General features: G+C 42.8%; 1 protein-coding gene across 2 annotated transcripts; it reads right to left on the minus strand.

Annotated features, from left to right (window-relative positions):
- Positions 1–21,731: 21,731 nt before the first annotated feature.
- On the minus strand, positions 21,732–60,395 carry LOC148542231 (troponin C, slow skeletal and cardiac muscles-like). 2 transcript variants are annotated; one of them, XM_088470941.1, is made up of 6 exons: positions 60,282–60,386; positions 35,891–35,921; positions 34,042–34,188; positions 31,916–32,030; positions 31,091–31,227; positions 21,732–21,904 (listed from the first exon to the last, which is right to left on the minus strand). In XM_088470941.1, exons 1-6 carry the CDS (start codon positions 60,303–60,305, stop codon positions 21,873–21,875), a joined length of 486 nt encoding a protein of 161 aa, XP_088327067.1. In that variant the 5' UTR covers positions 60,306–60,386; the 3' UTR covers positions 21,732–21,872. The 2 variants fall into 2 exon arrangements, with proteins under 2 accessions (XP_088327067.1, XP_088327072.1); XM_088470946.1 differs by lacking the exon at positions 31,091–31,227 and having other exon boundaries at positions 60,282–60,395.
- Between the last annotated feature and the right edge of the window lie 2,075 nt (positions 60,396–62,470).

Raw genomic sequence — 62,470 nt, forward strand, 5'->3', positions numbered from 1 at the left:
TCTCCTACTTTTACCCTCTCCCCCACCCTCATCCTTCCCTCCCACTTTTACCCTCTGTCCCACTTTTACCCTCTCCCCCACCCTCATCCTTCCCTCCCACTTTTACCCTCTGTCCCACTTTTACCCTGCTCTCCGACTTTTACCCTCTCTCCCACCCTCCTCCTGCTCTCCCACTTTTACCCTCTCTCCCACCCTCCTTCTTCTCTCCCACTTTTATCCTACTCTCCCACTTTTACACTGCCTCCCACTTTTACCCTGCTCTCCCACTTTTACCCTGCTCTCCCATCCTCAACATGCTCTCCCACTTTTACCCTGCTCTCCCATCCTCACCCTGCTCTCCCACCCAAACCCTGCTCTCCCACTTTTTCCCTCTCTCCCACTTTATACCCTCTCTCCCACTATTTACCCTGCTCTCCCACTTTTACCCTGCTCTCCCACCCTCCCACTGATTTCCCACTTTTATCCTCTCTCCCACCCTCCCCCTGCTCTCCCACTTTTACCCTCTCTCCCACCCACCCCTTGCTCTCCCACTTTTACCCTCTCTCCCACCATTCTTCTGCTCTCCCACTTTTATCCTGCTCTCCCAGTTTTACACTGCTCTCTCACCCTCCTTCTGCTCTCCCACTTTTATCCTGCTCTCCCACTTTTACACTGCTCTCCCACCCTCACTCTGCTCTCCCACTTTTACCCTCTCTCCCACCCTCACTCTCCTCTGCCACCTTCACCCTGCACTCCCACCCTCACTCACCCTGCTCTCCCACCCTCATCCTACTCTCCCACATTTACCGTGCTTTCCCACTTTTAGCCTCTTTCCCACCCACCCCTTGCTCTCCCACTATTACCCTCTCTCCCACCCTCCTTCTGCTCTCCCACTTTTATCCTGCTCTCCCACTTTTACCCTGTCTCCCACTTTTACACTGCTCTCCTACCCTCATCCTGCTTTCCCACTTTTATCCTGCTCTCCCACCCTCGCCCTGCTCTCCCACCCTCACCGTGCTCTCCCACACTCCACCTGCTCTCCCACTTTCGCTCTCCCACCCTCACCCTGCTCTCCCACTTTTACCCTGCTCTCCCACACTCATCCTGCTCTCCCACTTTTAACCTGCTCTCCCAACCAAACCCTGCTCTCCCACTTTTACCCTATTTCCCACCCATCCCTTGCTCTCCCACTTTTACCCTCTCTCCCACCCTCCCCTTGCTCTCCCACTTTTACCCTGCCTCCATCTTTTACCCTGCTCTCCCACCCTCATCCTTCCCTCCCACTTTTACCCTCTGTCCCACTTTTACCCTCTCTCCCACCCTCCTCCTGCTCTCCCACTGTTACCCTCTCTCCCACCCTCCTTCTGCTCTCCACTTTTATCCTGCTCTCCCACTTTTAGCCTGCCTCCCACTTTTACCCTGCTCTCCCATCCTCAACCTGCTCTCCCACTTTTACCCTGCTCTCCCATCCTCACCCTGCTCTCCCACCCTCACCCTGCTCTCCCACTTTTTCCCTCTCTCCCACTTTTTACCCTGTTCATCCACTTTTTACCCTGCTCTCCCACTTTTACTCTGCTCTCCCACCCTCCCCCTGCTCTCCCACTTTTACCCTCTCTCCCACCCTCCCCTTGCTCTCCCACTTTTACCCTCTCTCCCACCCACCTTCTGCTCTCCCACTTTTATCCTGCTCTCCCACTTTTACCCTCTCTCCCACCCTCCTTCTGCTCTCCCACTTTTATCCTGCTCTCCCACTTTTACCCTCTCTCCCACCCTCCTTCTGCTCTCCCACTTTTATCCTGCTCTCCCACTTTTACACTGCTCTCCCACCCTCACCCTGCTCTCCCACTTTTACCCTCTCTCCCACCCTCACTCTGCTCTCCCACTTTTACCCTGCTCTCCCACACTCATCCTGCTCTCCCACTATTACCCTGCTCTCCCACCCTCACCCTGCTCTCCCACCCTCTACCTGCTCTCCCACTTTTACCCTCTCTCCCACCCTCACCTTGCTCTCCCACTTTTACCCTGCTCTCCCACACTCATCCTGCTCTCCCACTTTTACCCTGCTCTCCCACCTCACCCTGCTCTCCCACTTTTACCGTCTCTCCCACCCTCCTTCTGCTCTCCCACTTTTACCCTGCCTCCCACTTTTACCCTGCTCTCCCACCCTCAACCTTCCCTCCAACTTTTACCCTCTGTCCCACTTTTACCCTGCTCTCCCACTTTTACCCTCTCTCCCATCCTCCCCCTGCTTTACCACTTTTACCCTCTCTCCCACCCTCCTTCTGCTTTTCCACTTTTACTCTGCATCCCACTTTTACCCTACTCTCCCACTTTTACCCTGCTCTCCCATCCTCACCCTGCTCTCCCACCCTCACCCTGCTCTCCCACCCTCACTCTGCTCTCCCAATTTTTCCCTCTCTCCCACCCTCCCCCTTCTCTCCCACTTTTTACCCTTCTCTCCCACTTTTTACCCAGTTCTGTCACTTTTATCCTGCTCTCCCACCCTCATCCTCCTCTCCCACTTTTACCCTCTCTCCCACACTCCCCCTGCTCTCCCACTTTTACCCTCTCTTCTACCCTCCTTCTGCTCTCCCACTTTTACCCTGCTCTCCCACCCTCACCTTGCTCTCCCACTTTTTCACTATCTCCCCAGGGATAAATGCAGGATTCTTATGGGGGGGGGTTTTCCAAAAAAATAATATATATATATATATATATAATGTATGTATGTGTGTATACACATACATATATACATACACACGCATATAGGTATTCACTCATATATACATACACACACATAAATATGTCACACATACCTTACACGCACACACATATACACACATATATCACATATATATTACAAACAAACTTACCTTGCAACAGATCAGATCGGTACAGGAATGAGCAGGCTGGCACCATTTATTTAGGCCCCTCCCCACACGGCAAAATCCGGCGATTCGCATGTCAAACTACCCCCCCATCCCAAGGGGGGGCCCTGCCTATTTTGACAGTCCCGGGCCCCACAATCTCTGATGGCAGCCCTGTTCAAGAGTGATAGCTTCAGCTCCTAATAGGAAACAAACAACATTGTTTATACTTCAGTGCTGATGTAACAGTGTCTAAATACTCTATATAAATGGATAGTTATGTCCTTTTCAGGGTTAAAACCATTTTAGCAAACAGTGGGGTCCTTTTACGGATCAATAGAATGGTGTTATAGGTGAAGACAATGAAAAAATAGAGGTTGCAGATGTACTTCAAGGTCTATTCTTTAACTCAGGCTATACCAGGTATCCCAGCTAGTATATCCAAGATTTATTAATTTACAAAATATTACATTAAAACTTAAACTTACAATATTTTTTTTTTGTTCTCTTTTATTTCTTGTATACGTTTATTAGGTATGCCTGTAACTCTGGTCAGCAGATATCGTATCTGCCTATCTCTGCAGTTATCTGTCCATTGCACCAACAGGCCCATATGTGATCCAACTGCTTGACAAGAACAGTCTGATCTGTCAGCCACATTTGTTACCAAACTGGAAATGGATCCTGCCACTCACTGCTTAAGCTACATAACAGTATAGAACTGTATGTGGCCAGCTTACAGTAATTAAAGATTTTGATAAGAAACATACTTTGGATAATTGCTACATTAGCTGTTTATTTTTAAGCATGTATCACAGACTGTCCATGGTTAATGGTACAGCTTGTGTGAATTAGATTAGCAAAATAGTTCAAGTACCAAGCACTGGAATTTTAACACCACTATTAAAGGAATGACACTGTAAGTATGCAGAGATATATACGCTTATGCCACACATGCTAAATGCTTATCTAATTGATTATTGAGCTCCTACATATGTAGACATGATATTATTTCAAAACAAAAGAACTAAACTACTGTACATTGTTCTTTTATATTTTTTTCAGCTTAAAAAATAATATAATATATATAAATGTATTAAAAAGTAGCCTTAAATGTAATGAAACCACAAAATATTATTTATAGCAGGTCACGGATAAACAATTCTCACTCTGCAATTAATGTATGTAGTAATATTTACAATAACAAACTTTTTGTTACATAGTCATTCAATACAAATTACAATTTATTTAAATGTACAGTAGGGTTTCATTTAATTTATTAGGTACCGCAAGGTGTTGCTGCACTGTTCTTTGATTAGATGAAAATATAAATTAACAGCGTAAGTACATCACACAACAGACACATAACCATGGACGTATCTCTAATGTGTGCAACATACATTATACTAACCTCCTGCTGCAGAAATCTCTGGGATCGTGGTGGGGGTGCTTACAGAGACTTCACACAGGCCCCCTCCTCTCTTAATCCACCCCTACACATAACCTTCACATAAGAACATATTATGAATACAAGACATTACAATAAGACCATGGCCATTTTCAAGTGTCCATGTGAATGAAAACAATGTATCTACAGTATATGTTCAGATTTTATTTTTTGTTATACCTCTTTTCATCTGCCGAGGCCTTACAGAAGAGAGTAAGTGAAATTTTAAGGTAGTAATTACACACTTGTACACAACTTGAAAAGTAGTGGCAGCCACAGATACACCTGATTCTAAGCATACGTATGAGTTAGGGGTGCTCTACACCAGAAGAAAAGGTCTATGTTGATGGAAATGTTGATTATCGGCATGGACCTTTGCATTCAAGCCCCTTAAAAAAAACAAAAAAAAAACAGAAGTATTCCCAGTTACAGTGCTCATGGCCTAGGCTGGAAGCAGCTTTTTAATGGATGTCCCATGCTGTTCATCCCCCTACAGTTACTACTACCACCTTGGGCCATCACAGCTGAAGCTGTTAGCACTACAGTATTTCCATTGGGCGGGGAACACTGTTTTATTTGAATTCATTTTTCTTATTATTATTACTAAAATGTTATTCAACACAATGTTAGCATTATGACAAATGATTGCCTCATCCAGTATACCACTGCATGTAGTTGTGTGCTTTAAACATATTTTCATGCAGATATAAGACATCTTCATCTCAGAATAAACACGTAAATGCAGGGATGAGGGATGTTATGACACATATTTTATGTCTCTGCGCTTGCTGTTAATATAGCCTAATTAAGCTGCAAAATATATGAGCATAATTTCATTTACATATTGTGTATTATTTAAAAAGTGCCATTTGGTTTTGTAACTTGGAACTGCTTAAACAGCATAATGTAGTATTGCAAAATGTATGCTTGTTTGCCTTATTGGTAACACATTTCATTGAGGTGATATATTTGGACTTGGATTATCTACAGTAGCAAAGTGAATAACCATAACATATACATGACATATTACTATAACATGTCATGTAGTATAGTAATGAGGACATGTTACAAAGTTATTAAGAACTTTAACAAGTGGTGGTGATAGAGATGGATGTACAGTAGTTCTTTTTAAATAAGCTCAGCATTCTATCTTATGTAAGCTATGAGGTGTATATGTAGGGCCTAAGTTGAGTCCAATAGGTCATTCTGACCTTGTCTGGTCATCAAACACAGGTAAACTGATCTGTGGACTGACAGCAGAGACACGTAAATGCTGCATCTGAAATATGCAACTCCAAATGGGTTATTGCGAGCGCAGTGCAGAGCGTTAAAGATATTGGGTGTATTTATGAGCATACTTGTACACCAAGTTCAAAACTGTCTAAAAAAACCCATTGAGTGAGTAAACTTTGAAGCCAGGAAGCCCAAGCATAAAAATAAAACCCAACTATCTAATCTGTATCCCTGTCTAGAGAGTAATCTGAGATATATCCACTGCACAGGTGTATGGATAGAATAGCATGGGCCTGGCACTCAAAATCCAAACATCATATGGGTGCCCTCCGCGTGGGTATAAAAAAATACAGTCACAAAAGAGCAGCGGCACTCAACAAAAAAAGCACAATTAAAGCAGGGTTAAATAAACCTCTATTTTCACTTTGTTTCAATCACAAAGATTTTCATCAGGTACTTCCCGATGAAAATCTTCGTGATTGAAACGTTGAAGTGAAAATAGAGGTTTATTTAACCCTGCTTTAATTGTGCTTTTTTGTCGAATGCCGCTGCTCTTTTGTGACATATATATATAGTCTTCGAATTTCCAAACCCTTCCAAGGAAATTCTTCACTGTTCTTGTCAATACATTATTCTTGTTGAATTGATCCTATGGGAGAGGGTGCAACCAGAGACAGTTATGGGTATGAATCTAGTCAATGGGAATAGAGAACAGGAAAAAGAAGTCTCTTATTAGTGCACTCAGTTATAGAGCAAATATAATCTAAAACTGAAGTTTTAATAAATTACTGTGTAAAAATCTATTTTTTTGTATCTAATACAATGCACATGAGAAGCAAATGAAATAGAAATAGAAGTAAAGTGTACAAAAAAATAAAGATGTGTTTTAAAAACTTTGTTAGCTGGTGTATCTTTGTTTATAATCGTAAATACTTTTATGCCACATATGCTTTATTAGTGATGTTTCCTCACTTTGTTCCAAGAAGATATATCAAACACAGAGGGGAAGAGGTACTCTGATAAGTCACATAAATTCAGTTCCTTTTATATAATGTGCTTACCTCAAAATATTAGCATACTTGAAGCACACCCCTAGAAAGACTAGACCCAATGCCTACAGTATATAATATTATCAAGTCTGTCATAATAATGGTCTCAGGGATTTTTCTAGTTAGCCACATCAATTCCGTAAGAATACAAACATTCCATATGATGTTGCAGCATTGAATCCTTTTCTGTGGTTACTTTCTTGCAACTATTATTTTAAGCACAGTATTTGTATTGGAATTATGACAGCAAGTAAAATCAAAATCATATACTAAATTTCTTCCTGTCTATAATCTATGACACCCCGTGTGGATATGGATTCTGATGGTATTCTGTGCATTATTGGATAGTTTACAAAGATCCTTATTCACAAATTTCAGTTGTTATATATAAATTTGCCATGTATAGCAACCTTCTCACAAGTGATCATCATGCTATATAATGTTCACTTATGTATACAAATTTGCTATATATCTAAAGCAATCGTCTCATGAGTGATCAATATGCTGTCAAGTGTTCTCTCATATACTGTATCTCATTGAGCCGCTGCTAAAATTCTCTGGTAATGATCACGCTCTATTATAGAAATTCCAGTCTGTTATAGAAATACCAGTCTATTATAGAATACCAGAAATACCATGTTTAGCCGCTTTGCCTTATTTCATATAATACTGGCAGTTATAAAATGTTTACATGTATTGGTATTATTCGACTAGATCAGTGTCTCCCTTGGCGTATCATTCACAATATACATGGATAGAGGAGCAATCATCGCAGCGCTCCGTCATAGAAATGCCGGGTAATATATTTAGTTCTTTTTTATGAAAGATGTTTTGAGTAGATCAATGTTATATAAGGCAAGTCATCACAGGGTACATAAATAGCAATGTGGAAATACTTATGATAACTTCTTATTAATACATATTTTATACCAGCCTAGCTGCCGACATGCGTTTCGCTATCTACTTTCTCACAGGCCAGTAATTTATTAAAAATTAAGTTTTAGATTATATTTGCTCTATTACCTGAGTGCACCAATAAGAGATTTCCCTGTTTAGAGATAAAGAGACCTTTAATTACTGTTGTGATACTAGACAGAGGACAGTGCAGAGAACAAAGCATGAGAGGGATTATTCCCTAGGTGTGCAGTGTTATTTCAACTGCAACATCTAAGGGACACTGTTGTATTTTATTGCAGTTACCATGTATGTGCTGGAGGTGTTTAATAAAATAGAGGACTCTGTTGAGAGATGGTGTAGTACTTATTCTTTTCTTTATATATGCTTTCTTCTACCCACTGTTTTATGTTTTTCTAGTCTTATTTTAGTCTTGATGTTGAGCAACGTCAGAAAGCAACTGAAATTGGTAGAATTCATGCTTTTGAACTATTGTCATGTATTGTTATTGTTATGTAAAAAGAGGATAATCAGTGGAGGGGTTTCCTAGGGTTTTCACCTCAAGAACTCTTTCAGGATGACTTCCTCATGACGTAGGTCTGGTAATGTGTCCTTACAAGCAACCGAGAAGTTCCTCCTAGAAATAATGGAAAATTGAGTACATTTACCTCCATCCCTCTCTGTTCACAGCCCTGCACCTTAACCTATCACGAGCCAGCCCTTCTCAGGGTAGAGTGGAAGATCATCCCTGGCACTCTTGGCTTCAGATCCTGACTAGAAAACTAGGTGATACTGAAACCTTACACTGAAATAGGAAGGAAATGCACAACACAGATCACAGTCACTGCTTTTATCCTTGTTGACTTGAGCGATGTCTGTTGCAGTGCCTTGCAAGAAAATAGAGGACACTCCTCCCGCACTACTGTCTATATCTGACTGGCCCTAATGGAGTGCTTACCCAACTAATATCTACAACTACAACACAGCACCTAACTCAACCAAGCCTAGTGTAACAACAGAATAAAGCTAACCCCACTTAACATAAACAAACAGATATTGCCACAAGTAAATCACAGTGATGCAGTAGAACACAGTCCTTCATTATAATTAACAGCACACAATGATACAATAATGATAGTTAGGATCGCTGTTAGGACTCACTTGGTCATGAGTCATCTTGTATTACCATTACAAGTGTGTATTTCAAAGAAGCAATGCAGAAATGGAATTAAACAATAGCCAATTTATTATACACTTGTGGGTAGGACAGAGACCAGAGTTTACACAAGATAGTGATAACACAAAACAGCTCAATATAAGAAGTCCAGGAAAAACACAAGGCAGCAGGTGGGGGTTAATAGCTGAGCAGGATAACTTGTAATGCAGGATAACAGGTTAGCAGACTTCATGCAATATATTATAACAGGATAGCTTGCAATGTAATATACATGCTAGCAGACCTGACATGAAATGCAATAAACCGTGGCAACAAGGCAAAGTCCCCTAACATGACAAGCACTAGAAGTGCTAATGAGAACAGCCACAGATACTCACTGGAGGAGCGTGGATTGCATGGGTGCAGACTGGCCTGTGAAGCAGTGTGAAGCTGTAATGGACTGCAGACTGAACAGCCTGCGAGCTAAACTGGTAACCAGGAACAGAGTAGATTCAGGTAATTTGAATTGATGATCTGGTGCTGAGTGCTCAGAGAAGCTGGTTAATAAGCAGGAAAAACAGGTGAAGCTCCTCCAGCTGCAGAGAGACAAACCATGGAGTGATAGGAGCACCAGCAGAAGGGAATCACCACTGGTGAGAAACTGTACTGCAGGAATCAACACTGGGAGAGCACCACCACTGGAGGAAGAGAGGTACTGCCTTGGACTGTAACAACCACTAGCATGGTATGCTCCAAGGGGAATACCCTTCCTATCTAAGCCTGCCGCCTCTAGTTCCAAAGTGATAAAGTACAGGGCATGTGGGGTCTAGTCAGCCCTCCACACATGAGAGAAATGGTACTGTCACGGCCAGGGTTTCTCGGCCTGGTAGTCACCGGGTATTACCTGTGAATTTGCACATAACGCCTCCTACCATTCTTCCATGAATCAAACACCATTCCAAGTGGTTTATGGCCTTCATCCTTGGGTCCCTGAATTTCAAAGCCTGCCCGTCTTTGATGTTCCAGCTGTAGAAGACACTGTACGGAAATTTGCATCAATCTGGTCTCAAGTTCGTACTGACCTGGAGAAGGCGTCCTCCCGTTACAAATTTCAAGCTGATAAGAAGCGTAGGAATGTACCACGTATGCAAGTTGGAGACCAGGTCTGGTTGTCCACCCAGAACCTACAACTTAGAGTACCATCTATGAAATTCGCTCCACCCTTCATCGGGCCCTTCTCCATCATAGAAGTCATTAACCCCGTGGCATATCGCCTTCAGCTACCCCCTTATCCGAAAATCCCCAATTCCTTTCATGTCTCCCTTTTGAAACCCCTGGTGTTAAACAAATTCCACAGAGTCCTGCCTGCTTCTCCCCGTGTCCAGACTGAAAGGGGCGTGGAGTTTAAGGTCTCCCAGGTCCTGGATTTCCGTCTCCTCAGAGGACATTTGCAGTACCTACTGGACTGGAGGGGCTACGGCCCAGAGGAACATTGTTGGACCGATGCCCGAGATGTCCATGCTCCTGCACTCATCAAGAGGTTCCATGCTGCCCATCCGGAGAAGCCTGGTGAGTGTCCTGAGGCCACCCATAAGTGGGGAGTACTGTCACGGGCAGGGTTTCTAGGCATGGTAGTCACTGGGTATTACCTGTGAGGTCGTTGTGGCGGGGGGTCTCTGGCAGCAGGGCTGGTGTTTGGTGAGGGGCATTGGCTGCGCATGGTTCTGTGCGGGCACATTGTCACTAGGCCTGGTGAGGTCAGCGGCGGTGTTTCCGTTCCATTGGCATGGCCTTCTGTGTTTCCGTTCCGTTGGCCTGCGGCCATGTGATTCCAGCTGTCCAATCCTGGTAGGTCATGTGCTCATTCCAGCCAGTCACATCGTGGCACTGAGTATTTAGGAAGGTCCAGAGCCTTCCTTCCTTTGCCAGTGCAATGTGTTTCTCAGCTGCGACTGAGAGAGAGTACGTGCCTTACCTGCCTGCTTGTAAATGCTCATAGCCTGAACCTTGCCTGCTCCAACCTGCTGGACTTACCTTGCACCCTCCATATACCTTCTCACCTGCCTGAGTACCTGAACCTGCTGTTTCCCTGCACCTTGCCTCATTTCACTCCCAGTTGGAGTTCACTACCTCTGCCTGCATCAGTTACAGCTCACCATACCTGCATTCAGTTACAGCTCATCATACCTGCATTCTGTTTCAGCTCACCATACTTGTATACTGGACTGTTCCTGCCTTTCACTATCTGGACATTTTCCCATTACCTCCACTACAGTTATCAAGTGGACTTTAGTGCTATACCTGGACTTTTTTCATTTGCCATTTCCATGTCCTCTAAGTCACTTATTAAAAACTCCACTTTTTCATAACTCTGCTTCTGTGTCTGCTCCTATCACCACCCCGGGTCCACAACAAATTCAGAACCTCACAGGTACATGATTAAAGGGGAGAGCCCTACATTTTAATAGGAATGCAGGAGCTGGGTAGCCCTTTTACATTCTGTAATCCCAGAAATGTGAGATGACATACCAACCTGGGCCTAGTGCCCAACCTATTGGGGCCTTATCTTAAAACACAGCCTAATACCCTAACTATTGGGGACATAAGAGTGCCTGAGCCAGTGAAGCATTATGATGGCATGGGCTTAAGGCCTTGACTAATTTGTGAGATGGGCCTAATTACAGTACTTCATCTACAGGTGTAGTGCCCATCCTACATACAGCATGGGCCTACAGCCCAACTAATAAGGACACAAGCCTAAATCCCAACAATGTGTTATGGGTCTAAAGTTTTAAAATGCGGCACGGGTCTAATGTCCAAAAATGCCCCACAGACCTAATGCCCAAAACCTACCAGAATAATTGAGAGAAGCTGCAGTGGAGAGCTTGATATTGCTCTTTCACGTTCAACCACTGCTAGCCTCTCTGGCCCTTAGCTTCTTCGCCGCCTCCCATTGTCTGCCGCTGTCAGAGTCTTCTTCCATTGCACTTGGCAGCTTCTCGTGCCACTGAACCTCTTCTCCATTCCTGCTGCTCTTGATTCATCAATCTTTGCTGCCAGACAGACAAGCTCTGTAGCATTGTGTCGGGTGCCAAATTCAAATTGCAGCGGCCCCATTGAATGAGTCTGAAGTTTTGCAGATTTAGGCTTGTACGCGGCAGCACCGTACTGATACTGTATGGCAATTCTGGGGAGGGAAAGGGTGTACCCCACTGGACCACCCAGCGATCGGGACAAGTGAGTAACGCCCATCTCCACCACCAGGCACTTACTCACAGTAACACAAACTGTATAAGTATGATTCTGGTAGTTCAGGCACAAAGATTGAGATTGTATCCTATAGCTATATTCAAGCAATTTACATATAAATATTAGGCAAAATGAGTAAGGCTTAAAATTGATTTCAGTATAATTGTTGCCTAGGAGCAAACATTATATCACTACTTAGAAAGAAAGAGGACAAAAAGGCATAGACATTATTGTTATCACATGTATTTTCCATTTTGCTAGTAAGAATGGAGATTAATTACTAGAAACATAACATAAAAAACATTGGCAGATATCAGAAAGCTGTTTTTTGAGGTTTTTTTTTTTTTCCCAAAAAAGAGCAACATTTAATAGAAAATGTGTTTTTTGTATAACCTGCCATGCAGGCAGCATTTTAAAAGCATGTGAAAATAATGATGGATGATGTAGGATGATGGTGTTTACAATTTGATGTCAAATTTGGTGCAGTAGTTGCAGTAATTTTACTGCAGTGGTGCAGTAGTAGTTATCAGGCTGGCCATTAGCAAAACATTTAAGATAAATAACTATAAACTTATCAAAGATTCTTTATATGGCTATTATATTAGGTCAACAGATAACATGTCGACTTTCATCAGGTCGACATAGTCTAAATGTCGGCATGCAGCATGTTAACATGCTCAGCATGTCGGCAGCAACCATGTTGGCATTCATTGTGTCTATGTGGATAAAATGTCTACATAATGTTGACCTAATGGCCCTGGAGGCCAAGCGGTCACTTACCTAGTCCCGATGAATTCAGCAGCTCCAGGGCAGCTTCCAGTTCCTGGCAGTCATGTGACTGTCACTTCTGTCGCAGTAGTTTAGGTGAATATTTTAACCCTATCCTTTACCTAATCTCTGCCCCTAACCCTCCTCGTACTGCATAATCCTAAGCATTTCCCCATAATCATAAAAGCATATCCAAACTGCACTTGTGAACTAGCCTTATGTTTATGCTTTCATCCCATTTAATGCATAAAGGGAGTAAGATTATACATATGTTTTCTGATGGAAAATGGTAAATGAATATTTGCAAACCTGAAATGTGTTTGGGTACTGATTGCAACAGTCCTATTAAACAGTTCCTATTTACTTACTTACTTACACTCACTAACATTTTGCTTATCCATCTTTTTTAATCTCTTGCATAAATATTCTAATTTTCTACTGTAATCATGTTTAATTTAATATTGTATTTATTGTCTTTTGTTTATTAATTTAATAGTTTTTTTGATTTCCAGCTTTGTTTTCTATTATTTACAGCTACCATTGTTTACACAAAATTATTAACAATCTTTAAGTTACATGTTAATTTATTCTGTCACATTACACATACAGGTATTATTTTTTATTTTTCATTCATACTCTTATCCGTAATCTTATATTTAATTGGTCTGTATGTTTGTTTGTTTCTCTGTCTATCCGGTTATGAATTCGGACACCCCTGCACCGATTGGGATGAAACCAACACGAGGTGTTGGACCTCCCGTTGGTGTATGCTAGGCCGAACTTTGACCCGGGGATGCTGGCCAGAACTTTGACCCGGGGAGCCTCTTCTGGGCCTTCCACTGGATGGACTTTGATGAAAACTTCATAAAGGAATGGCAATTGGTCTGGGATGCCTAATGGAGTGGTGGGGTCCCAGTTGGACCTCACGGTGCAGTGAACCGGGCAAAACTTTGTCCCAGGGAGCCTGTTCTGGGTCTTCCACTGGATGGATTTAGACGACATCACATAATTTGGACAAAAACTTCACAGAGTGGTAACATTGGATCCCAGAAGACATACTAGGGGGTTGAGGTTCCGGTCAGACCTCCTGTTGGTGTAAGCTGGGCAGAAATTAGAACCGGGGAGCCTCTTCTGGGCCTTCCACTGGATGGACTTTGATGAAAACTTCATAAAGGAATGGCAATTGGTCTGGGATACCTAATGGAGTGGTTGGGGTCCCAGTTGGACCTCACGGTGCAGTGATCCTGGCAGAACTTTGTCCCAGAGAGCCTGTTCTGGGCCTTCCACTGGATGGATTTAGACGACATCACATAATTTGGACAAAACCTTCACAGAGTGGTAACATTGGATCCCAGAAGACATACTAGGGGGTTGAGGTTCCGGTCAGACCTCCTCTTGGTGTAAGCTGGGCAGAAATTTGACCCAGTGAGCCTGTTCTTGGCCTTCCACTGGATGGATGTGGTTGAAAACATCACAGAGGGGAGGCAATTGGTCTGGGATGCCTAATGGAGTGGTTAGGGTCCTGGTCGGACCTCATGGCAGAGTCTTCTGGGCAGAACTTTGACCTGACCCAAGGAGCCTGTTCTTGGCCTTCCTCTGGATGGATTTGGACAACATCACATAATAAAACTTAATAACTTGAAGATTTAAACTCGGGCAATGCCGGGTACTTCAGCTAGTGATTTATAATGGGTTGGTATAGGATGCCGGCGCTCGGTATACCAGCGGTCAGAGTCCCTATGCCGGCATCCCAACAGGGTTAGGATACAGACACACATCGGTAAGTATCCTAACCCTACCCCTACCCTAACCCTCCCTCCCCGCAGCCTAAGCCTTACTTCCTCCCCTAGTACCTAACCCTAACCCTCCCCGACTAGTGCCTAACTCTAACCCTCTCCCTAGTGCCTAACCCCTAGATAGATAACCCCAAACCCTAACCCTCCCTCTAAGCCCACTACTTACCATCGGGATGCCGGCAGTCGGTATGCAGGTACCGGGATTTTGACTGGTGTTGGGATTCCGGCACCAGCATTGTGAGTGCCTGCATCCAAACTTTTGGGATTTCAGGTAAACCCCTTTTATAACTTCTCCACCACTTTCTACATTACTCTTTTGGTTATGCAACTAGCAGTATTTCATTCATCTATGTCATGTAGGTAGTAGTCATGTTGTCAATAATCTCAATGTGTTCAGTCAAACGGTTGACACCATAATGTGGAATGTCATAATGTTGTCAGCAGAAAAATGTCAACACACTTAAAATTACAACATTTGAAATGTCAACACAGTAAAAATGTCGACAATATAGATTTTAGGATTGGAGTTACGGCCAGTGTTGGGTTTAGGTTTAGGGTTAGACTTAAAATTGGGTGTTGACATTATGGGGCTAATGCAGAGGTGGATGCAGTTTAGATTGAGATGCAAATGTCTGATGTTTAGTGGTCTGTGCTTGCATCGGAGAGGTAATGTCATGTGCGGCAATAATGGTGCGGCGCTGTTCACAGTGTGGTGTTAGCCGCAGCTTTATTAATAAGCTGCAAGCTTTTGTGGGTGGAGACAGGGATCAGCTTTGAAAGTGGAGATGTGTCAGCGGGCATTTTGGGGGCAAGTCAAAGCCAGATACTGCGTCTTCTGATGCAGATTCACTGGCCGAGGCAGCTTACAGTAGTTGTAATGGACATTTCCTAGCAACCTTAAGGAACTTTTGTTGCAATGTTAATCTGAAGCTGCATCTTCAGACACAAGTAACGGATCTGGGAATCCTGCCGTGGGTGTCTTTTTACAAAAGACAGCTCCTGCGGCATTAGCATATCTTTTCAGATCTGCTGCGACCGAAGACACAGCAGCGATCCCTCTTACGTCCACCTCTGAATCAGGCCCTACAAGTCGACATTGTGGTTATTGACATTCTGAACATGTTGAAATTTTTTCTCTAAATAATGACTGTAGACGTTACGATTGTCGACAAACATACCAAACATATTGCATTTTATCTATAAATTTTTATACTTCTCATATACATTTCATTATTGATATCTTATGGCAATGTTGCTTCTTTTATTCTAGTACTTTACCTCCTTCATAATAAGAGAAACCTTATTATGTTTCTCTATATTCAGCTCCCATTCTCATATATTGTTAGTACACCAACCAAACTCCAATTTATCACACATCTTTCTACATTCATTTATTCAAAAGATGGAGATCATCGTTTTGCATTGTTTGGGAGATAATGTTAAAATTATACCTAAGAAACCAGACCAACTTCACAGATCCTCTTCATCAATAGAAGGAAAAAAAAACAGGTTAATCCATTATCACTCAGTTTAATACTACATCGCTACGCATTTGGATATTTGCTTTAGGATTTCCAATGTCTAATGAATATTTAAAATACATTCATACATTTTTTTCAAGACTTGAACAGGTCCAATCAAACTTGAAAGAAAGACACAACTAAATGTTTTTTTTGTTTTTATACCATCCCTAATAACAGTGACCAGCATATTTTACAGAATCTTATAGCTTGTATGTTATACAAATTCTTCTATCTTTAAAAATATGACATGATTTCCATCAGCTCATGTTGTGGTCAGCTTAGGAAGAGAAGAACTTAGGACCTCATTCAGAGTCGGTCGAAGCGGCCGCACGGTCGTACGCGAAAAGGGGCCGTATATGCAAATTATTCCCTCGCAAGTTGCGTCCCTAAGTTCGGATCGGTAGCTGGCCGACCAAGGGGAGGAAGCGGTCGGAAGACAAAAAAATACGCCCCCTTCTCGTACACATTGCACGTGATCTCCGGGCATATAAGGATTAATCGAGACCATCGGCAACCATCGAAACTGGTCGTAGAGCTTAAGGTTGACCATACCCTCTCTTAAGCTCTACGATCATGTCAGTGTAAAAACCTCCTATATCACATGTGCCATGACGCTACTTTGTTAATTATGCACTCCCATAAACCGTATGCACTCCCACAAAACGCCGTTCGCATAATTAGGCACGCCTGCGTTCGGATCTCCACTCCCCCGTTTTCAAGCACCTTCCCCTGTTACCACCCACAAACGCCTCATTCTGTCACTCAAACTACCGACCTGGCTGTGTTCAAGGAGAGAGAAATTTGTGATTGTAGCGGCTAGTTTGCGCACGCGCATTGCGAACTTTATGCATGCACAGTATAGCGAACATCGGTGGCGTACGACCGTGCGGCCGCTTCGACCGACTCTGAATGAGGTCCTTAGTGCCCATAGTTGTGCCACGTTTAAAGAGACATAGAGTAGTCCCATCAAACATGAAATAATTGTGAATGAGAAGAGAATAAGTTAAGGAAGATAAGAACATCTTTGTGTTGAAGGGTGGAAAGTCACTGTAATTCAGTTAATAATGTGAGAGTGCCTGCAAACCCTGTTCATGTATTGTGGATGAATATAGTTCACTTACATCCATGGTGACTCAGATGCAATGTAATTTCCATTCAATCTGTTTTGTGACTCACAAAAGGTGAATTCCTAATGTATTATAGTATGGCTGATAAGAGCAGTTGCAGAAATATGATGAGATATTTTGAAAAGCTTTTCTCCAGTCCACAATAGGCCTACGTGGGGTAGTTAAAGATCTTTGTTGAACTTGGGTATAAAAAGAAATACAGGAGTGATTTGAATTATTTATAAAAATATTTCAAGCCAGTGTGTTATGTTTCCATCAGATCTAGCATTAAACAATATACAAATGTTTATAAGTGTTCTGATCTGATAATAGTATAAAGATTACTGCATGGTTAGTATCTGAAACAAATACCCCTATTCATCTTCCCTTATTTGCATTCATTAATATATTATTTTGATCTGCTTAATGACTGTTTTCACTGGACAAATTATCTCTATTTTTGTAAGCCATATATGAAATTATTTTTTAAACACATTTTGGAAATTGTCAAGACGACTACTTATGGAGTGAACCTGGTACAATCCAGACCTGAAATTTTAATTTGTAGTAATATTCCTGTTAGCAAATTCATGTGCATTATGTATAGCCTTTGCACTTTCTAACATCAGGTACTCCCACTCCTAACATCAGGTACTCCTACTCCTAACATCAGGTACTCCTACTTCTAACATCAGGTACTCCTACCCCTAACATCAGGTACTGCTACTCCTAACATCAGGTACTCCTACTTTTAACATCAGGTACTCTTACTCCAAACATCAGGTACTCCTAACTTCAGGTACTCCTACTTCTAACATCAGGTACTCCTACTCCTAACATCAGGTACTCCTACTTCTAACATCAGGTACTCCTAACATCAGGTACTCCTACTTCTAACATCAGGTACTCCTAACATCAGGTACTCCTAATTCTAACATCAGGTACTCCTAACATCAGGTACTCCTACTTCTAACATCAGGTACTCCTAAAATGGTTGTCAAATTCTCAAGGGAATACTAATTGTCTGAGTGCTTTGAAAGACCTAACACCCTAATTTCAGTGCTCTCACTAGAGAAACATGAGCCAAAATGTTTATTACTTCAACTTCAGAGTAAGAATGCATACAAATGTAATTATATCTAATAAATAAAAGTACAGATGTGGCCTCACTTACTAAGCATCTGTATGCCATATGGTACTAGATACCTGGCAGAATGATCCTGGAGAGTTAGTGTATCATGTTTTTTGCATCTTAGTTGCATACAGAGGCAGCAAAACGCTGCTCACAATGTACATGAGATGATAGGCTGTGACTTTAACTGCACATTAATTGGTTTTACACATATACAAAGTTGCAGATGAAGCACAATAAAATTTGGCATGAGAAAAAGCAGCTGACAATCACATCGGAGCCCTTTGTACATACATTCAGACTAAGTTGCGCACAGACATACAAATGTGGCACACCAGACTGATCAGTGAATGCTAGCAATGTAGTTTTGTCACTTTTATTTGTTTTAATTATGCAAATAAGATGTACATTTCGAGTAAAAAAGATGCTCAGTAGAGTTGTAAAGGATCTGACACTCTAAGAGGGGATATTTGGTAAGAATGAGGCAAAAGTAAGAAAGGACACATCTTGTAAATAGGAATTGCATACCATATAAAAAGCTAATTTTTCAAATCAAAGATATGTGTGTATGCAACATGGTCTTAGGCTGTGTACACACAATATCGGCACGATATGTCATTTACAGACAAATTGGAACAACATATCATGTGGAATGCACAGTGTGTATGTCCGATTGCGTGCTCCAGTGGGTCATATACAACATTTTCTGGTTGGCCATGCTGCACAGTTAATCAGAGGATATTGTGTATGACACCATGCATCTGGACGTGGCAACTGAACGATATACAGTATAGTGCGGTTGACGCTATATTGTTCAGTGTGTACAGCTGATTGAAATGTCGTTTCATTGGTTATATGGATGGCTATACATAAATCTGCCATATGAGCCGCCTTAGCAGGCAAATCATTGGTTCAGCCTGTAGCCAGACATTATTGTGAGAAAGGCCACAGTCTGGCAATATTCCTATACAAAACCATCGACCACATTCCTCTTTCTAAACGTGAAGGTGAAAGATCAGGCTAGCTATTGCTCTCAGAAGCCAAATTGGTCTTCAAATTGAACACTATTGCCCCCTACGGTCTTAATGATAAAATAGTGACTTTTTGTATCTTTTGAACATCTAGGCTATTTTATTTGGTTGCTGTCATACTCTATTGGGATTTTACCATTTGCTGACCATTTAGGCTATTACATGGCACTGCTTTATACCCCAGTTCCAACATCTATATATCTTATATATAAAATTCATTGGTCTGTTTATTTCTTTGTTTGTATGTTTGTTTGCCTGTATGTTATGCATTCGGACACCACTGCACTGATTGGGATGAAACCAATGCGAGGTGTTCCAGTTGGATCCATACCAGGTTTTAGGGGGGTTAAGGACTCAGTCAGATCTCCCGTTGGTGTACGCTAGGCAGAACTGTGACCCGGGCAGCCTGTTCTGGGCCTTCCACTTGATGGATTTGGACAACAACTTCACAGAGTGGTTACATTGGATCTCAGAAGACATACTAGGGGGGTTGAGGTCCCGGTTAGACCTCCGAATGTTGTACACTGGGCAGAACTTTAACCTGGTGAACCTGTTCTGAGCCTTCCACTGGATGGATTTGGATGAAAAGTTCACAGCGGGTGGCCATTAGTCTGGGATGCCTAATAGAGTGGTTGGGGTCCTGGCTTGACCTCACGGTGGAGTGCGCCTGGCAGATCTTTGACCCAGGAAGCTCTCTTCCCTTGAGAGCTGTGGATGTTATTCGCCAACAAACAAAAAAACAAACAAACTTCATCTTTTAGATCTATATAGATACACCACAGGGAACATCTCATGTCTGTCTGTCTGTCTGTCTGTCTATCTATCTATCTATCTATCTATCTATCTATCTATCTATCTATCTATCTATCCATATATGTGCTTATAAGCAAACAAGTAACAACAGCACTCTGTATGCACATAGGTTTATTGTAATGTTTGACCATAAACATAACATTTGTTCAATATAAACCTATAGTATGTGTTAACTGTAACTTCCTCCAGAGTGCCATTGCTACTTCATGAAAGCAAAATTTATTTGTAGTCCAAAGCCTTTGAGGAAAGATCCGGTGTCTAGACCTGATAGGAGTACAAGGGACTCCACTTTCTTTAAGGCTTATTATTTTTTATGATATCCTTGTGTGTTTTAAAGTGGCCATGTCTTTGTTGAGATTTAGATGTAGGAGACATCTTGTGGTCATTCTGATACCGGGTGCTGTATTAGCGCACATACTGTAGATATAGATATAACTATATAGGGCTGTCAAAATGAAAATATATCTTGCCCCATAACCTAAAAACATTCTGGTGACCCTTCGCATGACTGTACATTAAATAAAAATATGCTGCACCAGTTCTCTCCCTTCCACCAGGATTCATGCAGTTTGTCATGCATCCCCTGTATTGCAGCACACATCCTTGGGCACAAATCCCCTCTAATGTAGCAAATATCCACTATAATAAAGAACGCAAGTCATCTAATGCAACACACATGCCCTATAATAGAATAGAACACACATCTACAGTAAATCAACACGCATCCTAGGGCAAAAATAACATGTAATTTTTCACACATCCTTGGACACATAGTCACTCATGTAGCCATCGATGTGCTGGAGAGTGACAGTGATGTTTTTGTAGCACACATCCTTTTTATCTTCTCCCCAGTTTTACTTCTCCCCAGTAGGATGACATCATTATTGCATTGTGTGAACCCAGTTCAGCCTCAGGTATATTGCTAGCTACCTTGAAGAATCTGGGAGACCACCACTATTTCAGGGAGTCTCCCAGATCTTTAGAGAGATATGACAAGTATGACTAAAAATTAGTTAAATGCAATAATATATGAAATTCCTAATAATATAAGTAAAATGATTTACCAATCTGTATTCTTCCTTTTCTCCTTTTATTTTGTAGAAGTGTCAGGCAGTGTGAATGCTGCTTCTTTTCCCCTTTCCCGCAGCAGAATAGTCCAGTTTGACACTCTCAGTCAGTTTTCTGCAATAGCATGTAGTGATACTGCTGTGTGAGCAGCCAAATCGGCATTTTAACTGTACACTATAGAGCTGATGTAGAGTTGTTAGCAAACTGGGCATGAACTAAATTACTCAAATAAAATTCACGGAAAATAACATATTTCTGCCCATATGCTGAGCAGCACTCACCTCGAGATGCCCATGGCTCCGCATGGGCAGCATCTGTGCCTAGTTTATGATAAGTCTTCATCATCGTGTACTGTAATTACTTACTACAACAAATGTTATATCTGTATCTCTACCGATCAGCATTTTATAGCTACATTAATGCTATATTTATTACTACATTAATGCTACATCTAATGCTACAGTATATTGAATGCTACATATAATACCCCTTCCCTCCCCCATTCTCCATTTGAAAGCCAGGAATAGCAGTAACTCTCAACCCACTCCTATGTTTATATTTGTATCTGGCAATCAGCAAAAATAGGAAACAAGTAATAAACACTAGGAGAACACAAATGCTATTGTTAGATAAGTCTTTTTTGTGCAAAAATGTCTTTCCTTTAATATATTTCATTAGAATAACTTTTTTCAATTGTGCTGAAAATATATTTATTGTTTAATTAAGGGAATTTATGGGATGGTCAGAGGCAATCTTCGGGTTTATTCCACTCCTTTCATAAACTCCAGGAATTCTGCAAAACATAACATTGGACTAGTATAAGCACTGAAAGGGGCATGAGAAAAGAAATAGTTTTGCTAATAAATAAAGTAATTATGAACAAGGTTGCACATTCACAGTTTAATGTACTCGCTTACTTTTGGGACCTCCTCTCTGGGAGGCGTGGCCTCATGACAAATCATCATGACCAGGGCCGGTCTGACCATCGGGCACTTCTGGCAAATGCCAGAAGGGCCGATGGCTGCGTGGGCCAGTCTGTCCGGCTACATGGATACAGTGCCATTGAAATTGTCTCTCCCAAAATGGCCGCCACCTCATAGGGGACATCTTAGCACACTGATATTTGAGAGGTCTTCATTTGCCATGTTCTGCTGCCGGACGCTAGAGGACCAGCTGTACCTCTAGTAACAGGGAGCAGCTAGTTCGGTAAAATCCCGGGCAAGACCTGCATCATGCCTGCTCGGCTTTTTAGGTAATTTTTTTTTTTTTTTCATTATGTGTGTGTCTACTGGGATGTGGCACTACTGTGAGGGGATTACTACTAGGGGGACTACTACTACAAGGGGGGGACAACTACTAGGGACACTGTATTGGGGGTGGTACTACTGTGGGGGGATTACTACTAGGGGGACTACTACTACAAGGGGGGGACAACTACTAGGGACACTGCATCCGGGGTTGTACTACTGTGGGGGGATTACTACTAGGGGGACTACTATTACAAGGGAGGGGACAGCTACTAGGGGTACTACTGTGGGGGGGTTACTACTAGGGGGACTACTACTACAAGGGGGGGCTACTAGTAGGGGCACTGCATTGGGGGACCACTACTGGCGGTACTGCATATGGGGGGACTACTAATAGGGCACTACAAGGGGGGACTACTTCTAGGGGCACCACAAGGGCTACAAGGGGGGACTACTACTAGGGGTACTACAAGGTGAGGGGACTACTACAAGGGGAGGGGACTACTACTAGGGGCACTGCATAGGGGGGAGACTACCACTGGGATCACTGCACCACTACTGGGAGCTCTATATAAAGGGTAATACTGGGGGCACGACATCGGGGGATCACTACTGGGGGTACTGCATAGAGGGGACTACCACTGGGGGACTGCATCATGGGACCACTACTGGGGGCTCTATATAAAGGGCAATACTGGGGATACTGCATAGGGGGGGACTACAACCGGGGCCACTATTTAAAGGGCACTGCATAAGGGGTACCACTATTGGGGGCACTGCATGGGGGGGACAACCACTGGGGGCACTACTACTGGGGACACTGTATAAGGGGCTTACTACTGGGGGCACAAGGGGCACTGCACAGGGGGGACCACTACTGGGGCACTGTATAAGGGGCACTGCATAGGGGGATCACTACTGGGGGCATTACTGGAGGCCTGCATAAGGGGGACATCTCCTGGGGCACAAGGGGCACTGCATAGGGGGTACCACTACTGGGGCACTGCATAGGGAGGGACTACTACTGGGGGCACTATATAAGGGGCACTACTGGGAGACTGCATAAGGGGGACCACTCCTGGGGCACTGCATTGCACAGGGGGGGACAACTACTGGGGGCACAGTATAAGAGGGATCACTACTGGGGGCCTGCATAAGGGTGACCACTACTGGGGGCATTGCATACTGGGAGTACTGTATAACAGGAACTACTGGGGGGACTGCATTAATGTACATATGGAAAGGACTGTTCCCAGAGTGACGAGAAAGGGGTATGTGTAATGTGTAATGATTATGGCTTTTTCCATGAGACCACAGCCCCTTAATTTGTTTGGGCACGGTCAATAATATGCCTGGGGGCACCCAAAATTATATTTGCTTACCAAAAAATTTGGGCTAGGGCCACCCCTGTCTATATGGCTTGGATTCTTCAAGCTGCTGGTGACTGGGCAGGATAGAGGAGGAGGCTTGTGTACTGTACCATATGCTTATTTATATATCCGCAACATGTTCTATTAGATTACTGCAACAGCCCTCTCTGAGTGTTGTTTACTGTGTGCCTTGGACACATTACAGCTAGTGTGAACTATATATACACATATTGTTTCCCATATTTTTCTCACTTTTCACCAAATTTTTTTGTTTGTTAAAAACTGAGCTTTTCATACTTACCCTCCCCCTTTCTCCCCCTAACCCTCCCCATTAGTGCCTAAACCTAACCCTCCCCCCCTTCGTGCCTAGCTCTAATCCTCCCCCTATTTCTGTACTCATTCTGCTCTCCAGCTCCATTATGCCCCCTGTTCCCCTCTCCCCATGTCTGTACCCCTTCTGCTCTCCCGTGTACTCTGCCCTTCCACCTCTGTGACCCCTGTTCCCCTCTCCCCATGTCTGTACCCCTTCTGCTCTCCCATGTATTCTGCCCTTCCACCTCTATGACCCCTGTTCCCCTCTCCCCATGTCTGTTCCCCTTCTGCTCTCCTGTGTATTCTGCCTTCCCACCTCTGTGACCCCTGTTCCCTTTTCCCCATGTCTGTACCCCTTCTGCTCTCCCATGTACTCTGCCCTCCCACCTCTGTGACCCCTGTCCCCTTTTCCCCATGTCTGTACCCCTTCTGCTCTCCCATGTATTCTGCCCTCCCACCTCTGTGCCCCATGTTCCCTTCTCCCCATGTCTGTACCCATTCTGCTCTCCCGTGTACTCTGCCCTCCCACCTCTGTGACCCCTGTTCCCCTCTCCCCATGTCTGTACCCCTTCTGCTCTTCTGTGTACTAAGTGCCCGCTATTCTCCTCATGTCTGTACCCCTTCTGCTTTTTTATGCGCTACACGCAGTGAGGCATAAATTGTCATAGGACCCAGACACTATGGAGTAGGATCCCATGTTTTTTAAAGTGAGGGGTCCCTGGGACCCACACTTTTTTCATTTAGCGCGATCACTGGATGTAAGGGGCATTACTGTGTGAAACTTGAATGAGGGGTACTACTCTGCAGTGTAATGTGAGAAAGGGGCACTATGGTATGGAATAATTTGAATTGGGGTACTATTGTTTGCTCACGCCACTTCTCAGCGAACACACAACTGTTTTTTTCGATGCGTGCCTATGGTGCGCATACTACCATATTCTTTTGTGTCAGGGGAAACCAAAGCTCTTTATGTCTACAGGGCATCAAAATGTGTAGTATCAGCTCTGCTTTGGTGGCACAGATGTGTCCTCCTCTGCTCAGCACCCCTGCCCTAAAAAATTCCTACAGTGAACACTCTCTAATCCTCTACCACTGCTAGGCTAGGCCTTGGTCAATTTTGAAAATGCCTTTCCTTTACTTTGTGCGTGACATATACCAATGTAGTGCCAGCTTTACCCAACAGAACTAACCAAATACCAAATGTTTAAATATGGCACATGTTTAAATCCCCTGCAGGATGTGCTCTTTTGTGTGTATTTTAATACAGAGAATGATGTACTCTTTTATGTTCTAATATTAATTATATGTGTAAGCACATAGACTAAGATGTGGGAGGAGTCAGGATTAGTAAGGGGAGGAGTCTATGCCAGGAGCCAGATGCTGACGAGAGGTGGGCCTGTGTGCTTTAAAACGGCCAGGGCCTATTTTTAGTCCTAGTCCGGCCCTGATCATTTAGTCCTAGTCTGGCCCTGATCCTTACTGCACAATGCCACAATTCATGGCATCATGCAACAGGTAGGGCCATGATGACGCCGTTTGCAACTAATCAAGTCATTGAGTCCTCACACCACTCACTTCCCTAGTGAACTAGGAGGGGTCAGGAAGATTCCCTGGAATACCGGAGTCTCCTGAAAATTCCAGAAGAGTAGAAAAGTACAATATGCAGTTTACAGCAACTCATTTTCACCATCATCAGTGCCGTAGCTAGACGTCAGTGCACCCTGTGCAGCACTGCCACCCCTCTCACTCCCTCTCCGCCCCCCCTCCTTTCACCCCCCCCTGAGCTCTTACCCTAACTTCCGAGGGAAGGAGGGAGGGCGGGTTCTTCTGCCGATTTTCAGTGTCTGGCGCGCACCACTGCTGGAGGTCTCTATCTGCAGACCTCCGGCACAGAGAAGTGTGTGGCCGGTGCCGGTGGAGGATGGCGCCCGGTGCACATGACCCCTCAGCCCCCCCCCTAGTTGCGGCCCTGCCATCATGCATGGTGGCATGTACACGTGAATAGGCCACATAAATAAAAATACTTTTCTTATATTCAGTAAATAATAAACACATATATTAAAGTTTTTTGTCTGCTGGTATGCAGATCTGAATAAAACAAAAACAGTTTATGTGTACATTTATTGAAACAACAGTTGCCTAGCAACTGAGTTGTGCAGTGAAAACATTCTTTGCCTCTAATTTTGGAAATATAATGTATAATTAGGAAAGCAAAAGGTGAGCTTATAAAAGATAACCTTGTTTGACTTATAGTTATTTTTTTCTATGGTTCTATGAAGTTAAAATAGAGACAGTTTACATTTTGTTAAGCACTTTATACAGTATACCATTAAGTATAATATAATAAAACGAAATATACATACTGTTCTACATACAATATGATCTGTTACCAATAATGCTAAATTAAGACCAGTGTGATCAATCCTGATGTCACTTTATTGTCCTTCTGCTTTCAATACTATGTAACTTGCTTTCACAGTCATATGCCTCCAAACTTACATTAATGTAGCATTCTGCTGTTATTGTTATTGTTAGTAGTTACAGGTTGAGTCCAGAGTTGCTTGGGACCAGGGGTATTTTGGATAACGGAATATTCCGTATTTTGGAATAATTGCATACCATAATGAAATATCTTGGGAATAGGAGCCAAATATACACATAATGCATTTATGTGTTATATACACCCTATACACACAGCCTGAAGGTAATTTTATACAATATTTTCAATAATTTTGTGGCTCAAAAAAAGTTTGTCTACAGAAATTAAATTCATTTATGATTCATATACACCTTAAACACAGAGCCTGAAGGTAATTGTATATAATATTTGTAATAATTTGTGCCTTAGACAAAGTTTGTGTACTTTGAACCATCAAAAATCAATGGTTTCATTATCTCAGTCATGCCAAAAAAATTCTGTATTTCGGAATATTATGTAATTTGGAATATTTGGATATGGGAGACTCAACCTGTACTAGATGTTTCATTCTCAACTGTGCAGATTACATTGTTCTGGTTGGTCACATTTGGTGATGGAACAGGCCATCTCGCAGAAGTGTGAAGTTCTGATTTTGCTCCACTGTTCTTAATTTGACAAAAATTGGGTGCTTGTGCATGTATGGAAAATGTATATCATCTGTGCTGACACGCCTTCACTGGACTTTGCCTAAGTGAGAATAGCTTGTTACAGAACAGTTGCTCTTCTTCAGTTGTAAGTTTAGATACAACTGAAATATGCACGAGTAGACTCTGCATCACCCGTACTTGTATACACTTGATTATAGAGCATGCACAGCATAAAATACATAAAGGATATATGGATTGCGCAATCCATATATCCTTTAGCTATTCAATTTATCTACTGAGGTTAATACAGAAACCCCTTGCTTGGTTTGCTGCAGACCTGTTTTCTGTCTCTAATTTATGCATCCAATTAGTAATCTATTGGGGATAAATTAACTAATCTGTATACCTTGTCTACTGTGTATCTAGCCTCTATATGCGCTAATTGACACCTTAATCCGGTTTAGTCTTGCTGACAGCGTGAATACATGTAAGATATACAGTAGTCTGCCAAAAGATGCACATTGAACTTATCTGCTGTATCTGTAAACTCTTCATTTTGCAGAATTAATATTCTATAACTAGAGCGGGAAAAATAATGGCGTCAATTCATTTTCGTATGTGGCTGGGTTGTTTGGGAAGAGTTAAGGAATTCCACAAGGATCACTTAAGGCAAAATTCCACTGGAAAAACATGGGACATGTCCCAAAATGCAAATGGTGCAAATACTCACCATAAAAAACCACAATTGTGGCTCTAGGCCAAAAGAAGGAGAGTTCTATCCAGTTGATTGAGATTGAATTAATAATTACATTATTAAAACCAAAAACAGTTAAAAATTCCAATTATACATACACAATTCATTCCATCCTTCAATTAGCCGGCATAATTGATATATTTATATACACATGAAAAAGTTCATAACAATTTTATAAAGTCCAAAAAGCAGCAAACAATGTAAGCCTTTTATAGGCGATTAATAGATTTTGTAATCAACAGACAATTTAAGCCTTCTAAAAGCAATTAGATTTTGTAACGTCCCAAAAGCAGCAAACAATTTAAGCCTTTTAAGAGCGATTAGTAGATTTTGAAATGTCCCAAAAACAGCAAACAATAGATGCCTTTTAAAAGTTTTTTTTTTACCAATTATGCTGGCTAATTGAAGGATGTAATCAATTGTGCATGTATAATTGGATTTTTAACTGTCTTGGTTTTAATAAATTAATTATTAATTCAATCTCAATCACCTGAATAGTGCTCTCTTTCTTGTAGCCTAGAGCCTCAATTTTTTCATGGTGGAATTAAAAGGTTAACAATACCTTTTGGAGACCAGTAGTTCAGTTGTAATATATACTGTCACCAGCAAGATTAGGGGCCTTGGTTTTACTTTTTGCATTACTGTAAGTGCAAATACTCATCTTAAAAAATGTCACCTATCACTAGTTCTGACTGATCATTAGATCCTCTCTTACAAGCAGTAGTATGTATGCCATTAGTCCTTTATTTATTGCCAGCTATACTACTGGACTATATGTCTCACTAGCATTGCAAAATGCATTTATAACAATACATTTAAAATTAAATACCCATTTTTAGATAACTTACTGCAAGGATATCACTCTTTGATAAAGCCCTCGGTCTTGGGGCGAAACATTGTGATTGAGATTTTACCTACCTATCCGGTGACTCCTGGACTGAGTGCTGCTGTATTACCGGAGTCTGGGCCTGATTCAGACCCGCTCGCGAGCGCTCGCAAGCGGGTCGATGGTGCCCTAGTGCGCATGCGCACGATGGAGGGAGCTCCGTCGTGCACCTGCGCGAGACCCGCATAGCGACAGCCACGCTGTCGCTATGGGTCTCGCACCAAAGGGGGCGTGTTGTCGATGGTGAGGACAGCATGCCCCCTTTGGTGGGCGTGCCGGGGGCGTTGCTGCCCAGACTGAGGCATTCCCATGGGAACGCCTACCATCTGGGACCGGCCCCACTGACATCACTAGTGATGTCAGTGGGAGTGCTTTTTGCTCTGATAGAGCCAAAAGCACTCCTGGGCTTGCGGAAGCGAGACCCTACTGCAGGGTCTCATCGCAAGCCCGATGGTCACCCACAGCTATGTGAGCGGCCAGGAGGCCGCTAGATTTTTAGGTAGGAGCGCCCTGATTCAGAGCGAGCGCTCTTGTCAGAGCGCCCGGCTCTGAATCAGGCCCTCTGTGTGCTCTTCCCGCTGAACAGCATTGACAGCCTGCTGTAAGTGTTGCCCGCAGGCACAAACTGATTTGAGTCAGCTCTAACTCTTCCCATAGCAGCTGGGTGTGATTCGGAGAGACTCCCCAGGGGTATAGAGAATTTAAAAGGACACCCCACCCTCCCCCCCGCCCTCATGTGTGAGAAGTCCCTTGCACAAATGACTGGGTAATCATTCGCTACATTGTCCAGCAAAGTGCTAAAAAGTTTCCTTATTACTGTGATAAACAGCGGTGTGTTTAAATAGACTGTTCAAATAGGATTATTACATATGGCTTGAAGTGGAAAATGTATGGACAAAAATTAAGTACCAGCATTATTTCCATTAAGCATTATTGATCTATGGAAGTCAGTGAGCATTTGTTATTGAAACACTCATCAATCCAGGAGATTGTTTATAAACTGTTTTTTATAAAGAGTTAATTGTATGCAACTGATGTACAAATATTTTTATATGTACAGTTTCCTTAAATAACATGTGTTTTTGACATAATAGTGAGTCCTGACTAAGGGCCTGATTCAGAGCCGCTTGTAAGCGGCCGCTCGTTCGTTCTGACTGATGTTCGCACATCTGCGCATGCGTACGGATTGTAATACGCATGCGCTAACCAGCCAGTGCGGCTGAAAATCGTTTGTTCACTATATAGCGAATGCCTGCTATTTTGAGTGACAGAAGGAGGCGTATGTGGGTGGTAACAGGGGAAGGTGCTTGAAAACGGGGGTGTGGAATTAGATCGCAGGCGTGCTTAAAGGTCTTGGAACTCCCAGAAAACAGGGGCGAACGCAGGCCCGCCCTGCTCACTCTCCACCACCCACACTGCCACAGCCTGTCAATCAGGCTGCGGCTGGGGAAACTGCAATAGATCTCACAGTAGAAGTGCGATGTATGTGCAGTACAGATCCTGCGCATGCACTGACCTTCCAACATTGGAGTAGTATGCAAACCATCGGGTACATCATTTAATGCAGAGCTAGGACGCTAAATAAACAAGGCTATGGCCCTCATTCAGAGCCACTCGCTAGCGGCAGTACGCTCGTTCCGAGCGATGTTCGCACATCTGCGCATGCGTACGGTTTTTAGTACGCATGCGCGAACCAGTCAGTGCGGCCGAAAATCATTGGTACGCAATATAGCGAGGGCCTGCTATTTTGAGTGACAGAATGAGGCGTATGTGGGTGGTAACAGGGGAAGGTGCTTGAAAACGGGGAGTGGAGATCCGAACGCAGGCGTGCTTAAAGGTCAAAACGGGCATTTTAAGGGAGTGCATAATTAATACAGCAGCGTCATTGACCACGTCACTTGGTTTATTTTTACCCCGAACTGATCGCAGAATAGCGGTTGAAAAAACCAGCCACAAGAATAGCGAGCAGTTCATACGCTGTTCGATGTGCTCGATTAATCTAATAAATAGCGGACATGATGTAGGATGCGAGCGGCCAGGGGGCGTATTTTTCAAAATTACAACCGCAAGTTTTGCTCGCTCGTTCAGACTTAGAGGCGTGAATAGACCGCAATTAGCGAACGGTTCATTTGAATAGCCACCCCTTGTTTTAGAACGAACGACCGCAAATAGCGAGCGGCTCTGAATCAGGCCCTAATATCTGTCATCTCCCAATATAATCAAGATAAGCACAGGGATATTTCTATTTTTTTTATTTTAATTTACTGCAAGGATATACTTGTAAAAAATTTAATAGAATTTGCATGTCTAGTATCTGTATTATAACCTTTCACTGGATACCTACCATCATAATCAATTCTCTCATCATTATTTTTATCCCCATCTCTCATCAGTTCCTCAAGATCATCATCTGTGATGGTTTCACCAGTTGCTTCTAACATGTTTTTCAACTCTTCAAGGTCAATATATCCATCTGCATTTCTGGAATAGTACAGAAATCTGCTAATTCTGAATGATCATATACTAAAAAGGAATAATAATAATCTCTACCTATATAAAATGAAGAGCAAACATTACATTATGAAGACGTTTCTCTCTTTCTGGGGTCTATTTTGTGCCAATAAAGGGGTCATCAGTGTTTTTTTCTTTATAAGAAGAGGGAACCAGAAGATAAATGAACTGCCTGCAATGATGGACTCCTATGTGGAATCAATTTATAAAACTTCAATAAGTTAATGCTATTGTTTGAGGAAAAATCATATCACCATCTCAGGTTAGTGTTATGAATACTTACCGTGCATCTGAGACCTACAGTTATTCTTCTGTGCATGTGCAAGCTGTCAGCTCACATACATGCATGCCTGGAACAGTCATAATATCACCAATATTGAACTAAAATTGTGTTTTATTTAATATACAGTATATAAATATACAGTATTTCCACATATCAACTTATGCTAGCTCATTTCTATCTTTCTAGAGATGTATTAAATTAATTTAATAATTTTAAATAAAATTATTGAGAAGCTATATTATGGTCCAGTTTTGTATGCACATGCAAATGCTATCAAAAGCCACATTTCCTTATAAGGTGCTGGTACAGCATTCTGCATTATAATATTTTATAATTATGAGCAAATGCATGCAGCTTTTTATATACCATCCTTACTTGTCAAACATGCGGAAAAGGTCTGCTAATTCCTCTTCTGACTTTCCTTTGCTGTCATCCTTCATACACCGGACCATCATAACCAAGAACTCGTCAAAGTCTACAGTTCCACTACCTGAAGGGAAGACATTTCAGTGAGAACACACACACACACACACACACACACACACACACACACACACACACACACACACACACACACACACACACACACACACACACACACACACACACACACACACACACACACACACACACACACACACGCTACTATTTTCTACAGGAGCCCAAAGAAGGGCTGAGGCATGAGCTACAATTTGGGATCTAGCAGTGGCAATTATATTGGAGATGGAAGAGGCTCAAGTCTCATTGGCTGAGCCAAATTATAGTAATGGGAAAATGACTGTGTAGACCAATAGCTTGATTGCTATTGCCCTTGCAATCACACAACTTTTAAGTGTGCAGCATAGGTTTTCTAAAGCATGTCCTGTATATTGGATACATTTGTATTCAGGGAGCAGTTTTGTATCAAATGTAAAGCAAATAATCAATAAACAATGCTATTGGTGAGATAAAAGCTTTGTTAAAAGTAAGATAGAAGGGAAAAAAGGAAAAAAAATAATTAAATTTGTGTGTTGCCTGCACCTTAGGAAATATGCCCTCTAGGCTGTGTTTAATTAATTTATTATGTTTTAAGAACATAATACAGATGCAGTAAGTTACATTGTGGCTAATCACACCACAAAGGTGCGATAAAGTTTTGCATGCCGGACTTTTCGCCTACATCGCGTATTTTAGCAGTGGAAACTTATCGTGCATGTACCCGCGATTCGCCTTATTCAATTCCAAAGGACGCGAAAACGGAGATACACAAAGTCAGATCAGGCGAAAAGTGGTTTCAGAATTGGGGAAATCAGTCTGAACCCTCCAAAAAGATGCAGAAACATTGGGGATCAATGTAATAGTCCCCGATTAGCCATAATACAACTGTTTGGGGTACTTAAGTTCGCACAATTGCCACTAAATAGCGTATTTGCACAAGTGGTAAAGAATAGCATAAAGCAGTATTTTATGGAGAAAATAAGTAGTTCTGTCAAATTTGGGGTACCTGAAAATGGGTGCAAGCATATTTTAATGTCTCTAAAGTGCAGTTTTAATAATTGCGAATTTCAACCCTCATAAAAGCACCTGTGACCCCAAAACCACTTGACCCCTTCTTAGAGCACCCCCAGAACCTTATTTTCGCTAGTTTGCAAACTTGCTCCCCCACTTTATGCTTATTTGCCCCCACATTCAAAGTACTTTTTTGGGGTGTTCTCAGGGCCGGATTAAGGGGGGGGGGGCGACCCTGCCGAGAACAGGTGTTAAGTGACACCTGTTCCCAGATTGAGGCTCACTGCCGCGATTCGCTATTAATGTATGCAGCAGCACAGTCAGTGCCGCTGCATACAGCGCAGAGCGGCACCCAAGTTTTCTCACCGGCGCCAAGAGACACATTACGTCTGTGATGCCGATGAGAAGACCAGGGAGCAGCTCTGCCGGGAGGAGGTCACGCCCGCACGACGGCACTCAGGTAAGTTAGCGGCAGAGGCTTTGGGGGAGGGAGGGCAGAAGGCTTAGGGGGAAGGGGGAATGGGGAAGATCCATGTGGCTTGAATGGGTCCCCGCAATTTAGTTGCCCTGGGGCCCCCACAAGCCTTAATCCGGCCCTGGGTGTTCTTAAGTTTTTTTCTGGATGTTTTTGATGCAGTTATCCATTGAGGAGCTGTACTAAGGTTCTGAATGGTATCCCCAACTTTGTATTCCAAAGCAAAAAATTTGCACTTTTGTTCTCCTGCCATTCAGAAGCGAATTTTTTTCACCTATTTTTCGCGTACGCGAAAAGCGGATGGAATAGAATACTGAGATAAGTTTCCGACAGGCGAAAAGTCGCAATCAGCGATACTTTTTCGCAGATCTCGGCTTTTCACTTCTAATTAAATACGGTCTTAAATTTTGTTACATTGTTTGTGTCTGCAGCTCATGCTCAAGTTTCATAGTAAAAACAGTCAAATTGTATCAATTTGAGACAGTTTGTATATTATTATATTAAGGAGTTTATATTTAGTAGAAAATGTAAAACTGACCATCTTCATCCACCTCATCTATCATCTCTTGCAGCTCCTCAGGAGTTGGACTCTGGCCAAGCATTCTCATTACTTTCCCAAGCTCCTTTGTACTGATGCACCCATCTTCTGCATCTTGGACAAAGATGTCAAAAGCTGCTCTGAATTCTGAAAAAAAAAAATATCTAGTATCTTGTGCGTAGCTTTAAACCTGTATAGATTTATCTCTTTAAGTTCAAAAGTATATACATATTGTCATCCCGTACAAACAAACTAAATATATGATTAAAATACAGTATGCCACATTCTCTGAACTATAGCGGAGAATTACATTGAATCTGTACTAGTGTAGCATAAAGGCATTTATCTAATGTGGCAGTACAATGGGAAATCTTGCTGTATAATATATATTACCTGGATTAATGACAGCTAATAACTGATTGGCTGCTACTTGTTACAGCGTGTGTTATCCTTCCACTATTATATTAAAATAGCACAAAAACATTTACACAAATTCATCTTATTTAATGGTCATGTGTATATTTAATCATGTCATCATCTGCACCAAGTTGTAAAAAAACACTGGGCCTGATTCAGACCCGCTCGTGAGTGCTGAGCGCTCGCAAGCGGGTCGATGGTGCCCTAGTGCGCATGTGCACGATGCAGGGAGCTCCGTCGTGTGCATGCGCGAGACCCGCATAGCGACAGCCAAGCTGTCGCTATGGGTCTCGCACCAAAGGGGGCGTGCTGTCGATGGTGAGTGACAGTACGCCCCCTTTGGTGGGCGTGCCGGGGGCGTTGCTGCCCAGACGGAGGCGTTCCCATGGGAACGCCTACCATCTGGGGCCGGCCCCACTGACATCACTAGTGATGTCAGTGGGAGTGCTTTTGGCTCTGATAGAGCCAAAAGCACTCCTGGGCTTGCGGCAGCGAGACCCTACCGCAGGGTCTCGTCGCAAGCCCAATGGTCGCGATGGTCTTGACCATCGCGACCATCTTTTTGGCCACTCGCATAAGCTGTGGGTGGTCAGAGCATCCGGCTCTGAATCAGGCCCATTGTACACTAGTACCTTTTCTATCATTCTTGGTTTTTTTTTTCTTACATTTCAAAAGATTGAAAACTTTATGTGAATTTGAAGCTACAATAAATATAAATAGAAAAGCTTAGAAGTGTAGAAAAAATGTATGAATATCTAGTAAAATTAATTGTAATAAAAACATTTCAGCAATAACTCCCAAGTGCCTTTTAAGCAACACTTTTGGGGAACCATTTGTTTGTTTTGGTATGAATTTTTTGTTCTGTGGTCCACCTTCAAGATATAAAGAAATGGATCTTTTCACTAGGATAAAATACTGTAGTGGCTAGGAATAAGGGTTTTTGTAGATTAACAAGATAAAAAGTATTTTTTTCTATGAGGATCTTTTTCTCTGCTGTATTAAGGAAAAACAAACTAACTAATAAAAACAATGTTATAAAGATAAAATAGTAAAAGCACAAGTGACAAATGAAGGCTTGCATGGATCATAAACTATAATATACTGCAGTGCACAGTTCCAACCATCTATGTGCCACGTTATGTTTAAACTAATTTATTTTATTCCTAAGGTACAGTATCATTTTAAAACAATTACAAATAGCAGTAATGTACATTGACTGACTGCATTTTCATCCTGAAACAACTGTAATCTGGATGGTTTATAGTTGTTTTCTATAGCGGTTAGTGGAACCCCACACAAGCGGCAATTTTGTGCCTGTCTCCACTAAATGTACCAAATTGGACAACAAAATTGCTACATACATTAAGAGTAAAGAAAAGGAAATTAAACATTGTTAATACTGTATACATAAGCAGACATTTCTGATATTTACCATTTTTTTGCTCCTCTGTAAGTTGCTCTACCTGCAAATTACAAAATATATCATTTAAACTTATACAAAAAAGTACTTATATGTATATATATATATATATACTATATATATATAGTGTGGGATACAGCGGCACCCCTAAGACAAGGTTGATGTTCAACATTTCAGCGCTTTAATAGTCAAGCAATAAAATAGAATTGCATGACAAGAGTGCATTAAAGCACTGATACATCAACCTTTGTCTCAGGAGTTGCACCATATCTCACATTGTGTTCAATTACAGTCAGCTGTTAGCTGACACTATCAGAGGGCACCCACCAGGTAACAAATGGACCTGTAAATTTTATAATATACACATGCTTGTTGCGCCCACTCTATCTTTATCATATGTATTAATCTATTAATCAATCTATCTCATCTCTATCTATCTATCTATCTATCTATCTGGCATTTAAAGCATACAGGCATACCTTGGCAATCACGTCTGGCTCCCAAACCCACCTCAGCAATGGTGTCTTGCTTAAATCACATGGTTGGGCATGGGAATATGCTTGAGCAGCTCCCATCCTCCTCCAGTATGCACAATGTGATGTCATATCATGCCTTAGATCCATCTTGTTGAGCAGAGTGCCACTTACTTAATCCACATTTATTAAAATACACAACATTCCAAGCAAGGGATTTGAACACCAAACCTCCTATACAACATTCAGACATCTAACTTGTGAACTATCAGTAACTGTGTAATTTATGTGCAATCAGATGCTCCTGTGCAGTAAACCTTGTTATTCTAACTATGTGTAAGATAGCTGTAAGTCTTAGTTTAGATCACTGAAGTTAAGCAGATTTATTGAGTGTGCGGCTGCAGGCTAATAATGGGAGCAGCAAGGACTGACTCAGTATCTCCTACTCCTGCAGCTACACACTACAAAGATCTGCTTAGCTGAAGTAGTCTAAGCTAAGAATTCCAGCTGAGAAGAAAGTCAAGTGCAGCGCCAGCGGCAGCCGGGGGCTGGAGCTCTCTTTTGAACTCCGGCTTCCGGCTACACTCCCCCCACAGGCACTATGGGAGAGACGTCATGACTATTCTCCCATAGTTCAGAGAAATGGAGGCACGCAGGAGCGGGTTTAATGTACGTATTGTTTTTATTTGTGTAAGCAGTACTAAAGGGGGCATAACTACTGGGGGTATTACACAGGTGGCATTATTACTGGGGGCATTACTACTGGGGGCATTACTACAGGGGGCATTACTACTGGAGGCATTACACATTGGGTATTACACAGGGGGCACTACTAATGGGGGCATGATACAGGGGGCACTACTACTGGGGGCATTACTATAGGGGGCATTACACAGTGGGCATTACTACTGGGGGCACTACTACTGGGGGCACTACTACTGGGGGCATTACTACAGGGGGCATTACTACTGGGGGCATTGCTACTGGGGACATTACACAGGGGGCACTGCTACTACTGGGGGAATTACTATTGTGGGCATTACTACTGGGGACACTGCATAAGGAGCCCCACTCCTGGGGGCACTGCATAAGTGGCTCTACCACTACTGTGGGCTCTGCATAAAGGGCACCACACTACTGGGGGCACTGAATAAGGGGCACTGCATAAGGGGCACCAAGACTGGGTCACTGAATAAGGGACACTACCACTGTGGGCACTGCATAGGGGGCACTACCACTACTAGGGGCACAATATAAGGGGCACCACTACTGGGGGCACTGAATAAGGGGCACCACTATTGGGGGCACTGAATAAGAGGCACTATCACTGTGGGCACTGCATAAGGGGCACTACCACTACTGGGGGCACTGTATAAGGGGCACCACTACTGAGGGCATTGCATAAGGGGCACTACCACTACTGGGGCCACTGCATAAGGCGCACTACCACTACTGGGGACATTGCATAAGGGGCACCACTCCAAGGGGCACTGCATAAGGGGCACCACTACTGAGGCCACTGCATCAGGGGCACCACTACAATGGGCATTGCATTTGCATAAGGGGCACTACTGCTGTGGGCATTATGTGTAAGGGGCACTACTGCTGTGGGCATTGTATAAGGGGCACTACTACTGTGGGCATCCTTGAATAAGGAACACTACTATGTGGTGTAATGTGAATCAGGGGTGAATCAAGATTGTGCTACTGTGTGGTCTATTGAGTGACCTTGCTTCTTGGACGTGAACCCCTTAAAGTTAGGGACGCTGGTATAGAGGAGCCTTGACGTTGGCCCAGCGCTTATTCATATATTTGCAAATGTATGTAACCCATACGTCTGAATTTCTATTATTATGTAGGATTCAAGTATTTTTGATTTAGCTGCAGTGTGCTGGAGGGCAAATTCCTTTTTCTGTAGTTCAGTGTAAACCCCGCCCTTTACAAGCACCTGTAGTATGTAATTAAGCTGAATGAGCAACTACCATATTTTTTGCTTTTTTTTATAAAACAAGTTTAACAAGGGACATTTGTGAAATGCTTGGGTGAACAAGAAAGTCTTGAGTTTATTTTTTAAGGATTCTAGAGTGGAGGCTTCTCGTCAGGGCCGTAACTAGAGCAGTGGGACAGGGCACCGCAGGACAAGGGGGCGCTGTTTGGGCCTGTCAAGTTTCTGTTTAATAACATTCTCACTTGTAGCTTCCTATTATTTTATCCCCAGCATCTCTTGGCCTCCCTATCTCTTCCTTGGCCCCTCGCCATGAGGTCATGCACCTTTTTCGGGTGCATTATGTCACTATTTAAAAATTAAGGGGGCACCAAAAAGTCTAGTTATGGCTCTGGTTCTCGTACTGTGCGAGGAAGTGAGTTCCATATACTCTGAACCAAAAAACTGAAAGCTCAACCACCAAATGAATTCTGGGAGATTTTAGGTGCAGCATGTTAACCACTTGCCTGGCATGGTAGCATCAGATGTGACCACACCAGACTGGGCTTTCCCACCAGTCAGAAATGCCCACTAGGTGGCTGCGGGAAATTAATCTTCCAGCAGGCACCTACTGTATGTCAGAGGAACCTGCTGGTCCCACTACATCCTTGTATTCCCTTCCAGTGTGTCCTAATCACTGCTGGCCACAGTGATCGGGCATCCAGCGGGATCCCCTCCGGCAGTGCCAGATTAATGTCCACATAGGCCTGGAGCTGAAGTTCATGAAGGTCCTATTGTGTGCCGCTGCATTGGGTGTAACGAGCGCTGTGGCGATGTGATGTTTGCATTTGAGAGACTGTCAATAAACTGTGTATGCATCTAAGTTGCATCATGGTACATTACCGTAGTCGCTTGCAATGACTTTTACTCGCATTGTGAATAACAGTTGGGGAGTGTTTGGGGCAGGTAACAGAGAGTGGAGGCAAATAACACAGGAGTGTCACAACCATTTTGGGGGCATGCCACATCCTGCACCTGCGATCCCATACACAAGAAAAAAGGTTCTTGCTTATAAGTTCCCGCATCCATTCTGCGAAATCAAAACTCCAGAACATGTACTATGTGCAATCCTAATATTTGTCACAGCATTTAGTAGTGCAAGTAAGGTGGTATGGCATACCATTAAGAAATAAGTAGCCGGTACGTGGTACCCCCTACAACCTTACTGCTGGCACCATTAGCTGAGCTGCTGAGTGAGTCACAGCACTCTGCAGTGAGGTGGACCCCAGGCAATTAGTGACAAGGAGCAGCCCAACAGCTGCCAGAGTGTTGGACATGCCCCCAGAGTGACGAGTAAAAGGGGCATATTGAGTGGACTTTCCAAATGTTCTTCACTCCCATCTCAGTTCCGGGACAAACACTGGGGTGCACCTCCAAGGTGTATTCAAAGATAACCCATATATATTGTAATAGATGGAAAGCCCTCACCAGACCTGAAATAAATCAGTACATCAGCATTTACTAGAACCAATCCATACCATCACTGGTCATCAACATATCTGTCTTTCAGGAACCTTTGTCAAGAAGTGCAGTATTACAACAAATACACAGCATATCAGGCAGAGATTACATCACTATCTCCCATGAAGATATAGTCAAACATAGAGTCAAACAAATTGCGTTTCATACTGTACCAGAAGTGACATCACAAGCTCCATTTTATTCATATTAAATCTGCAAATAAGCTATCAAATATGGCAGTGTGTTAACATATGAATGTATGCATAACACCATTAGATACGAAGGGGTATATGTACTAAAGTGAGAGTTTTTAGAAGTGGAGATGTTTCCCATAGCAACCAATCAGATCAGGGGCATTTCTAGAGAGGAGGGGGCCCGTGTGCAGTCTCCTACACGTACCCCCTCCTCTCTACGCCTGGCGGCTGGCAGCGCACTGAGCTGTGCGCAGCCAGCGCCGGAGGTATAGACTCTGGGCACAAGAGTGTACCCTGAGTCTATAGTGTATGCACAGGTCACCAGGAAAATAGCTGCGGCGGCCATTTTCCCTGTACTGCGCATGCACAAACAACGGGAAAATGGCCGCCCCACGGCCATTTTCCAGTCGTTTTATAGCGCCGGACGCCCGCGCCGATGTGGGACTCCGGAAAGGTAAGTAACATTATGGGTGCAGGGTGTGCGGTGCAGAGCCCCCCTGGACCCAGGGGCCCGTGTTCCCCGCACACCCTGCACCCATTATAGATACACCCCTGAATCAGATTCTCACTATTATCTTCAAAAAGGTGCTAGTTAAATGTTAAGTAGAATGTGATTGGTTGCTATGGGCAACATCTCAACTTCTAAAAACTGTCACTTTAGTAAATTTACTCCTAAAGGTGTGTACATGCCTGATCTGCATTTCACTGTGGGATGCAGATGACGGATGTATGCATGGTACCCATCTTGAATTTAGTTTTGTCTAGTGCACGTAGTTGGAGTAAGCAAGCCCAGCTTTGCATTACAAGGTGGGGCTAGGGAGAGTGAAAGGACAATACTTCAGGCGGCCGGGACTCAGGATGAATGAGCTGGGCTGTTGGTAGTTACAGGAAAGAAATATTTTTCATATCAACACTGCATTGCAATGCATCCTATGGAATGGGTCAGCGGCAGCCCGACAGGAGCAGAGTGCGACGCAGCGGAAGCCCGACAGCGCTGGAAATCCCGATCGTGGATAGGTAAGTATCCACTAACCTAACCCCCCTAACCCTAACCCTCCTTAGGGGTGCCTAACCCTAACTTCCCCCCCAAGTGCCTAACCCTAATCCCCCCTCTAAGTGCCTAACCCTAACCACCCCCTTCCCCGCTACCTAAACCTAAGTCCCCCAGGGGGATGCCTAACCCTAACCCTCCCTCCCCATAGCCTAACCCTAACCTTCCCGGGGGGGTGCCTAACCCTAAGTCCCCCCCGGGAGCCCTAAACCTAACCCTCCCCCCCCACGGCTGTCCACTCGCAGCGCCAGGCATCACTACGATCGTGATGCCGGGCGCCGGTCTCCCGGCATCGGGGAAATGCGGGTGTCTACATCTAGATGCCCGGCATTTCACCCTTGCGGGGATAAGACAGTCGGGAAGCCGGCTGCCGGTATATAGGCAGTCGGCTTCCCGATTGCTTCCCGATCCTATCCTTATGGGCCTATTTTCATGTGTGGCCTTAAGCTGAAGCTCCATCCGCCCCATTAATAATCATCCCTGCCCTCCCAGCGTGGCTACAGGCAGCCGTGTCTTCAATAGAAGCAAGTAGCTGCTGTGGCTCCTGGTAGCCGTGGAAGCTGCTGAGTCCCAATTACTGTGACCAGCAGTGATCGGGCAGCATGAGTGAACCAGCTCCTGCCACGGCTGCCCTGCTGTGTACCCGGCCCACGTAGCTGGTGGGACCCCCACACCCTCCACCCCTAGCCCGGCTGTAAATCCTATAGAAGCAGCAGCCGTGGCTGATGCTCTGTCCCCGGCCCAAGGAGCCTGCGAAACTCGCACCTCCTCCTCCCCCAGTGCAGCTGCCTGTGAAATGATAACTACAGAAGCAGCAGTCACGCTGGCTACTATCTGTCCCCCTGGCTTGCGCAGCCAGTGGCATCGCTGTCCTCGCCTCCCCCGGCCAGGCTACCCAGTGCTTTGTCCTGAGCCCAACCTCCTGGCTACAACCCCGCCTCTCTCTGTCCCCCCTTGTCCCGATCACTGCTGGACACAGTGATTGGGTATTGCGCATGAATTCTCACAGATTTTATTTATAGCCCTTATATTAAGGCTGATTTGAAAAAAATAAAATTCTGGAGGGGGGCATGGTGTTTAAGGAGCTACACCTCAAAAGCTATTGGAGGTACCAAGCTGAAGCCGCCGGGAGTCCTAGTGGGAGGTGGCCATGCAAAAGAGCTTACACAGGCTGCCACCCACTAGGTGAAGAGGACACCAGAAGCCCTAGGTAGGTGGCAGCCATGCAAAATAGCTAATTGGCTGCCAGCCTCTAGGTGAAGACTTCAAAGCCCTGGTGGGTTGCTGCCCACCAGGTGAAGACGATGAAATCCTGGATTGGCGGTGGCCATGAAAAAGAGCTAAAAGACTGCAGGCAAAGACGCTAAAGCCCTGGTGGGTTGGCGCCTGCCAGATGAAGACATTGAAACCTTGGTGGGTTGGTGCCTGCCAGGTGAAGACGCCGAAGGCCTGGTGGGTTGGTGCCCACCAGGCAAAAACAACGAAGCCTGGGGTTGCGGTGGCCATGAAAAATAGTTTAAAGGCTGCCGCTCCCCTGGTTAAGATGCCAAAGCCCTGGTGGGTTGGTGCTCCCCAGGTGAAGACAGTGAAGCCCTGGCATGTTGGTGCCCACCAGACGTAGACGACAAAGTCCTGGGGTGGCTGCAGCCACGAAAAAGAGCTTAAAGGCTGCTGCCCCACAGGTGAAGGTGCAGACTAAATACAGTCAGGTCCATAAATATTGGGACATTGACAGAATTTTCAGATTTTGGCCTCTATTCACCACCACAATGATTTTGAAATGAAACAAACAAGATGTGCTTGAACTGCAGACTTTCAGATTTAATTTGAGGGTAATTACATCCAAATTGGGTGAACGGTGTAGGAATCACAACAGTTTCAATATGTGCCTCCCACTTTTTAAGGGGCCAAAAGTAATGGGACTATCAACTCAAAAGCTATTTCATGGACAGGTGTGGGCTATTCCCTCGTTATTTCATTATCAATTAAGCAGGTAAAAGGTCTGGAGTTGATTCTAGGTGTGACATTTGCATTTGGAATCAGTTGCTGTCGACTCTCAATATGAGATCCAAAGAGCTGTCACTATCAGTGAAGCAAGCCATCATTAGGCTGAAATATCAAAACAAACCCATCAGAGAGATAGCAAAAACATTAGGTGTGGCCAAATCAACTGTTTGGAACATTCTTAAAAAGAAATAACGCACTGGAGAGCTCAGCAACACCAAAAGACCCGGAAGACCATGGAAAACAACTGTGGTGGATGACAAAATAATTATTTCTCGGGTGAAGAAAAAACCCTTCACTACAGTTGGCCAAATCAAGAACACTCTCCAGGAGGTAGATGTATATGTTTCAAAGTCAAAATTCAAGAGAAGACTTTATAAGAGTGAATATAGAGGGTTCACCACAAGATGCAAACCATTGGTGAGCCACAAAAACAGGAAGACCAGATTAGAGTTTGCCAAACAACATCTAAAAAAGCCATTACAGTTCTGGAACAACATCCTATGGACAGATGAGACAAAGATCAACTTGTACCAGAGTGATGGGAAGAGAAGAGAAGGAAAGGAACTGCTCATGATCCAAAACATACCACCTCATGAGTGAAGTATGGTGGTGGTAGTGTCATGGCGGGGGCATGTATGGCTGCCAATGGAACTGGTTCCCTTGTATTTATTGATGATGTGACTGCTGACAAAAGCAGAAGAATGAATTCTGAAGTGTTTCGGGCAATATTATATGCTCATATTCAGTCAAATGCTTCAGAACTCATTGGACGGCGCTTCACAGTGCAGATGGACAATGACCCGAAGCATACTGCAAAAGCAACCAAAGAGTTTTTTAAGGCTAAATAGTGGAATGTTATGCAATGGCCAAGTCAATCCCCTGACCTGAATCCGATTGAGCATGCATTTCACTTGATGAAGACAAAACTGAAGGGAAAATGCCCCAAGAACAAGCAGGAACTGAAGACATTTGCAGTAGAGGCCTGGCAGAGCATCACCAGGGATGAAACCCAGTGTCTGGTGATGTCTATGTGTTCCAGACTTCAGGCTGTAATTTCCTGCAACGGATTTGCAACAAAGTATTAAAAAGTGAATGTTAGATTTAGGATTGTTTAGTTTGTCCCATTACTTTTGGCCCCTTAAAAAGTGGGAGGCATATATAGAAACCGTTGTAATTCCTACACCGTTCACCTGATTTGGATGTAATTACCCTCAATTGGCACTGAAGAGCCCGACGCTGTTTGTGCTTTAGGGGATGGGGCCACTTTACACTATCAATCTGCACCCACCACCCAGGGATGCTGGGGATAGCCTCGAGCTATCAGCCTAGGCATGGTATGCCCTGGAGAGAGGGACTCTTATGCTTTTTGTCCCCCTGTATTTTCACAACCAGGACTGGCAGTGCTTTGGGTGGGGGTGGGCTATGTCCTTTTTATTTTTTTATTTTACACATATTAAATTTTTAACATAGATGCATAGATGGATCTCTTCCACCTGTGCTGGTATACCATTTTGTTACCCTTCTCCCTTGCAGGTGGCACGGTTTGCTCCTCCAAACCCTGAGAGTTAATACATTTAAAAAAAGCAATGAAATTCCATAGACAAAAAAACCTTACGGTTTCACATGTCCCATTCAGGCTTCATAGATATGATCTGAAATTTCACAAAACCTATTGAATTTCTGCCACTCAAACTTAAAAAAGCAATGCCTTAATGGTAGTGTTCCTTGCACAATACAGATATGGTATGCCATCACTGCAGATTCAGCAGATTGCTTTCACTCACAAGATGGTGGAGCTGCTAATTCACAGAATTGTATCCTCATTGGAATACACACATGCTGTCTATGCACCTGAGGTCTGAGCAGTTATGTGGCACACACATCCCACTCAGTGCCCACAGTCTACCTATTCATTCACCACAACAATCCCACTGGGTTCCAACTGGGGGTACAGCATTGTCAGTGGGGGTCTAGCAGCATCCCAGGCAAGGTGCAGGGAGGTCCGGCGGCTGGTTGCAGGGGGGTCTGGCAGGTTTGCTGGAGGGTCCAGTGGCATCCGCATGGGGCTCTGGCACTGTAGAGAAGTAGCCGGTGAGATAAAGCTATATACTATATACAGTATATTATGGATGGCCACCGACCATCGATGGTTTGCCCCTCCAACCAATATTAAGGAAACATCAGTGGCTGTGGTCTTAAACAATTGATGGTTTCTATTGATAGTTGACCCATTGGCTTTCGATGGTACAGCTGTCAATGGCCATCATTACAGTATGCCATAAAATCTTTATGATTTACGATGTTTACATTTTTTTTTTTATAAAATCGTGTTGGATAAGTTTTAAAAAGATGTTCTTGACCCAATTCAGTCATAAAAAAATGGCAATTTCAGAGCAGTTTTTGGAATAAATATTAGTCAGTTAAGTAGTTAATAGTCCTTCATCAACAGCAGTAATCAAATGGGCCAGTAAGGGATCAGAATCTGCTTCAAGTACCTTGGGCCCTGGTTATGTAGGGCTGTGAAAGTCAGTAAGCCAAATTTGAAAACGATCCGCCATCTTACAGGCAGCCAGTGAAGTGAGTAGAGAATGGGTGTTATGTGACTGGAATGGGACTGTTTGGTTAATAGGCTGGTAGCTGCATTTTGTACCATCTGCAAGCGGTCCAATTCTTTTGCTGGAAGACCAAGGTAGAAGGCATTACAGTAGTTGGAGTGATTATATAAATGCATGTATGACTTTAGTCAGATCTTCTAAGGGAATTAGGTGTTTGATTCTGCCTATGTTCCTCAGTTTAAACAATGAGGATTTGATTGTGGCTGATACCTGATGTTGATGTTTTATCAGGGTTCAGTCACAATCAACTGGCACTCATCCACTCCTGGAGATTGGCTAGACAGCCATCTAGGGTTGGTATTAGGTTCTCAGTACCTGGAGAAAAGGACTGATACAATTGTGTATCATCTGCATAGCAGTGGTAGACAAGGCTATGACATCTGATTATTTCACATAGTAATAGCATATATTCTGCAAAAAGCAGAAAGGCCGTCCATCGGCACAGCACCGTACATAGTGACACTGCTGCCATGCCATTCATTAATATGTCGCATGCATAGCACCAGGTGACTTGTCCTCGAGGGGTGGCGGAGATGGGGGTTGCCTGTTACCTAATTGAGCTGGCCAGTGCAGTCTGCACATCTGGTCTTTAAGGATTTGATTTTGTGCCCCTGTCAAAGCCGGATAATTGGCTGAGACAGAATCGGTTTAAAATTAAATCTGCACGATGCCATTTTACGAATGGTAATGAGACGCCATTTTGCGACTGGCCGCCCAGCGCCATTTTAGCGAATCCCGCTCATTATAAGTACATGCGGCGAAGCTTTTATTTAGCGTCGTGCAATTCACACGCAATAGAAAGATGTTAAAAGTCCTCATCATATAAATACAGACAGTCACTAAAACATATAAAATGATCAACCCTGCAAAACACGTACCATGGTGTACTCCACATATATACGTAGTCGCACAATGCTAACTAGCATCTTTTCCCAATACCCCAATACTTACACACTGCACACTTTTATAAAAAGGTTCCCAAGCATTAAAGTGTAATATTCAAGGTTTATTCAGTATTAGTAATGTTGTGAAATAAATGTAATTTTTTATCTAAGGTTTAGTACATGGCAAGCAGATCGTGTTTGGTGTTGTTCTGATCCACTGTGTCTTTGCAGATTTCCGGTATCATCGGTGAGAAGATCGCAACATGTGTCTGCAAACTATGGACCATAGAGAGTTAAACATTAAAATGTACCCTGTAATGTATCCAGCTTAGCTTTATTATGCAGCGGGAAAATGGACACAAAGGGCTGTTGGAGGCTGGATTGTGACCATTTGAAAAATGCACCTGCCGTTAATAGCCTATTCTAGAAAACACCTGCCACATACTTACAGAATACCCCTGAACCTATTTCGCTATTTTTAAACACTGTTCCCCATTTTTTTTTTAACCCCAAAATGAAAATTTTTTTTGGGGGTGTTCCTATTTTTAAAAAAAAACTTTTTTTGACACAGTTTATTTTTAGGGGCTATTCCAAGGGGTGCAGGCTATTTTTTTAAAGCCTGTACCCCTAAACCCCAATTCTGCAGTTTTTTCACCATGTAAAATATGGTGAAAACTTATCCCCGTTTTTTTTTACAAAGACTTTTCGAACCAGCGAAAAGTGTATGTAATTGAATACAGTGATAATCGAAACATGCAAAAATAATTTATCGCCGATTCTGACTTTTTGCATCCAAATTGAATACCCCCCTATGTGTGGGACATCAACCAGTTTGCAGCCAGCTGTATGGTTTTCTAGGCATGGATCCTGTGGAATTTTTCTTATTATTAAATTGTTCATCAGTATTTTTCACAGTGATTTACTATTGTATATTCTGATGAGTGTACAGTATGTGCAGATAATCTCATCTCTCTAAGCTAATATACAACTGCAATCAAGTTATTTAGCTTGTTGTATATTATTAGTTGCCTTTCTTGTATCTTCTTATTCTATCCTTTTCTCATTGGGTGTATGTTTTTCCTTTATCTTATTGGGTGTATGGTTTGTTTACATTCAGTCACTATGGTCACACTGACGTTGGGAGCTGCGTCATGATGGATGTGCTCCACAATGACGTCATCGTCACATGCAACTCCCGGAAACACGTGGCAACATCTCTTTCTGCACGGAAGCAGCTAGATCCACGTCCGTAGATTGACCCGGATGTCATCAGCCAGTGTCCAACGTCATTCCCTACCATCCAAGTGGGCATAGAGGGGCAATATAATCATGTAGCGAGCGTAGCGAGCCACCGAGCCCGAAGCGTGGTGAGCGAAGCGAGCCCGCGAGGGGCCAAGTTTCTGTTTTTGCTGGTCTGTGTGGGCAGGAAACTGCACTTCCGCCCTCAGTTCATGTCACTTCCAGGTACAGTATCTGAAGGGGAACTAGTCTTTTCCCTTTCTGCATTCTGGGTGTCTCTCCTTGTACAGTATACAGGTTAGTGTTTGTCTACATTGCATTTTTTGTCTTTGAAAAAGGTTTAATAAAAGGAACGAAGGACGCTATCGCTGTGACAGCGTATGTTTATTTATCAGTAAAGTCCCTTGAGTGCCGCCATCATCCAAGTGCTATCACATTGGGAAGGCACCTGGGCATGCTCTGTCTGCACTGTGGACGAGTGCCGGACGTGTTGGAATTTACACACACACACACACACACATTATATATATATATATATATATATATATATATATATTTTTTTTTTTATCTTGTCAGTATATTTTGTCTTTTTGTGTAATAGTAAATATTTTAGAACATTGTACACAATGTAAGCCTTTCTTTCATTGTGGGGAAGATTTAACAAATCTTGTAGAGAAATATATTTGTGACCAATCAGTTTCTAAATGTAATTTTATAGTCTGTGTTAAGCTGAGTACACACTAGGATGATGGATCGGACTTCTGTCCTACCGTATGATTGGTAAGTGCACACACACTTACCAATCATCCGCCCGATGTGTTGTGCCTGACGTCACAACTGGATGGGCATTTGCATGTGCCCCCCTAATTACGATGTCAGTCACCGGCGGCCTCTGCAGCATGTGTACAAGCAGTCAGGTGACCGCCCGTACACACAACGCGATGTGCTAATATATCTGCTGATATATCGGCCATCGGCTGTGCTGCACAGCCCATGTGATATGTTTGTGTACAATGGCCCTGATTCAGACCCACTCGCAAGCGGGCGCACGTACGTTAGGCGTACGTACAAAAATATTTAAATTCAATGGCTCGCTCGTATTTTCGTTCGCATCTAAAATTCCTCCCTAAACTCTGACGACCCCTCCTCTAACTAACGAGCGTACGAAATAGCGAGCGTACATCCCCGAAATGGCTTGAAAGGAACGCACGCACAAGTATAAACAGGAAGTGGCCTTGTCAGATGTCGATTACCTGCTCCTTTATTCTGCCTACCTCCATCAATCGTATCATGCCAATCAATGTATCAATTAGCTTAATTGTTTGTTTTTTTTCAACACAATGCAAGAAACTTTACTCTTGTCCGTGTTTGTGTTTACCCGCAGAATACGTACGGATGAACCATTCGCTTTTATTGTTCAAAAAACATGTGAACCACAATTAAACAATTGTTCTATTGCTGTGGATCCCCACAAATTTTCTGTGGTTCATTTCTTTATTTAAATTTGCTTACGCATGTCACTGCATCAAGCCTATCATAACTCTCCAGAGATTTCTGGCCCTGTCGAACACATGACTCATACACTAACCAATAAAATTGCTCCTGTTAATTTCCAAAATACATTAGCCAATCAGAAAATTTTTACACACTTTATCAAAAATGATTTTTAAGAAAAACACCATTGCCATCATGAGAGCCTCCGCATTCACCAGGCGCGAGCTGCTGGTGCTTACGGAGGTCATGGATCGCCGAATCACCAGCCAGCCTCCACCCATCACCAACCGGCAGAAGCGCTCCGCGTATGCGGAGGCACGGTCCCGCCTGCGGTCCTTCGGCTCACGCCGCAACATCGGTCAGCTGGAGCGCAGGTGGTCCGACCTGCAACGGCGAACGCCCCGCTTGCTGGCATGCTTTCGCATGCAGATCGTGGAAAGTAAGTGTTATGTATTGTGGTTTTAATGTTTGTGTTTGTGGGGCAAACTGCGTGTGCATGTTTTCCTGTCTGTCCTATTTATTATTTGTACTCATATCTGCGTGTGCATGTTTTCCTGTCTGTCCTATTTATTATTTGTACTCATATCTGCGTGTGCATGTTTTCCTGTCTGTCCTATTTATTATTTGTACTCATATCTGCGTGTGCATGTTTTCCCTCTATTTCTGATTTATTCATTCTACTCCTATTTGGCTTATTTTTTGGTTTTTTTTTTTTTTTTAGTTTTGGTCCCCGGATTTGTCCATAAACTAACCGCAATTTCTTTGACATATTTTAGGGGGACAGCCAAGACTCCGCCGTCACCGTCCGTCCAGACGGCGTTCCCGGCCACTATCCCCAACCCCCAGCCAACACTCCACCCCAAATCTTTCCCCTATTCCCCACTCCTCCCCATCCTTCCCAGACCCTCTCCCGGAAATGTCGGGCCTCCTTCCCCTCCGTCCCACTTCCCCCTCTCCTCCACCCACCCCTCTTCCAATTACCCCCTCCCCGGAGTCCATCATAACTCCTCCCCATTCTTTGGGGAATGACGGATCCTCCGAGGAGGATCATGGAGGCATTTCCGGAGCTCCCGTTTTGGCTCCCGGTATGTTTTTATTTTGTTTTTTTTTAAAGCACAAACTGTTTGTATGTAATCATGTGTCGTGCCTTTCTTTGTGTTTTTGTGGCTTGACTTTTGGTGATTTCGCAGTTTGCCTTTACCTCTTCCTGGTGATTTCAACATACACATATCACACCTGTGGGAATTTGTACATAGGCCTTGTATTTTTGGCAGCACCCCCTTTTTTTATTTTTTTTTAGGTTTAGGAGTGATTTCGTTGTGTTTTTGTTTTTTTAATGTGGATTCCCTATTGTTGTATTAACCCACACACTTTTCTCACCCACAGAGGAACAGAGGCGTCGGCAAGAGGTGGCGGATTGTGTTGGCCAGATGCGCCAACATGTAATTGGCATTCTTGTGGCCCTCGACCGGCTGTCTGGCCTCCTTCGCCAGTAGTTTTTTTATTTTTGTTAACTTTTCAAAATAAATTTTTTCATACAAATATACGTTCTGGCTCATTTTTTAAATCCAAAACCAAGATAGTTTAGCCTGACATAAGTAGACTGTTCCTGCAAGGATTTCCCTTTTTTAAAAGTTAGATTGTGTTTTGTCTTTGTATGTCAAACAGACACAAGAAACACATAACAGTAACAATGTCATTTCCCTTTTTGGGTGTAGTGTCAATTACATATTTCTACATTTTACAGGTTCCTAGTTGGTGCGCAAGCTGCTTAGGCCAATCTTACAAATCCCAAGGTTGGGCCAGGCTTCCTTTTGGTGTGGGTTGGGAAGCTGAAAACATATTTCAGTTTAGCTCAACTGGCGTCAGTACTGGATTACCCCTTAGTCAAATGTAACTTCTGTTAACCTGGTTACACTTGCTGTTAACGTCCCAAAAAAGGAAGACCATTTCACTCTCCAAACATTTATTCACAACATAACAGAGAAAACAAAGTGGTCACTCCCAAAAAAAGAACACAGTGATAAATTCCAATACAACACATACCAAGAAATAATTAAATAAAAACAAAAAATCAAGAACTGGTTGACGAAGGACCATGCCAACATGATTCCACAAACATGGCGTTGCGATATGGGTTCCAGAATATATGCCCAAAAGGACCAGATCCAGGTTTGGTAAGGGTAGCAGGAAGTAGTGAGCGTTGGAGTGCCAAAGATTATGTGAACAAACAGAAGATGGTGAGAAAAAAAACACAAAATTAGATGTTCGCAAACAAACACAAACACATTAGGTATAAACACTGTAGTTTTGTTACAACTTACCTAAAAAATCTGGCCACAACATCATCGCGTATGGCCCCCCCACATACTGACCTCCGACCAACCTCGGGGGGGCCATCCTCAGGTAAGGCATCCTCTGGCTGCATTGGGACACCACTCCTTATGGCAATGTTGTGAAATATCCCACACAGGACCACAATTTTAGACACCATATCCGGCACATACATGAGCTCGCCACCAGAGCGGTGGAGGCATCTGAATCGGCCTTTTAAAAGGCTGATACAGCGCTCCACCACTTGCCTGGTGGCTGTAAGTGCGGAATTATACACACTTTGTGGCCCTGGTGTGGGAGCCAAATAAGGAGTGAGCAGCCAGGACATGCAAGGGTATCCACTGTCTCCTGTGAAAAAAAATAGACAACATCAGGAACACTGTGTATCAAGCTTAACATTGTTATGTACTAAAGGTCTCCACTTACCCAGAAGCCACGCATCACCAGCTTGTAGGTTGGTTAATTTCTGCCATATCCCTGATTGCCGGATGACGAAGGAGTCATGAGCACTTCCTGGTAATTTAGCATTCAGGGACAGGATCTGGAGGGAGGCATCACATACCACCATTACATTCAGGGAGTGATAGTGTTTCCTGTTTCTAAATATTGCCTCCAGCCGTGCTGGAGGCTGAAGTGGTATGTGAGTACCATCCACAACCCCTATGATGTGTGGGAAGCCAGCTATTTGGTAAAAATTGGCCTTGGCCACACTAAGGGCACCCATATCCAAAGGCATTTTAATAAAATGATGGAGGTGCTTGAAAAGTGCCTCCATCACTGCCCTCAGGATCCGGGAAAAGGAGGATTGGGAGATGCCCGCCACTATTCCCACCGTTGTTTGAAACGATCCTGAGGCACAGAAATGTAACACCGCCATAAATTGCGTCAGTGGTGGTATTGCTGTTGGACTGTCAATTTGCCGCTCAAGATCACTTTCTATTAATGAGAGAGTGTCTATGATGATTTTGGGAGGTAGACGGTAGCGTCTTAAAACCTCATCATCGGGCATTCCAAAAAGGGTGACACGTGTTCGAAATATCTGGGGCCTTGCATGCCTACGATGCCTACGCCTGGGACGAGTTTGAGGTTGGTCGTCTTCCGGGAGCAGGGCCAGAACAATTCGCCCCAGATCTACCTGAAATTCAAAGTTTACAATGTAAGGCTTTTGAGCCACCCCAAAAGTAACATAAAACAACTTAGCTTTATGATACCATCCATAGCTGCTTACATGCCGGGGTATTGTCATGATACGTATAAACTGTAAAAAAGCCAAAAATGAGACATCAAAAATTTAGAGGGTGATTTTATGTTTGTCAAATTGGTGCAAGCCAACACATAAAATAGGCGAAACACACATTTGGCCATCGATGAAAATGACATTGCACACCGTACGTCAAATAGGGGTCAAATGGACCCCAAAAATGGAAAAGGGAAAAGCAAAACTGGTTTACATGATGAATAAGCCTCGAAAAATGCGTTAATTATTTCGCAAATGCAAGTCACTACACCAACAGTCAAAAATGCGTTAATTAGTTCGCAAATGCAAGTCACTACACCAACAGTCAAAAATGCGTTAATTAGTTCGCAAATGCAAGTCACTACACCAACAGTCAAAAATGCGTTAATTAGTTCGCAAATGCAAGTCACTACACCAACAGTCAAAAATGCGTTAATTAGTTCGCAAATGCAAGAAAAATAATGGACTTACCAAAATCGAATATATAAGATTTCCCTCAAAAAGGTCTTTGGGTCCGAAAGCCAAAACAAACTAAAATAGATGAAATTAGTGTTAAAAAAAAAAAAAAACAGAAGTAGACACCAATTGGCCACAAATTAGACTGCACAAAACTTACCAAATCAGGAAACGATGGCAAAAAATAAACCAAAAAAATGCGAACGGAAAACCAAAACAACTGTAGCAAACCAAAAAAAATACAAACACCGCCAAATCCTCCAACCGCAAACAACAAAATCCAACCAACTTAACCGCCAACAATCCAACAACGCAACCTCGACTCCACACACACCAAGCCATAAATAGTGTTTATTTTCCCGCACAAATTAAGGATGAATCATAGGGACGCACAATCAATGATGCGGCCGCAAACTAAGGACGCATGTATAAATACGTCACGAAATCACATTTAATTTCTGGTTGATTTCATTCTGGAAGCAGAGACATGGCTTCAGACCAGGGAAACAATGGCCAAAATTCCGGCGGTAAGGCCTTCATGCATTTGGTCTCAATGATTCTTTTAAAACATAATATTGTGCAAGTTGTGAAGTGGCTAAATCTGCATATTTACCCAAATAGGTGAGGAGGATGACATGGAAGAGACTGCTGGCCCCAGTCAACCCGCCAAAGCTGCCAAAAAAAAAGGCAGCCACATTTCACAAGCAAGGAGATGGAGGTTTTGATCCAGAAGTGCGTTGACATCCTGCCCCAGGCAGCCAGGAATATGAGCCAAAGCCAGAAGTGGAGAATGTGGGAGGAGGTCGCCGTTGCTGTCAATAGGGTGGGTGATTATGTCCGTCTAGCCCGGGATGTCAAACGGCGGTAAGTAAACACTTTCCCATCCTATAAACAAACCCCATTGTAAAAAAAAGGATAATGGTTCCAATTTCATTCCACAGATGGGCAGACTTCAAATATCGTCTCAAGCAAAAACTTGCCGACAGGGCTAGGCATGCAAGGGGGACAGGTGGGGGTCCCACCCCTGTGTCATTGGAGTTGACAGACTTAGAAGAGCTGGCACAGGGGTGTGTGCAGGCTGTGGAGGTGTTTGGCGTGTCCAACATGAATACGGACATGCCAGACTTTGCGGCTCCTCATGTTGGCCAAGGTAAGTCTTGTGATGTCACCAACTCTGAAATGCTATTGTGCCAATATGTAGATTCTAATGTGAGTCTTTTCGCATTTTTCCTAACAGAGACAGAGGCGGATGAGTCTGCTCCAGAGGGGAGCCTTGGCCGCAGAATTTCTGCTGGCTCTGCAGGGGAGGAACCAGTACATCCGGCTGAGGACCCTGCAGAAGCCAGTCCAGGGCGTGCCCCCTCGCAGGCAGTGGGCCTCCTCACAGAACTCAATTTTAAATCGGATTTCCATACGGAGATTCTGCAGAGGATGGACGCCAGTCTGATACGGGTGGCTGAGGCCCTGGAGCAAAATGCTGCGGCCAACGTGACCATTGCTCAGGCCCTGGCGGAAAATACCAGGGCCAACATCCGCATCGCCGATGCCCTGGAGCAGCTCGTTCGCCAGCACATGGTGGAGCCGACCTCCCTTCCTGCCGGAACATCCGGATCCTCCACCTCTGGCACAACATCAGCCAATCCTCCAAATGTGCCTAGCCCTGTGCCTAGTCCAGAGGCCACAACATCTGCCTCTGGACAGGCCAGCCCGATGGCATCCCGGACCCGGTCTGGCGCCCACCCTCACCCAGCCAAACGGGCGAGAAAACGGTGACAGCAATGGCGACTTTTCCCACACTCCTTCTGTGCTTGGCTCATATTCCTTTCTGGTCAAAACTTCCCTCTCCTTTCTTGTGAAATGTTTTTAATTTTGGTATTTACGTTTATGTTACCAGTTATGGCTTTTTTTTTTTTTTAACAAATATCTTTGCCACAAAAAAAAGGCAACAAAATATTAGGCCAATTTGTTTGTGTTTAAACAATAAATTTAAAACAAAAAACTGACATTGTATTGTGACATTATTGTACAAATGGGTTACATTTAATCCTGGCCCTAAAGGCAAAAACTGACCCTCTTAAAAAAAAAAAAAGGCCTCTTTAAGGAACGTTTAAAAAATCACATAGCGATGCAAATTCCACAGTAAACCAAAAAAAAGGGGAGCTAATTAAAACATGATGACATTATTGTTACAATAGGCCATAACCAACAAATTGTGGCCAAAATAAAACACCAAAAATGTACGCTAATTGATTGTGTAATCATGACATTAGCAGCTCTGATTTCCACCTGCGTACGCTTTTGTGCTATCCCAATAAACTGCTTTCCAAACACATACCAAGCCGGTTTTCAATCCAACACTAATTACTTTACTGACCAGCCGCGATTAATCGCAGCACCATCGTTGAGTCCCGGGACGGAGGAGAAGGCCATCGCCAATGTGGTCGAGTAATCCTGACCCTAAGCTGTGCGAGCATTTTGAAGGGAAAGCGGATGTTCCAGTGACGTATGAGACGGTCCGAACACATTTGACGTTCGCATCTGCTAATGTATGTACGCCCCAAAAACGCCTCGCCACGCCTGCGTTTTTTCATCTCCACCCCCGTCAACACCCAAAAACGCCCTGTTCTGTCAATCACATTTGACATGTCACTTCCTGTACGCTATTTTAGGAACGAGAGAAAAAAAGCTCGCAATCTGCCGTACGCACATGCGCAGTGTAACACCGACGCATGCGCGGTTAGTCAACATCGGAACGCAACGAGCGTACTGTTGTTAACGTGCGGCTCTGAATGAGGGCCTATGTCGTTCACAGACATATCGCCGGTACACACCCACGATATACAGGTACAGTATATCGGCTGTTCAATTGAACAGCCAATTTATCACACAGTGTGTACCCAGTATTAGAATAATGAGAGTTAGAAACTGATTGATTGTTACTTTATATCTCTCCACTTTTTCGCTATCCCAGATTTGAAAAATCTTTCCCTGTATGAACATTTTTGAGGAGAAGTTCTCTGGAGGGTCCAAACTTAAGCCAAAAGAAACCACATATAAGTCTGCAATGTATATATATATCCGGTACACAGAAGAGTACTTTAAACTTGCACTTTATTTTGAAATGAGCACAAGCACTGTACTATAAAATAAAGTGTAACGGTACACACTATGTTAATTTCCTCTTGTTCAAACTTGTTTAGCCTTCCTTACAAACATTGTACTGCAATAAACAATCAAGTCATACAAATAAGCTGACTTTGGTATTTATTCTTGCACACACAATTAATTAGCATTTGCAGTGCTGCTGCAGCAGACTAATCCTACTTCAACAGATTATAATATAGGTGACGTCAGATCGACAAGAAAAACTGAGTGACAACTCACAAACCAATAAAAAGAAAGACCCACTATACGCTACTTTAGAGAGAGAGACTGAGCCAAAGTAATGTAGCTGGAGTGGACTATGGAGTAGTTTCTTAATGACCACAACTGTACTGACTGCTGCAGTGGAAAATGATGGGTAGTACTGGGCCTTCGTGGCTTGGGGGCCTTTGTGCACTGAACATCCTACACTCATTGTTATGGAATAAGCTTATTCATAATAATGGAAATTGTAACATCTACGTTCCTCTGTATATGTAGAACGATATACAGTAGATAGATATACATATTGTGCACATACATAAAGCCAGGTACAAATTACATTTCTTGACTTAAATAAGATCACCTTAATTTTATTCTGCAAAAAAATAATTGCATGATATACTGCAGTTGAAAATATTAATTTCAGCATCATACCCCTACAATATTTAGCTATTCTTACCAGATATTTCTAAAATTTCAACTATGACACTTTAGACCCATGGCAAGCAAATTGATTCAAGGGGGTAAATTTACTAAAGTGAGAGTTGTTAGAAGTGAGTTTTAGAAGAGATGTTGCCCATAGCAACCAATCAGATTCTAGCTATTATCTTCTAGAATGTGCTAGTTAAATGTTAAGTAGAATCTGATTGGTTGCTATGGGCAACATCTCTTTTAAAAATCACTTCTAAAAACTCTCACTTTAGTAAATTTACCCTAAGGTGTATATAAAAATAGCTAATGCTTTTATCAGTTGTCCTCTGAGCTGCTGCCATTTAAGAGACACCTGAAGACTACAATAGCATTTGAGAATGAAATGTGAATCCCATCTGTCACTCATACTAGAGATAAGAAATATCAGCTGTGCTGCAGTGATTGTATTGTCTTGGCCTTCTAGCCATATGCCTAGATAGATACTCAGGCACTGCAGAGGTTTAGGAGACATGCCTCACTAGTTTATGTTTAAAGTAACCTAATCCTTACTGCATGTGTCCTATTTCTGGCATGGACATTCAGGGATAGGCGAGAGAGAGAGATAAAACATTTGATTGTTACAAGTAGCTCAGCTACAATGGCATTTAACCTTAGGTTCTTTATCTGGTCTACACACTGAAAGCTAAACCAAATATAGCTCAACCTTTGCATTACCTTATGTAGGCATGAAGATACAGGCACTGAGTTTACTGATGTAATTGCTTAATTGCTCAGTAAGATATAAATGATAGACAATTCTTGTGTTTAAACATATCTTAATGCTAATCCAAACTTCTCCTTATGTATTTAAATGTTTTAAAATGACCGATAGATGTATTTTAATAGCTTGAGGTCCCCCTTGATTCTATTTGAGGTACCCTTGGGGTGCACATAACACAAGTTGAAAAGCTAGTAGATAAAACATATTAATGTTTAGTCTCGGACTGTAACTAAAGAAGGAAGGTGACATTGTTGCTATCAGGCCGAACACCCAAAAGGAGGACTAAAGCATTTGCAGCTTTCATATAGCTTATACCACTATATACAGCATAAACATTGTATACCTTTTTTTAACATAATAACACATATTGGGAGGGCCTGTACTCATTTGTACTAATCTATGTTATAATCATATATACTAATTGTGGGAAACTAAAAGTACATATTGCAATGAGGCTCTATTATTTTTTTTTTTAGATCAGTCATAATGAGTTCTTTGCAAGTTCTGCTAAGACTAAAAGTATTTACGAAAATAAAAGAATTATGTCTTAGAACGAAGAAGGTCATGCAATAATAACCTAAGCAATGTGTTCTATTTAAAAGTTATGGCCAGCACTAGTGCTTATGCTTCATGTATCAGACAAACAGCTGTTAATGGATGATGACAACCCATTGTTCAAACTAAAATGGAATACACTGTACAGTATACAGCTAGGACATTTAAAAGTGTTTCAAATAAAATGTAGCTTTTTGAACAGATATTCTATGTACATATTTATGAATAGCTTAGAATATTAAATTAATTAAGGTGCGTACACACTGGGCGATATTACTGAGCGATTGCACGATTACGACATCGTAATCGTGCAATCGCTCAGTAATCGTGCACAAATGGTGCACTAAAATGTAGGAAACGACCAGCGATGCGCGTGCCAGCTGGTCGTTTCCGACATTGTCCATCGCCTGAACATGCAGGCCAATCTGCCAATAATGACAGATTGGCCATGTTCAGGAATGATGGAGTGTGCCTGCACTGAACGACTGATCGTTCAGTGTAGGCACTACAGGCGATTAGGAACGACGGTACGATTACAATGTCGTAATCATACTGTCTTTCCTGATCGCACAGTGTGTACGCACCTTAAGTGTTGACATCATGTTGACTAATAATAAACAATATACATTTATTTACTTAATTTTTCAGTTGCCAAATGATTACAACTTAATTCAAGGACACTGCATTATGGAAATCTGGGTAAAACCATGTAATTGTATATCACTATTCAGTGAAAAAATAGGCTTCTTCTATTGCATTTTGCAAATTGAGGCAGCTTAGATTCTAATGTTTCACAACAGGGTCATCTAAGTAAGCCAGTTGTCCAGTGTGTACAATATGTGTGTACTACATCTCATCACTGTGCTAAGTCACAGCCAAAGACAGGTTTCAAGGTCAATGTCTTGTTAGAATGCTTTGCAGGCCTCTGGTTTTGTGTTTATGTATGTGGCTTCTCAGTTACTGACACTGTGGGAGGCTTGCAGGTCTCTATGAGCAAGTGAAAACCAGAGTATTAAAATCACTTATATTTTAATTACTTAATTCCCTAATCGTATAATTAAATACAGTACAGACACAGTTTCTATTTCCATTCTTTTCATTTAATACTTTTAATGCCAATTTTAGCTATTCATACAAATCTGAGTTTATGGCATAAGCTTATTCATAATGGAAATTGTACCATCTACGTTCCTCTGAATGGGACTATTCATATTTGTTCACATTAAACTGAATAGTGCTGTAGAAAAAAAATGGAAAAACGATTTATCTTATAACTATGTTGTACATTCTATAGTAAATTATAAGGCTATACATTTACTGCCAAAAGGTACAAGGTACCAAGGTGAGAGACTTTATACAACAAAATAAAAGCCAATGATTATATGAGATAAAGATTATTCTGTACTTAATGTACTTTGCTGTTGCTGAGATTATATCTTTAATAATGTGCAGGTTTATAAATATGGATGCGCTGCCAATAGCAACCAATCAGATTCTACTTATCATTTATCTTGCACTTTCTAGAATATAATAGCTAGAATCTGATTGGTTGCTATGGGCAACATCTCCACTTCTACAAACCGCACCTTAGTAAATATACCTCTAGGTATACACTTTTAGTCGACTTCAGTCACCTTCTCTGTAGCAATTACTCAAAGAAATAAATACATATTGTAGACATGAATTATATTTTATAAATAGTATATACATAGTAAACACTAGCAAATGAAAAGTTTTCTTTAAAGATAGATAAAGCACTAATGAATAATAAAACAATTATAGCAACCTATATTAACAACAAAATCAAGCTTTTCTTTTCGCTTATATTGTTTTCATCAAATTATATGTTATAAATGTCACTTACAGCTGCCTTGTAAATATCATCCATGATAAGTAAGGGTTGGTAAGAGTCCTGTAGAGGTGAAACTGATGATTTAAATGACAATTTAGGGCTGAGCTTATATATAGGACACAGGAAGAATCTTAAAGTGCCACTCACTGGTCGCTCCTCCTGAACACATCACTCGTGTCATTTAACAGGTTCCGTCCCATCCCCTTGGAAACATAAGACTAGTATGTGGAACATACTCCCAGATGCATTTATTTATATACTTAATGGAAACTGGGATAGCAGAGATTTTTATTCCTTTTTCAGAGCTGCAGTCATTAGAAATATGATTTTAAGATTTGAAAACACATAGCAGATATACAGTTACTTACAGTACATTGATTAAATCAACAAGACAATTGCATATTATACAGTATATAAATTATGAAAACTTTATTAAACACAAGTTATTTAAAGCTGTAAATAATATCCTTACCTGCTAAATTTTTTTAATTTTCATAAAGGTAAGGGAAAAGATCTGTTTCTATTTCTAGTAGAGAATTGCAAGCCATCTATTAGCATCTAATACTCGTACAGTGCAAGCATACAAAGTGATGCAGATCTTCCTCACTGGGATGGGAGTTTTGCCTTCAGTACTGGAGGCACCATTGTTACAACAGCTTCTTACAGTCCTGACTAGATGACACTTATTATGTCTGCAACTTTTCTGAGCATGCAGTGTAAATGTCAGGATCTTGCAAACACTGGCATCAGGGGATAGTTTATTATAGAATAGAAATATTACAGGCTAATAAATATATCACATTTAATAAATAAAATAAACTACAGCTGGGTACCCACTAAAAGATGTGTGTACCCAGCGGTATTACAGACGACCTCACTGCCGACGGGCCAATATATCACGGCGGCCGGTACACATTACATGATCTGGTGCCCGCCCACCCGATATGTCAGCACCAGCCGCATGCCGCTGCATGGGGTCGTCAGTCGCATTGTCAGATTGAGCTGCCTATAGGGACGACCAGACGATGTGACTTATGACCAAACGGGAGTGAGTTTGGTCGTTAGTAGTGTGTACACACTGGCATATATTGACGATGTGCCAGCCCGATCCGCCGGATTGGTGACACTTTGTCTACATATCAGCTGATGTATACCACTTCAATGCCATAGGCACTTTCATGATAGTGTGCCTGTATGTTATTCTATTTCAGCCTGAACCTACCTGTGACATACTGTATAGGGTTGACACAACTATGGTTTTCACCAGTCAGATTTGTGATGTCCTTTAGTCTTTTTGGCAATCAAATCTAAAATTCACATACTGAACTAAATCATACTTTCCTACACTAATGGAACCTGCAATAGGCTCTCAATATTTTCAGGTAACCCCCTTCACCCCCGGAGGAGTAGGGACTTCTCCCACATCCCACCCATTTCCTAGTGAAGTGGGCAGAATGGGAATAATCTTTCTAGGGATCGTCAGTCTGCAATAAGGGGATGGAGCCTAATAACGCAATTCTATGAGAATCACGCCATTTGGCCAATATGTGGGATTTGTGGCATTTGACAGTGAGGAGGTGGCTTAATGACATGGATATTCTGACCCTGCCCCCCCCCTTTCCATTGCCATTCTCCTGCATCTCCTCTTCAGGCTTCTCACAGAGAGGAAAATCAGAATGTAGGCAAGTATGATATCAATTACTAACTGTAACCTTACTGCACAAAGCACAGATAATATTAACTATTTAAGAAGAATTAAAAGCACAAACAACATGTAAGTACTGAATATAGGAGAACTGAGTATCTGAATACAATAAAATATACCCCAATGAGACCAAGTAATATAAATTGCAAGTTAAATTTGTAATAGAAATCTTCAAAAAGGACCTGAATCAGAGATGGAAGCAATAGTGATGGTTACATATGTCAATGCAGCAGGAGGCATCTGTAGAAAAAAGACGGCTCCTGCCAGCATATGTGATCCAAGTGCTGTGTCTGAAGGGGTTGGGTATGGGATGCCAGCACTCAGGATCCTGGCAGTCAGAATCTTGATGCTGGCAGGGATGTGCAGTCAGGGTGGCAGAACCTCCCCTGTCATACTCTCTGTCAGACTGCGGAGTTTTGACTATAAAAATTATTAGAATAATAAAAATAAGATATTCATTACTTCAAAATTCTTCTTTGTATTATTCAGATCGTTT

Source organism: Taudactylus pleione, unplaced genomic scaffold, assembly GCF_031769625.1.
Source record: "Taudactylus pleione unplaced genomic scaffold, aTauple2 ptg000015l, whole genome shotgun sequence".
Lineage (NCBI taxonomy): Eukaryota > Metazoa > Chordata > Amphibia > Anura > Myobatrachidae > Taudactylus > Taudactylus pleione.

Coding starts and splice junctions, on each gene's coding strand:
- LOC148542231 (XM_088470941.1), bottom strand. CDS start 60,305: ATGGATGATATTTACAAGGCAGCT. Junction 31,228..31,915: donor CTTTTCCGCATGTTTGACAA/GTAAGGATGGTA, acceptor GTACTATTCCAG/AAATGCAGATGGATATATTG. Junction 21,905..31,090: donor TGAGAGAATTGATTATGATG/GTAGGTATCCAG, acceptor TATGTTTTGCAG/AATTCCTGGAGTTTATGAAA.